At 44.9% G+C, this 69,560-nt stretch overlaps 4 protein-coding genes and 1 long non-coding RNA gene across 7 annotated transcripts in view; 4 read left to right on the top strand and 1 right to left on the bottom strand.

Moving 5' to 3' along the window:
- Positions 1-7,254, top strand: part of C1QTNF12 (C1q and TNF related 12) — a 16,657-nt gene extending 9,403 nt beyond the window's left edge. For all 3 annotated transcript variants that reach the window (XM_042883436.1, XM_042883434.1, XM_042883435.1), the window contains 4 exons: positions 2,740-2,848; positions 3,084-3,174; positions 5,467-5,545; positions 5,850-7,254. In XM_042883436.1, the coding sequence (XP_042739370.1) occupies positions 2,740-2,848; positions 3,084-3,174; positions 5,467-5,545; positions 5,850-5,948 (378 nt within the window). In that variant the 3' untranslated portion in view covers positions 5,949-7,254. The remainder of the gene's footprint in view (positions 1-2,739; positions 2,849-3,083; positions 3,175-5,466; positions 5,546-5,849) is intronic.
- Positions 7,255-9,554: 2,300 nt separating this feature from the next.
- Positions 9,555-20,985, top strand: LOC122186390. Its single transcript, XR_006181122.1, has 3 exons — positions 9,555-9,572; positions 20,471-20,536; positions 20,970-20,985. It is a non-coding gene; the product is annotated as an uncharacterized LOC122186390 (long non-coding RNA).
- Positions 20,986-40,570: 19,585 nt separating this feature from the next.
- On the bottom strand, positions 40,571-46,016 carry B3GALT6 (beta-1,3-galactosyltransferase 6). The gene has a single exon (XM_042883385.1). It carries the CDS (start codon positions 45,771-45,773, stop codon positions 44,739-44,741), a length of 1,035 nt encoding a protein of 344 aa, XP_042739319.1. The 5' UTR covers positions 45,774-46,016; the 3' UTR covers positions 40,571-44,738.
- A 450-nt stretch (positions 46,017-46,466) lies between these two features.
- Positions 46,467-59,886, top strand: SDF4 (stromal cell derived factor 4). Its single transcript, XM_042883215.1, has 7 exons — positions 46,467-46,591; positions 47,920-48,268; positions 53,126-53,262; positions 53,471-53,584; positions 55,906-56,064; positions 57,019-57,194; positions 58,035-59,886. Exons 2-7 carry the CDS (start codon positions 47,961-47,963, stop codon positions 58,209-58,211), a joined length of 1,071 nt encoding a protein of 356 aa, XP_042739149.1. The 5' UTR covers positions 46,467-46,591; positions 47,920-47,960; the 3' UTR covers positions 58,212-59,886.
- Positions 59,887-59,965: 79 nt separating this feature from the next.
- TNFRSF4 (TNF receptor superfamily member 4) lies at positions 59,966-68,566 on the top strand. Its single transcript, XM_042883216.1, has 7 exons — positions 59,966-61,668; positions 63,416-63,538; positions 63,891-63,992; positions 64,385-64,451; positions 64,964-65,196; positions 65,533-65,658; positions 66,492-68,566. Exons 1-7 carry the CDS (start codon positions 61,527-61,529, stop codon positions 66,557-66,559), a joined length of 861 nt encoding a protein of 286 aa, XP_042739150.1. The 5' UTR covers positions 59,966-61,526; the 3' UTR covers positions 66,560-68,566.
- The last annotated feature ends 994 nt before the right edge of the window (positions 68,567-69,560 follow it).

The raw sequence follows: 69,560 nt of genomic DNA, 5'->3' as shown, positions 1-69,560 counted from the left end.
TCTCTGGTGATAGATATGTGAGCCCAAAGTAAGGGGCATCCTGTTGTCATATGATTCAGTCTCAGTGCTAAAATTCTTTACATACTGTTTTACAGAAGACTAACAAATGTCAAAGTAATAGCTAAAACCTGTCTTTGTACTAAGTAAGCTTACTTCCCCACTGCACTGCCTCATCTCTGAAGAATCCTGTCCAGCAGATCCTTTCTTATGGAATGGTTTTGCTGCTGGGACTTCTCACAGCAGCAGGACTGAAGGCAGAGGTTTTTGCTCAGGGTGCTTTCCTGGATCTTTCCCAAATACTCTTGTGGAAGCCTGGTTTGACAGCACTGTGGGTGCTGGCACAGAGGCAAGATTGTACTTGAAGTGTGGGCAGGGCTAGAGAGATCTGCTGCCTCATTAATTAGGAGGGAAAATGTGAATAAAGACATCTCAGCAATCAGTGCGTAGGCTGACACTTCCCATGCTTTGTTATCGTATGCCTAGCTCCTTTCTAATTGCTTCTGGCCCTGAAGCTGATGTGGGAGGGCTGGCAGGGCTCTGGATGCCAGCCTTTCATTTCAGCTCTGGGACAAGAAGTATCTGGTTTTAGCTTGTGTTCTGATATAGGGGAATTCAACGGGGAGGGAGACGGTGGTTGCTCCTGCAAAGATGAAAACATTGTCTTTCGACAGTCCAAGAGGAGAGAATTCCCCTCCCTCCACCCTGTTGGTTTAACAGTGCGAAGAAGCCAACGGTGTGATACTTCCCAGTGAGATGACAGAGACTCAATCTAACTCTTTGGAACTTACCCAAGGCATTCTAAGTGGGAAAGAACACTGAGAGAGGGACCAGCAGTCCTGCTCTTTGCACTCCTATTCTTTGTCATTAGGGTGTTGTGTTGCTCTGACCTTGGGTTATTCAGATAGCACGGCATTTTTCTCACCCTGAGAGTTTTCCATCCCTCTCTTCCCCTCAGTCTCATTATTTCCTTCACATTTGGAATTAAAAGTGATATAGCCTTCCTGCACATCTCTACCTACCTGTGGTTGCTGTACCAGCTGGGTTAACCGTAATAACAAAAGTCAATGCATTACTTTTCACAGCCTTTATCACTGATAAGCTAAGCTCACATCTCAGTTCCTTGTGCGTGGTTCCTGTCTTCAACTAGGAAATAAGATATGGAGTATATGAGAGAGACATGGGGAGAAGAGATGGACTGAGGAAGAGAAGCTGGTCTTGGTCTGTAGAGCATGACTGGATGCTAACTTGTTTGTTTGCTTTGGGTTTGCTTATTGAAATAACTGGTGCACAAGTAGTTTCTCAGCATATACAACAGGGAACTCTAATTGGCATGGAGTTTAATGGAATATTTTTGCCCAGAGAAACCTCTCCCTTCTCAGAACCAGCCCTTTGCACTGTCTATTTCTATGAGCAGAAGAATAACAAAGCCACAGAAGGCGTGAAGAAACAGGAATGTTTTATCAGTGATAATTTACTGGTGCCTACAATTGCCTTCCATGCCCATCCAGTGGTTTTGGAATTTGGTTGCTGATTCCTCTAATAGCTGTAACAGGAAAGGAATGAATTAACAATGCAGTTTTGCACACAGGGGGCTTGGATCTTGCTGTAAATCAAACATAGCATTACCAAAAATGACAGCACAGTGATAGCATAAGAATGGCAGCAATCTCATCACGTAGTCTTTGCTGTGAGGTTAGCTGTTAGATTGTCTACGTATATGCAGAGAGAAAATGAGTTCCTTTTTTGTGTTCTTCTGTTCCTCGGGGCCAATGCAGGGCAAATCCCTCCAGGCAGCATTCATGGGATTGCATTTACACTGCACAGAATGCCCTTGTGGTGGAAGCAGAGTCTGGCTAATGTGCTTTCTTGGCCCATAGAAGCCCCTCCTGCTTCTCCCCAGCTCTAACCGAACTCACACTGGACAGGCCAAAACTAACAATAAACATTTCTTGTGGAGTTTATTTTAGTCTAAGTCGGATAATCTGCTGTGAGTTTGACTTAAGACTGCTCCCTTGCGAGAGGAGAATCTGCATGCTGTTTCCCTAGGCTTTTGCCTATCCTGTGGAATCTGAGGCTGGAAATTAAATGTGGAATCTGTAAGAATCCAAACAGTTGTCCTTAATAGCATCAGAGCTGTCTGACTTCTACAAGAAATGGTGTTGAAGACCTCTGGAGACTCATATGATTGTTTCCTCTGCCCTTGCATTGCAAAAGCTGTGTATGAGAGTCCAGATTTTTAGGCTTGGGGGGGCTGCTTGGCCCCATCTAGGAGTTTTTGGGTAGTACTAGAAGGGATCTCATGACTCATATAATGGAGAGTGGTGTGGTTCATTGGAGACAGCAGGACCAGCAGAGCATACAGATGCAGTGAGCATGGTCTGAGATATGCAAATAGAACTGCTGTTAAAGGCCTAAGTTTTGGGCAAAGTCCCTGGAGTCATAGAATGGCTGGGTTGGATGGAGCCTCAAAGGTTTAATTCCAACCACTGTGCTGCGTTAAGTTAGAAGAGTTGGGCAGTGAGAAAAAGGTACCTTCAGATCTCATACTGATTGCCTTTGGTGGGCATCCGGTGCTGAGGGGCAGCTCATCTGGAAGGGAAAATCAGGGGAAAAATGGCAGCAGCCTGGCAAATTTTTGAGCCCTGTTCCAACGCGTGTCAAGTGCTCCTTTTTCATGGGTAGACGAAATCGCTGCGGCCCACGGGGCCTTGTTCAAGATCTGCTTTGCTTATTTTGCAGCCTTTGGCCAAAGGAGCTTTTCTCCGGGGGACGGGGCTGAACCTGGCAACGGGACGTTTCACAGCACCCGTGTCTGGCATCTACCAGTTCTCAGCCAACGTCCACATCGGTGAGTGCTAAAAACTGAGAGGTGCTGGAGGGAGACCTGGTGGCCTCTGGGTCTCTGGTGCGTCCTGTCTGATGTGAAGAACGTCTGATGGCAGCCCTCTGCAGCAAGCTCTCCTTTTGGTACCATCTCCTAAATGGTTTGGGATTTCCTAAGGAGCCACAATATTGCTGTGCCTTTTGAACCAAACGCCAGCAAGTGTTATGGATGGTTGTGTTTATTTCACTGCTTTCCACAGATCACAGTGAGTTGAAGAGCAAAGTCCAGCTCCGGGCCAGAGATAACGTGCGAGTGTTGATCTGCATTGAATCTCTGTGCCACCGATACACGTGAGTGACTGCAATTTTAAACCATAAATACGCATAGAACTTTTCTGAATAGATGGATTCCAGCTGGCCCTTGGGCTTTGTGCTTTTTTTTCCCCTCCTGATTTGTAATGTTTCAGTGGATGGTGTCAAGTACTCTAAATAGATGAATAAATACTGTGTGTGTTGACAGAACATATCATCCTTTCAGCTGTAGCACGTAAATGCCCTGTATTGGAAGGTCAGCTTGCTCAGGATGAGTTTGGCATGTGTTGCTTCGAGAGAGGAGGCTGAGAACCCATGGGCTGGGCTGAAATGCACCCAGCAGAGGGCAGTGCTGCTTGGGTTGAGTGGCCGCTGTCTCTGGTTGTGGCTGGATTTGGGGAAAATGGCCCTTATAGGGCTGTGCGGATCTGCTCTGCCCTGCCTGCAGCTCTTCAAGTGCAGCCCTTGTACCAGCACCACCAAAATATATCCGTAAAATGACTTATGGTACAGCTTGAAGCCAACTAAACTATAAATTTGCTGCTGGGCTGGCTGCTTCAGCCTCACCTTTCCTCTGTGACTTGGAGTGCAGTAAATAGGGCTGACCCTCCACAGCCCTATCAGTTTTAGAGCCTTTATGGGAGGATTAATTTGACATGAAGCCTCAGAAAATAAATACCAGCTCTCATAGGTTTCATTCGCCTGTGGAAAAGACTTGATTGGTGTTGGAGTACTCATTAGTAACTGGGGTAGCTAGCTGTGTGCCCACTGACCTGGTGGGAAGTAAAGGAGCTTGTTGACTGAAGCAACTGGCACCTCTTCAGCCCTGTAGACTGTTCTGTAACAGTCTTTTATGGTTGCAGCACTTAGTTGAAGCGGTGTCAGACTGGTTGCAGTCTTGCACTCGTGAGAAGCCCTTCAGATCGTGTTAAGAACGGACCTTGGTCTGAGCTTGCAATCCGGGCTGCCTGTTGGCACTCAGTGATTTTGGGAAAGCTTCCTTGTTGTGGTAAATGCAGGCACAAGAATTAATGAATAGGAAGCTCCTGTATGGATCAGAAAGAGCAGTGATGCTTTGGCACAGCTGCCCAGGGAGGTGGGGGGGGGTCCCCATCCCCAGAGGTGTTCAGCGTGGAGATGTGGCAATGAGGGACGTGGGTAGGGGGCACGGTGGGGGTGGGTTGGGCTTGGGGATCTTAGAGATCTTTTCTAACCTTTGTCATTCCGTGAGTCTATAAAGTGAGGTGAGCGCTGGCTCTGTGAAAGGCATTTCTCTTCTGCAGTGGGTGAGAGTGTGACTGGTCGGTGGGATGGAAGGAAGATGGGTGGAGGGATGGGAACCTGTCTGGATAGACATTCTGCTGGCATGAGCCGAGCTGCTACCCATGTTTGTGGAATTTCCTGGGGATGTCTACGTATGCAGTCATTCATTTTAGGGAGCTGAAAGAGCCTTGAGGGCTTTCGGGTGAGAGAAATGGAAACTGAAAAGCACAGAGACAGTTGGAGTAGAAGAGATTAATGGTGGGAAGTTCCCACCCAAGTGAGGCTTTGGCAGGATATGACACACAGACTGAGCTCTTCAATCAAGGTGGTGCCAAGTGGCTTGCTCTCTCTGGGCCAAATTGCCCTTACCTTTTGTGCACATTATTTCCTTGCAAGGGGGATGGAAGCAGCACGTTTGCACTTGCTAGGTTTCGTCTCCACCCCTTCATGGAAAAAAAGGGAGGGAAGGGGTTGGTTGGCTTGGAAAAACAACTGGATCTGCTCGCAGTGGCTAGGTAGATTTCAGAAAAGCCAGCCAGTCATGGAGCTCTGTGCTTTCCCATTGCTTTGGAACTCAGCTCGCATGGATGAGTTACTGTCTCAGGCACGTCCTTCCATCCTGAGTCCCGCACAAGGAGTGGTTCTTCATTCACAGAGGATGACATGAGGAGCAGCTGTCCTACATCTTGCTGCTGTGAGGAACGTGATGGCTATTTGGGCATCATGGCACTAGAAGGGGACTGGTACTACAGAAGGGACCGAGGGGGGGATCTGGAGCTCTACCTCAAGGCTTAATCTGAAGACCTTTGTTTTTTATTTTTAATTTTATATGATGCCTGATCCAGATGTCCTCCCAAAACAGCTTTCGGCTGCAGAGTATGTTCGTTCTTGTGTAGGCTGTCTGCGTGTATTTTTATGGCAGAATTGGCCTTTCATACCTTGAAAATACACTGTTATTGGCAGAGTGCATACAGCGAGCTCTTTGCAGAATATCAACAGTATAAATTACTCGTGATGGCCAGTTGTTGTGATTGCCTCAAGGTTTATTGTTCTTTTGCTACTGTTTAGGTCTTTGGAAGTCATTGCTGGTTTGGAAAGTAACAGCAAGATCTTCACTGTCTACGTGCATGGCTTGCTGCAGCTGCAGGTAGGGCTCTGCAGGCTGGGAATCATTTATGGTCAGTCTGGAGTTATTTACTGCTAAGTCTGAATTCTCACCAGGAGGTGGGAAAGTTATTAACCTTCTCAATTAGGTTAATTGAAGCTAAATGACATCCCCAGGGTGGCTGTAGAGAATTGGTGGCAGGGAAGGTGGTGGCTATTGGTGGCATTGAGGAACACGGTCAGTGGGCACGGTGGGGGTGGGCTGGGGTTGGACTGGATGATCTCAGCAGTCTTTTCTGACCTTTACGATTCTATGACTTTTCCTTTCCTTCTTGCTCACTCTGCAGGCTGGCCAGTACACCTCCATCTTTGTGGACAACAGTGCTGGAGCTCCCATCACCATTCAGAATGGATCCGATTTCATGGGCATGTTAATGGGCGCGTAGCATCATCTGCAGCACTGCAGCAGGGAAGAACACGAATCACAGCCTTACAGCATATATTTGACTGAAGAAACCTTTACTTTGTCTCTTGACGACTGCTTCATGTAACTGCTGGCGTCTTTTTAAACAAGCAAAGAGCCTTTCCTTTTGCAGATTCTTCAGCTTGCTTTCAGAGGCTACTGCTTCTCAAGGTCCACACCAGTTCATTCACCTTATAAAAAAAAGAAATACACTTTTATAACTCAGAAACAGACTCTGTAATATTTAATATGTGCTTCACCAGATGTGCACCGAACAGCACACTGAGATCTGGCATTTGCTGTAACTTTATTTCACATGATTACACCTGTAATCAGCATGTCTTTGGGACTGACTGCGGGGTGTTTTAAGTTTGTAAATGAAGGATTGAGATGGGAAGTAAAGTAGTGACTGCGTTCCATGTGTTGTGGAGGAAGGAGACAAGAATTTGCCAGCAAAACTGTTTTTCACACAGTTGTCAATGGTGCAGGGCCCTCGTGTTCAAACTTAGATACGTTTGACAAGCAGCATGTCGAATTCTCAAGCAGTGCCTGCTTTCAAAGATGGGAATCCAAGGGTTGAACCGTTTAACGGTGGTTCCCTCAATCTAAGTATGTTTCTCTGCTCTTACTGAGGAAGCCAAATACCTCGCTGCCTGCACAGTTTTATTTTCATGAAAACGTGAGGCCAACGGCACCAGTTCTGGCACGAACTCCCTCAGTTATGTTCTTATGTTTTAGTAAGATATATATTTGGCTCTGGACTGCATCACTTACACAGCATCCTCTCAGGTGTCATTTATCCATTTGTAGATCTGTCTGATGTGTTTTGCTGGCTGTGGGTGTTGTCATTTCATTGGGCTTTTCCCTTCAACAGACACTTGGCCTTTTAATGATGCAACTTAATTAAGGAAATGGCTGATCGGCAGTTTCATAAATAGATGGCAGCGGGGCCCCACGTGGAGTCCAGATACTTTTCTTGAATGGAAGATATCCCTCATTTGATGTTTCGATTTTTCCATGATCCATTACAACACCTTCATAAAATGAGAACCAAGACTGCTGGGGACAGCAGAAGGCGTGAAAAAATGAGCCAGCAGTGAATGTTGGGGCTTCACAGTGTGCAACTCACATGAAGATCATTAAACCCTACCAGCGAGGATTGGCTGTTGATGTTGGGTTTCGGTGGGGTAGGTGTAGTCAGGGCACATGGCCTGTATCCCAGTATGTATTACTATACTGTACTTCTACTGCGTGAATATTTGTAATAAATTGGGCTATTTTGTGCACGACTTGCAGCAGCAGAATCTCCAGGTGTTGTTGCATTCAGTTTTATGTCGTTACCTATGGGTTTTTTGAACCAAGTCTCACTGTTGGTAAATCAGAGGTAAAATATTTATTTTGTTGTAGAACTAAAAAAAAAAAAAAAAGAAATTGTAAGATTTTGCTTTGGGATTTGCGACTTTTTTTTTTTTTTTTTTTTTTTTTTCCTGTTTGTTGTGTTTTATTCCTGTGATCTCAATAGCAGATGAATTGTTGTGTCTTTATTTCTACCTGTTCTGCCTCTGGTTGATGAGTTGATGGTTGGACTTTGTGATATTAGAAGTCTTTTTCAACCTTATTAGTTGGAAAACATCGCCTTGTTAAGAATATTTTAGCTCTGGATGCTACCAGGCATGGAGGGAGGTGCCCAGTGGGCATGGTGGGGATGGGTTGATGTTGGACGTGGGGATCCTAGTGGTCTTTTCCAACCTTTGTGATTCCATACAGGCTGCAGTTCTCTTGACTCATGGAGATGCAGCCATCGGTGCAAGCGTGAGGCTGTTCCTCCAGCAGCACGATGGGCAGGATGGGTTGAAACAGCCAGGAATCAGCTGGGCCTGACCTCCACTGTTCAGGTGCAAGTGTACCAAACTCAGAACTCAGCTGGGCACAAGGTTCCTGGCTGAGCTGTGGGTGACACCAATGCTCTGCAAGGCTTTTGTGCTGTTTGGAGGCTGAGGAGATTGATTAATGATGTGAGAAGTGAGGTTTCAGTGCTCCTCTGTTTGTAGCCATAAAATTTATAGTCCAAGAAAATACGACGACTCAGAAGGGACTGAGTTCAGTATGAGCAAGTTGTTTGTAACAAAATAAAACCCGTGCGCTTGAGACTGTGGTTTAATGGCCAAGTGAGCTAATCTCACCCAATGGGAATGGCAGTTTGTGGCAGGCACAGGGAGAAATCTGAGAGAGACAAATTAAATTCTAAAAAGTCACGTAGTGAATATGGCCACTGAGATGTTGACATCTTCAGCCTGGCCTTTGTGTGGGACCCATGAAGAGTCTCTCAGAGAAGAAGCTTGCTTACTTGTATTTCGGAGCAATAAACCAAGCCATCTTAGGAGAAGCATCGACTGCTAATTTTGACGTCTATAAAAGTGATTATTTCCACTCATAATTCCTTATTCTAAACAGAGTCTAGCTAAAAGTTTCCAGCTTCGGGCTAAAGTTACTTAGCAAGGCGGTTTAGTGGGTAGGTGGATGGTTGGACTGGATGATCTTTTCCAATCTTAGTGATTTTATGGTAAATATCACAGCCTCGTGCTTCTGGGACATGCCTCTGGCTTAAGGGTGAAGGTTAGGCAGGGTTGCTAGCAGGCTTCTTTAGCTCCTTTTTGTGTTGGGTGCCCTCCCCAACCCTGCTGTTTTCATGGCTCCTGCATTCACTCCGATGCACTGTGCTGCATCAGCCCTTCACACCTGGAACCTGCAGGGATTCAACCTCTCTGATTAACTCACACAAAGCAGCCCTTGGGCAGGCTGGGGTGGGGGAGCTGAGCAAAGCCCCTCTCTGCTCGCTGCAGACAAATAAAAGCAAGGAGACCCGGGCTGTGATGATTTTCCCTGGCTGGGAGCTGACAGGTTATGAGGTTTTAAGCTCTATTCAAATTTCCACTTTTGTAAATGATTTTGATGCTCCGCTCCAGACTGACTCCAGGGGTATTTATGTCGGATTAGCAATGGATTGCCTGCTTTTCCTCACGCAGTAGAAGAGGGCCCAGCAGATGTAAACTCCCCCTGAATGGAAGCCTATTAATGCTGGAGCAAAACGATTCGTTTGCCATATAAAACTCCCGTTATAAATAAGTGCAGGTTATAAATCATCAACAGAAAGAGAGAGCCTGCACCTAGGGGCGAATGGAGGAATGCTCAAAGGCAATTTGAAAGCCATTCTGAATGGGTGACGGTAGCAAAAATAAAATAAAATAACTCCATACAGCTATTCATACCATTTGAAGTGTTAAAATTAACACCAGGTACTTCAGCTTTGTTACTAGGGTGACAGAGAAAGCTGTAACAGCCTCTGTTGTGGTTCCATAGAAAGCCAGGGGGGTGGTGATTGTCAAATTAGAGTTCACTAATTACACAGCTGATTCTGGTTCAGTAATTGTTCTTAATGGTTAAGCCAGGCTGGTATCAATGCAGACTGAAGGCCATGACTCGAGGACTTCAGGTGCACCAAATTTTGTGCAGAAGAGCCAATTTCCTGCTGTTTTCTAGGACCCAGTAGTTGGTAACTAGGCATTCAGAGCTGAAGCCCTATAGGATGGAGGGTTTGCATCTGCAGGTTAGTGGACAGCAAAGCTCTTGGTTACTGCTCAGATGGCCTCTATCTCTTGGAAGTGGTATTGTGTTCTTATTTTCTCTGTGCCAAGCCCGTCTGATTTAAAATAACATTATGGGTTTCTTGGTAGCCCTGAGAGAAGATGAGTGAGGGTCTTTAGTAGGCTCCAGCACCTCATTTGCTGGGCTAACACAAGGTTAATGGGTGCTGGAGCTCACCCTGGTTCCCTCTGGGTATCACTTGGTATCCTTGTACACTAATAGGAACGTTATTCTTTGTGAAGAACTCAATTATAAGCTTGATTATTTCCTGCTAAAAGAGTGTGAGAGCGTTGGTTTCCTCCTGCTGCTGAGAAGGACGTGGCTTTGAAGGAATTAGAGGACCTCAGGCCTTGGGTATTGGCACTGAAGGATCTCGGCTCCCTCTTCTCAGAGAAGGGGTCATCAGCCTTCCTGAAACTTGATTGATGAAAATCAGCTGAAAATCTCCCCCGGTGGTGGTGGGATGTCTGTTCTAAGCCTTTCTGGGTGCTATCTGGATAACTTCCATTGTCTGGGTGTTTTTTTCCCCCTGTATTTTCTTGCTGCCTTTGTGCTGCCAGAGGTGCTCCTCCATCGAAGGTGACCTCAGAGGATGGTATTTCCAGTTTCAACCACAGGCAGGAGCTACTGGAAATGTCATCTCTCTGAAGATTCCAGTCCTGCTTTGCTGTTTTCTGTGGTTTGGATAAATCAATGTGGATGGATCCTCACCTGGGCTACACCAGTAGTGTTCCACTAAGAGCAGGGGCCATACAGAAGTGCTGGATTGGGATAGCTTATTGCTGGCTCCTAGCCTTGTCGTTACCTTAATTCAGAGAATCTGTAACTGGAATTTCAGGCTCCTACCTCTTTGATCTCTTTCTCACTCCCTTGTGTTGTTGTGATTAATGACAGACTGTTTGAAAAATGCTGTGGTGTCTGACTAACGCAGTCAGAGGGGTGTGCAGGGTTCCTTATTTCCTCCCACTGCAGACCTGCAGAGTGACTGGGGAAGAGTTTATTTTCCACTTTGCTTTGCCAGAGCTTCTGAGTGCCTGGGGAGAGGAAGGGGTTAAATTCTCTGCTGCGTTAACAGGAACGTTTAAATCAATTAACGAAAAAAGATCCAAAGAAAAGAAGCAAAAGTATGTGTGGCATCCAAATCCAGCACATGAAAACCCCATTTTGTAATAGAATATATAATGTTGCTTAGTTGGGGGAAAGAAAGATGGACAGGATGCGTGTTGTTTGATAGCAAACCTCATACTTCTGGGGGTGCTCTTCTCTGTTGAATGAGATGTTGGTGGGATTCAGGAGCCCAAAGCAGTGCTGATTATTTGCATGGAAAGCATCCCTGCAGCCTGATATTTATGGATTGGGCTGTGCTGATGTATTTATTCTTTCCTGTGAAGCAAAGTGATACAAAAAGACGGTGAGGATGTTGGACAGTGGCACTAGACACCTCAGCGCTGCATCTCCAGGCTCAGTGGGTTACATTCTTCTTTTCTTTCTCCTCAATTTAAGCAAATAGGAGCTGGAGCCTTAAGGTTTATTAGAGAGCAATAGGGATCTTGGCTGATAACAGTGCTCTGGGCTGTGTGTGAGGAAGCTGGTAGCTTAACCCCCGCAACGGACAGGATCTGATAACAGGGCTGGGTGGGTGGGGGGGGGGGGGGCAAGAATTGTGTCCTGATGTCCACCTTTTATCAGTTGGAGGCTGAACCTCAGCCTGCAAGGGTTGTGCTAGGGAAGGAATCTGTAAAAGCTGATGTCTGAGGCCTTCACCTTGCTGCCCAGCATAGTAGGTGCGTGTTGCGTGAGAATGGCAAAGGTCTCCATCAGGAAGTTGCTCTTTGGAAAGCTCTCAGTCCTCTCTTATCACTGTGTCTGAAAACGAATATTATTCAACCAGCTCAAAGCCCAGGGGATTATTGCACCTGCTGTGATCTTTGAACTTGCTAGCACAATGTCAGTGAGCCTGCAGAGATTGACAGCTCCTCTCCTGCACTGGTAAGGACGAAGGCATGAGCTGAGATGTTGCATCTTCTCTGGATGGTGGGTGCTGGTGTGTGAGGCGGCAATAAGGAGCCCACATCTCTCCTGCTGGGCACTTCTCATGTCTGTCTGATATGGCAGGAGGGGAAAGCTGATAATGAAAGGCTGGGAGAGCTCCTTTGCTTGTCTGTACTTGTAACTGAAGCAAGCCAAGTGCCAGAGTAGCTTTCTAGCATTGCTTGCCCATGGGGCTGTGGTCAGCTCTGCCTGAGCAGCAGGAGTTCTTGCTTCCTCCATGGGCTGCATGGAGCCATGCTAGAGAGCACAAGCAAAAAAGTAATTCCCTTCCAGCCCTGTGGTCATTCCTGCCGTTTTTGTGCTTGTGAAGTTGAAGCCTTTACGCTCTCATGCCTTCATTTCAGCTCAGCCTTTACCCTTTGCTTTAGGTTAGAAGCTGCGGAGGCCGATGGGGGCCGTGCCAGGTCCCAGTGAGAAGTCTAAACACTGAGAAATATTTACATTGTTAAGTAACTTCAGTGTTAATATAGCATTACAGAAAGGTGGTGCCTTCCTGAAACTGCTGCAAGAGACAAAACAAGTGGATGAATGGATATATCATGTATTATAGTACACATTGGTGGTGTCGTGTGTTACTTGATAATGTTACATCAAGGTAATGTTCAGTATCAGAATAACCTGATGCTGGGTTGTGGAGCTCTGCTTTATACTGGGTGCAATGGGCTGCCAGGCTGCTATGGGTAGGGGGAAGGAATGGGTTTGGGGTGCTCTGCCATTGAGAATGATGCTAAAGGAGGGGTGCAGTGCAGGAGGGATTCCATGGGGTGCGTCAGGAAAGTGGAGGGGGGAAAAAAAGTAATTAAAAAAAAGAAGTATATAGCAAATCAGTGTCTACAAAGAAGCCCTGGAGGACAAGGATGGGAACGGAGTTGGGCAACGCAACAAATGGATCATTTTTCATCACGATCTCATAACTGCTGTCTTGTTCCCAGTCTGCTCTTGTGACAGACTGTGCAATGCCCAGTGGGGACACTTCTGGGACACGATGCTGAGAGCCAGAATGTCGTTCTGGGGAGCGATGCTAGGCAAACTGGAGCCACGGAGTCAAGTCTGGATCCAAAGTACGTTTTGTTTTTTTTAAAAAAAAAAAAAAAAAAAAAAAATAAAAAAAAAAAAAATCCTTTTATTTTGGCTCCAGAAGCCCAGAGCCAGGAATGTAAATTGGCTTAGCAGAAGTATGTTAATTTTGGTGCCTGAGTTTTATTCAATATCATGTCTGTCTGGCACCCACACAGCAGGTGGCTGTAGGGTGCAGGTTAGGATGCTCCTCTGTAGAAGCATGCCATCCTCCTTTAGGCAGCAGGCTGGTACCTCAGTCCTCAGCCATCACAGTGAGCAGGAGTTGAGTGAAGCAGACAAACCTTCTTACGTACTTGGGGGTTTGTTGTAGGAAAAAAGGACAGATGTCGGAGCAGAGCAGTTTGGAACATCAACCACAGCCAAGGGAAGGGCAGGAGAATCTCAGTGCTGATATGGATGATAAGAATCTTAGCATCTTTCCGTCCACCTAGGTCAGATTTGACATGTTGAATGGGAAGGTCTGGGTGGGATGGGATCAAGGTTGAATCACTCAGTGCTCCAAGCTGCCCCCAGGCTTGGAAAGGTGAAGAAGGACTTTCTCTCAGATTCCCATGGAAAGGAGTGTGCTCCTGCCCTGCCCTCAACTGTTAGCAGCTGAGCATCAATTGTTTTCATGATGGCATGAGGATCTGCACTCTCCCCTGCCCTTCCAGGGTCAGATTTGACAGCAGCCTCCTGTGGGAAGATTGCACAAAATTCCTTGCTGGAAGATATGATTAAGCAGCAACAGTTAAACAGCCTCCTGGTGGTTCAGAAAAACCTAGCTGCTAATCAGGCTCTGACCTTGCTGCACTAACACAGGCTGATTGTTTTAATTAACTCAAGGTGACAGTAATTGACAGTATTTCAAGGGAAAGGCTGGTCTGTCCATGCTGAAGATGCCCCTTCAAGTATCTTTGCAAATAAAGCTGTGAAAAGGAGGCTTAAACAAGAGGGAGGTATCTTGCATCTGACATCCTCCATCCTGGGCACTGCAGAACTTGCAAGGGTTGCTCTGCTCTTGCATCCCCAAATCTCCTGCAATTCCTCAGCCCTGGAGCTGCTCTGCATTCCCACTTGAGCTCATTCTCCACCTCTTGGTGGACGTTCTGCCCCACTGCTGCTATGGGGAGTCAGGCAGACCCACCTGCTGCTCACAGGTGAAACACGCTCTCCTTTTGGGATGGTAACGTGAGATGTGGTGGAAAGGAATGGTGACATTACATTGGAAGAATGTTTCTTTTAGCTGGGAGCAATGTTTCTGTGCTTTGTTTTGCTTTAAGCAGACACAGCCCCGAGTGATGGCTTTTAATGCGATGCGGAGCAGCGTGGAGAATTAGGGAGATTAAAAAAAGCAGGATGTAGCTTGGCAGAGAGAAGCAGGAATGGGGCAATGGGGTTTGCAAGGAGATGGGTGAAGTGCTCTGTGTTTGGCTGGCAGGGTTTGGGAGGGTCGTGGTTGCCCATAAAATGCATCTGGAGTTGTATGGAGTTTCATGATGCTGGTGGGAAGCAGGATGGAACCACCTCACTCCAAATGCAATCATTTTAAAGTGGGGAAAGATCTCTGAGCTTATCTAGTACAACTGTCCACCTATAGCCAGCGTTGCCCTCTGACCAAGTCCTAAATACCACATCTACACCTTTCTTGAATGAGTAATAAATTGTTTACCACATGCTAGATAAAGCTGCATTGAGCCACACCGGGCAGGAGACTGCGTGCAGAGTAGGTACAAAGCCAGGAGCTGCAAAAAAAGGTGAGGAAGAGGCTGAGAGGGGACTGTGTATGGAGACAGAGAGGCTGGTGATTAACCCACGGAATGCACAGAGGGGACAGAGCAAGAGGAAACCATTTGCTGCCCTGTCCCTTGCACTTTCCCCTCTGGTCTGCAGCGCTCCCCTCCAGCACTGAGTTCTTTGGGATCAGATCCTCCCCTGCACCAGACACAGTCCTCCCCCGGGGGCCGGGCGCCAGGCTGATGGCAGGGGGGCTCAGACAGGCTGCTGCTGAGTGACAGCTTGGCCCCCAGCCAGCAGGACCCACAGAAACGAGGTGCCCTCTTAATTGATCTGCCCTGTTCCTTGCTCTTTGCCTTGCTGTTATTCCTCTGCCTTAAAACACGGGCGCGTGACGTGGATGTGTCGCGGAGGGACGTTGTTGGAGGACAACATTTCAGCTCTGGGAACTTAATAGCAGGCTGCTCCCAGTAAGGCTGGCTATAATAATTGGCCTGTCGGCCCTATGGGTGTGCTGTGCCTGACCGCTCGCCTTCCTGCGATGAGTGACCAGCTGATTCCGATCAGTGCTGACAGCCCATGGGGATGCTGCTTTTAGCCCTGGCTTTAGGGCAAGGCAGCATCAATTCCCCTGACGTTTCGTGTCCCTCCATCCCCTCCACCCCCCTTCTATTTTAATTACTAGGCAATTCTCAATGGAAAAAGAAAAAAAACCAAAAACTGAGCTGTTTTCTTGGCAGACCCAAACTATCCATTCCATCACTGCAAAAACCTCTGTGAGGGTGAATGGATAGGGGCCTAGGCAGCCTGGTTGGGTGGTTGGCAATGCTGGATTGGAGCTTAATGATCTTTAAGGTCCCTTCCAATCGAAGCCATTCTGTGAGAAGGGCTTGGAGAAGTTCTCCCAGTGCCATGGCACTCCTGAGCAGCACAGCTCAGTGCTTTGGGTCTTGGTTTTCCCCCTGCAGCTGATTCACAACCCCTCAGCACTGCTCTTTGGTTCTGCAGCACTGGGGGGAGGTGGCAGAGCTGAAGCCTTGCGCAGAAATAGGTCACGTTTCTGAAGAGGAAAAACATAAATTTCTGGATGATAGCCCGTAGCTGGGGGATCCAAAAACTCCATGAAGTGTGTGTTGGTCAGAGGGACGATCAAAGGTCAGAAGGAGGACCAGAGCTGCACGTGGGGCTGCCAGAAGCAGAGGGATGGATGTCGCTGCCCCTTTTTGTAGGAAGGTGTTTTCTTTCCCTCCAAGTGCACGTTGATTTTCTTGCTGTCGCCAGCTTGTGCCCTTTTCTCACTTTGATCTTTGGATCAAAGAGCAGAGGGGCATGGGAGGTGGTGGGGATGGGCAGAGGTGGGGGGCAAGTTGGTCACGGAATATTGGATTTCCCAACAAACAGCACAGAAAGGGGGGGGGTTGGAGAGGTAGGAGAAGGCAGCTTCTGAAGGCTCCAAAGGAGGATATGTCCAGTTCCTTCAGGAGTAATTCCCCCTCTGTTTTTTCTGCTGGATGACAGCGTCATGGAGAACATGGGTGGTGAGGAGGTGGTGATGCACTGAGCTGGGCTTCAGCAGGCATGCGTTGTTTCCAGGAGTTGAGCCCCAGGCAGGATCACTGCTCCCATTTCCAAACTTCTTGGAACTTTTCAGGTGGACCAGCTTTGTGATGATGGCTCGTAGAGTGAAACCAAGCTGGGTGGATGCAAAAAAAAAAAAAGAAAAGCAGGTTTTCTTCTTTATAAACATTGTTTGTTTTTTCATTGTCTCCGCTAAAGACAGCGCCTTTCCAAGCCTGACTGCGGGCGCAGAGCCAGGACATATCATGAATTACAATAATAATTTTCACTAGGAGGGTTGGCTCCCTCCAGATTGCACGGATCCCTCCCTGGTAAATAGCTTTAATACCCCACAGGCGCCAAATCACTTGACCTAGGTTAGCCCGTGAACTGGGATGCTTTCTGCTCGGCTGAGTGGTCCGGAGCCGAGATTTTTCCTCCCATTCTCTGCCTGTCAATCCAGGTAATAGTCAAAGCCTTATCTGAAATGCATTAGACTTTCAACGAATTGTCTGGGCTCCGGGCCCTGGGTGCTGAAGGCACTCGTGCGTGTGATGTGTACGAAGAGGCGAGACAGTAGCTTTTAACACCCCTTGCCTCATCTCTTTTCTTGGCTGGGGTTCAGCAAATTTCCGCAGTCTGCCAGCAAGAAGCTCGTGCCTCTGGGTTCAAGTATGTAGGCAGTGGTAACTGATCGGCGACGCGACGCTTCTCCGAAGCACTCAGCACCGAGTTTTGAGGCTGTTTTGCCTAATATAGGAATAGGTTATTTCAGAGCTGTGGATGGCTTGAAAAGCAGGGGGGAAGGAGATGTTATGGTAGGCTGAGAGTGAGGGGTTTTGGAGAGATGTTTGGGGTCTGAGGAAGTTGAGTTCGGAAATGTTCTCAGCTGGGGAGTGGATATGAGGCTTCATTCAAAAGTCAGACCACACTTCCCTTTCTTATACCAATGAGTGGCCACAGCTTGAACTTGGGCCCAGTGGTCAGTGCTGTACTTTTAAGAGTGTAACATTCAAGTTGAAAGCACAGATTTCCTTCCAGTGGTACCCAGTGAATGAGCATATTAACAGCTTTCCCTCATGACTCTCTGCAGTACCATATTAGTCCTACCCAAGAGGAAGGTATGACCAAAATATCTTGGCTTGCTCAGCCTGATGATGCTAAAACTTCAAGCGTTGCAGTTCACTTTGATGGGGTGCCTGTGGCCTGCATGGTCTTGGTCTGTGTCAGATGGATGGCAGGAGCTGGGAGGGACACACAGGCAGAACATTCATCATCTGTGTGCTTATGAGCACTGCAAAACTGCATTTCTTGACAGCTCTGAAAAATGCCAGTGGCTCTACAAAGGCAGCTGTCATGAAGACAAAGCGGGCAGGATGTGAACGTGCAGGAGGGTGGCATCCATGGGGGTCTGCAGATCAGTGTGGCACCTCTATGGAGGCCCACTTCTGTTGGAACTTTCCTTACTCTGCTTCCCCAAGGCTGCTTCTCAGCCCTCTTGTTTTCTCCAAAGGATGAGGATGCTCAGCAGCTCCCAGGGCTCCCACAGCTCTGTTCCCACCAGATCAATCCCAAAAGCACAAGCAGCAGCAGAGCGTGTTCCTCATCTCTTGCGGCAAGAGGATGACTCAACACTCGTGGCCTGTTGCTTCCTTGGCCTCTTTGCTGATGGGAGAGGAAACCAGTGATGAGGGTGGTATTTTGGCACCCTTGTGGAAGCTAGTTAATGGAAGGAGGCAGCCCTTGAACAAACAGGAGTGAATTCAAGAACCTCCCACTGCTCTGTGCTGGAGGGAGCAGACATCTGATTCTACTGAAGGCTCTGAGAAGCAAGGTCTGTCATTTTCTACATTTTTGCTCGATGTCTAGCAAAGTGGGCTGAGTATCATGCAAATAATGTTATTAGTGGGTCGACCCTGATGATTAGGAAGCCGTGATTCACAGATATGGAACAATTGTAGCTGGCGAAAGGGAATGAAATGGGGTGAAAGGAAAACACATCAGAATGTCAAAGCAGCAGGATCAGAGCCAGTTCAATATATGTGGTCGGGGCAGCAAATTCCTAATTTGCAATGGCATATAGAGGAACTTCATAGGAATTTCGAGGCTTGTCACTTGAATCTCATTTCAGTCTTCTGGAAAGTGCTGTAAAGAAGCTGTTGACATTGTTGTATTACCAAAGCAAAGAACTGAAGGACCACAGAGGAAGAGATGATTGCTTGCCTGCACCTTCTTCTACCTTGGCTTCCATCACGCAGCCAGAACCCATGGAGCCCTCGCAGACAAACTGCTGTGTGGGCAGCATGAAGACTTTCCTGGTGGTATTCCACAGGTATAAGCACCATCCTGGGTGGAGAGCCATTGAAATGGACCTGGTGTTTTAGTAACTAGGTACTTAGCTTGAACCTGAGATAAACGTAGCCCTGAGCCAGGCTGGAAAGGCACAGCTCAGGAGGGTTTGTGTGGTTGGAACTGCTCTGCAGCAGATGCCATGGGGTTGGGGACAAGATCCAGCTTGCTTTTCCCTTTTCCCCTTCCTCTGTTTTGTTTTGTGTTTGTTTGTTTTTTTTTCTCTTGGATTCTAATGATCCGCATTGGAGGTTATTAACCCCTCTGCTGTAATCCTGTTGGAATGTCTCTGCCTCCAGAGGTACTCACAGATGAGACCTGGGACAAATCACTGCTTTATTCAAGAGCTTGAGGTATCCAGTGATAAGAACTGCAGTGAGAAGGCTGCAGGGAGCTGTAGTGCTTCTGAGGCATGGCCAGGCTGGTTTGTAAGCAGGAGGTGATGACAGGCATGGTCAGTACTGCCCACAGGGTGGGCTTCTGCATATGTATCTTTAAGTTTAAGCCTTTTGCAGAAGGGTTATCAGGAAGGGAAACAGAGAGACCCAAAGTTATGATGGGAGAACCCACATCCTTGATGTGAGCCGAAGATCTGCTGCCAGAAAACCTTTCTTGCACTAAAGGATCTGGAGTGCCATGTGTGAGCTCTGCAGCAGGTTTACTTAATGCTTTCACAGCTGCCTTGGCAGTGGTGGGGTGATCAGAGGAAAGTGAGGGCAGAATAGTGCTTTAGCACATGACTAACCTGTCTTTCCTCCAGTTTTTTACCCTTGTTCCCCACATCAAACACTCCCTCATCCTCCTGAAAAGAGCAGATGAGCAGTCTGCAGACACTGAATAAGCAGAGGTGTTGGTTCTGACTTTTGAAAGGAGAAACCTTTGTGGTAATGTTGCTTGGAGAGCTGCTGTGCGAGGCTGGCCAGCCTTTAAGGTTGGGGAAAGAGGGAGAAAACAGGAAGGTTGGAGTTTCACAATGTCTGTGCTGAAAGAAACGAGAGTCCAGGTCAGCAAGTCCAAGCCCTTGACTGGAAATGCAGAAGCAGGGCTAATTTATGGTTTGCTAGATAATCCTTATGGAATTCCAGGAGTGAGAAGCCATTCACTGACCCCTTCAGAGACAACTTCTGATCCTCAAGCTTGGCCAGGAAGGAAGTCGGAGCCCTTCAGCTGACAGTGATCTTGCATGGGGGCTGAGGCTGAGCTCCAGACCACAACCACATCCTGCATGTCCAGCCTGGGCAGGAACCATCATGTGCTCGCCCCACAGGCTGTGCTGGCAGCTGGTGCAGCCTCACCTGGGCTGGGAGCAGACACACGGTGGCATGGGGATGGTGAAACCTTGCACATGGTAGAGATGCTCATTAGATGCTTGCCCTCTTAGTGCTGGTTCTGCCTGGAAAATCTTAACATCTAGTGCTGTAGACGCTCAGCTCAGTGCTTAAGATTTGCTTCGTTTTCTGCTGGGATGCTTTTCTGGCCCATTGTTTGAGTGGGTAGGGTGAGGGGAAGCATGGAGCTGTGTCCTCCATTGATTTGGTTGCCTTGGTTCCCAGGAGGTGTTGGAAAATGCTGAGAGCTGTTCTTGTCAGCCTTGAACTGGAGGGAAGGGCAGGGTATGGAGCGCTTCCAGCAGCTCCAGAACTGCAGCTGAAGGGCTCAGAAATCTCACCCATCAGTCTGATATATTTATAGAAGGATACAATCTTGTTTAAGATGAGAGGAATTCTTTATGACTATGTCCTGGACCCTCTTAAATCCTTTAGGGTGGACTCTCTGCTTCCTTTTCCTCTGTCCTCTTTACATTTGAGCAAAGTGGTGCTGTTGCAACATCCAGTTTTGGATTATTATTCAATGGAGGTAGATGTGTTACAAAAAAAACCAAACAGATGTTCACAGGGAATGTCGATTCTGACTCCATTCTTCTGCTCTACAGCAAAAATGCATTTGGGGCCCTGACTACTGGGGTGCAAGGCTGGGTTCTGCCCTCGCTCGACTGGAGCCATCTTCCTTCTGACTTCCATGCACGCTGCATATTTGGGTGCATTTAGGACAATTCTAGTATCTAGAGGTTGGGGAGCAAAACACTCTCTTTTTTTTTTTCCACAGCCCCTTCTTCCTTTGGAATCCTGCTGCTGCCCCTTGCTGCAAGACAGGGAGACCTCAAAGGCATGGGTGAGAGCGCAGCTCTTGCTCAGACTGCAAATCTTCCAAAGGATTAGGGTTTTACTTCAAATAGAGGAATGTAAATGTGTCTGGCTCCATAGTGGCTGGAAATTTCTCGCCGGAGCCAATGTTGGGCCATACTTGGCGGTGACAAGACGTTTGTTTGCCCACCCTGGTTGGACTACAGCTCTCGGGCTGGAAAATGTTAAAATGGGCTGTGCGTGCTTTTAGTGTCATAAAGTGGAGCTGGGAGGGGGAGGGCTTAGCGGGAGGAGCTGGATGTAGGTGGTTATTCTGCAGTGCAGTTGTGTGCATTAGGATGGCAAGCTGGGGAAGGAGCTGGGTTGGTTTAGTCTGACTGCAGGGCTGCGAGCTTGAGCTCATCTGTTTTCCCCCTCTTTTTGTCTTTATCACTGTTTCCTGGTGTTTTGTTGACTTGCAGATTCATGAAGGTATTTGGGAGTCTAAATCCCACCGAGGCCAGTGGGGATTTGGCATTTAAATGCCCTTGTGGTTTCGCTGTGTTAGCACAGTGCTCTTGGGAAGGAAGGGAAGTGGTATGGAGGACCCTGAGTGTCCTAGATCATAATGGAGGAGGCCAAACCTGCCAAGGAGGATTTGGATTCTCTGAATGTCCTCCAGTGTCTCTACTGGGTGTGATTGCTGCTACTCTCCCACAAGCGGACGCTAAGATCACAGCTCTGTGCGAAAGCAGTTGGTTCATTTATGTGCTTACCTGCAGCACAAGTCTGCAATAGAAATACTGACCTTGTCTGCAGGGACCTGAGGGCAGAGATGCACAGCATGCTTGGATTTCTTGATGCCAGCAATAACCAGAAACCTTTTTTATCCAAAGCTGCTTTCTGAAATCTAATGTTATATCAAAGTTGTGGCAGTTGTGAAACAAGCAGGGCTTTGGCTCAAAGCAGTAGAATTGAAAAAAGGGCATGAGATAAACAGGCCTGGAATTAATGCTTAGAGAAAGTAATAGTAGGGCTTCCAAGCGTGGAATGTCTCTGATGTTTTGAAGGCTAATAAAATATTGACAGAACGAGTCTGCTCAGTGATGGGATCCAGCCTTCCCTCTGCTGTGAGAGCAGGGCACCATGGCATATACAGAGGACTGGGAGCAAATGGTGCAGGTCCTACATCCAGCTCTGAGCACCTGGCTGACTTCAGGCGTGCTGCTTTGCTTTTCTTCCTGTTGAGGACTCCCGAGTACAATGGGAAGAATAACAGTGCCTTCTTCAAACTGTGACTCAGTCTGTAGTGTAGATGAAATGCTTTGATCTCCAAGGACTCGTTGCTCGTGGTAGGTGATGGGAAGCCTGAGAGGGCCAAGGGATATTTGCCTTTGATCAGCAGAGTTTGTGTTATCCCATTTTGGCAAGTTTTTCCTTGGACCTAGACATATCTTTTAGCTCAGTTGGAAGTAAGATGTTACGTGTCCCCATGGCTTCCAGATTCAAGTTATCAATGGTAATTTACAGCCCTGAGAGCTTTTGTGTTCCATCATCCACTGCAATGGGAGATGCAAGTAACCATGCCAATTCCTTAAAGCATCCTCTGTGATGGATGGACTTATCAGAAATACCTGTATGCAGGGAGATATGAAAATTAAAATACCAGACTACGGGAGACAAATGCACTGAGCTGAGTGGATGAGATGGATTTGAGGTGCTGAAGGAAACTGGGAAGTGATCCGTTAAGGTCTTAAGGAGGGATGGATCTATGGTCAAGTTAGCTAAATAAGTCCTTTATCTTTAATGAGACTTGGAGCAGACCTTCCAAAGAGCTGGTGCTCAACAAGACTGTAGATGCTGACAGACAGCTGGCTGTTTTTTTTCCCCTCTGCCTCCTTAAAGCTGTTTGAAGAGGTGGAATAATATTCCATAGAACAAGATCTATCTTGTTTTATGGTGCTGACAGGTGCTCATCTCTGTGAAGCTCAGTTTCAGTGAGTATGCAGTTGGTGTCAGGTCTTCTTGAACATGCCTACTGTCCCATTCTCTTCCCAGAACCATTCCCCTAACTCTCAGCAAACACCAAAGCACCTTTCACTCCTGACCCTCGCTGTCCTTCCCCAAGAAATACCCTCAGCCAGGGGTTTTGACAGGATCAGTGCTTTAGCCCTCAATGGCAGTTTGTATTTACATAAGTGGAACACTAATATTTACTTAAGATTATACTTTATTTTTCATGACTGAAGGGAAGATTATGCTGCGTGCTTTTTACATTTCAGAGGTGGGGAGGCAGGAATGGTCCCACGGCTTGCATAGAGAGGACCAGAGGCTGTTCTGCTCTGCATTAAATATGAAAATTAGAGCAGATGGCTGATTGGGACCAGAAACAAAGCAGTCCAGAAGCAGTGGAAACGCATGCTGATGTCTCAGGCAAAACAGCACAAATGAGCTAAACAGGGCAGCATGCAGCTATGGAGAACCTGTGCAAGCCTGCTGCTTGTGGTGGTATCTGAGCATTTATATTTGATAACAGCATTTATTATCTATTGACATAGTGATGATGCATTGTAGTAACGCAGCAAAACAAGCTGGAGCTCAGGACCTTGTGCCTCATAGCGCCTGGGTCTTGTTTCTTTGCCTCTGCTTGCCTTGAGCTTGGGCATCGTGCACAGAGGGCAGCAGGAGACCGGTCCCTGCTTGCAAATCAAAGCAATATGCTTCTCCCAGGCCTGTGGTAAAGGAAGAGCTGGCTTTTAGGCAGGGCTGGCCCTTGTACACGCACCAACCCCATAGGCCTGACCCGTTGGTGTGCCCCAGCCTTGGATGCGGGTGTTGAACTGCAGGCTCAAACTGCCAGCACAAGGAAATGCATTGGCAGCAAGAGAAAAGAGAGGCTGGGCTCTCTGAAGAGCGAGGCTGCCATGCTGTGCCATGTGCAGGATTCTCCATCCCAACCAGGTTGATAAGCAGCAAGAAAACGGCTGGGAAGAGGCAAGGAGTGGGGAAGCCCAGGCTGCTGTGTTCCTCTGGAGACCACACACACGCTGTATTTACGAAGCAAAGAAAGAAAAACGAAGTTGTCTCTCTTTCTTTTTAAAAAAAAAAAAAAAAGAAAATACCTGAATAACAGAACTGTGTGGTCTGGCAGCTCCTCTCTACCCTTCGCTTAACTGACTGGAGAAACAAACACAACCTCCTCCAATTTTTATCGCTTTGCTCGTGTTTCTCTCCTGTTTAAGCTCTTGAGAGAAATCCTTGGAGGAAGGGCTCAAAAGAAGCAGTGCTTTGTGACTGGAGGACCGAGTCGTTGGCAGTGTGTGGCCTAAATGGGTTCCTCCAAGGGTGGATTGGGTTTCTCCAGTGTCTTTCCCCTGCCTGGGGCTTCAGTTTGCAGCTATAGGTGCTTGTGGCTGCAGAAAGCAAGCTTCATTCTGGAAGGATGTTTCATAGAATCATGGAATGGCCTGAGTTGAAAAGGACCTCAAAAATCATCTAGTTTCAACCCCCCTGCTGTAGGCAGGGTTGCCAACCAGCAGACCAGGCTTCCTGGAAATACAGTGTGGTTTTTAGAAGGTGTAGAGTCTTAGGGCACCCCCCAGCCTCTGTCACTGTTTGTGGTACGAATCAGCCTCAGGCACAGCAGTGAAAGCTGCCTCTTCTTCCTTAGTTTGGTGAGAAACAAAAGGTTCCAGGCTTTATGGTGGTTTTGGTCTTGCATCCTTTGCCTCCAGGGAGTTGGTTTCCCCAGCTCCCAGAATGGCATTGGGTACTTGGACCATTCATAGAGTCTTAGGGGTGCCCTAAGACTCTATCAGAGCTCTGGAGGAATGGTCATCAATGCTTTATTGGCCTTGTTCAGATTTTGCAAGAGTGGTTTTAATTAACTCTGCTCGGCTATTGAGCACCTGTCCAAAGCTCGTCTGGATGTGGAAAAGTGAGTTGGATAATTTGGGAAGGTCTGTAGTGTGCCAGCCAAGTCTCTGTTCACAAAACGAGCTCCTTGGGCCAGCACTGGCACTCCTATAAAGGAAAGCTGGTCCCTTTGAGGTTCAGGTCTATCTGCTTTTATCGTTCTGCAGACTCTTGGGTCCAGCTCCCTGGCATTCGCTTACAGCTGCTTGATACTTCCCCAGCCACGTATCTGAACTCAAGAGAAGGGCAGTTCCTTTCTCAGAACATCTGCAGAGGAATGAGTGTGGCTGCAGTGTGTTTTGAGCTTTGATTTTATTTATTTTTTTTATTTTTTGAGAAGCTCCCCAAAATCTAGAGGCTTCTTTTGACTTGAGCTGTATGTGTCTGTAAGCTTGCTGATATTATTTGAGAAAATCATCAATTTATGTTTGGTTGGAAAAACTGAGGAATTTAATAACCAGTTAGTGAACATTTACTTCTCTTTTGCTTCTTTACTCGCCTTCCTGATCAGCTTGTGAGAGGCAGAGTTGGGAACTTGGATGCTTCAGACCCACTCTCTTGTGCTTCAGAGAATATATTCTTATCTTGTATTACAATTCCTTGTGTCCGTTGAGCCAGATAGCAACACTGAGATGAAAAACTTGCTTGGGATGTCAGACCCCATTGGGGTGACATGAGAAGAAGACAGAAAGCGAGTTGATTCTTTGGAAACTGCCTGAGGCCAGCAGCAATTCCCAGCAAAACAAGATTAAGAGAGCAGAGAGATAGTGTCGTATTTGGCCCATGGCTCTCAATTCCTAGAGTGCTGAAGTCAAACTGCCAGAAATCTGATAGTCTGGAATGTGCAGAAAAATAAATATAGGTATTTCTTTTGTCTGGGGGTTACTAGGCAGGTTGACAGGCCTACAACCAGCTCAGTGCTTTGGGTGCATTCAGGCTGCGATTGCCACTCCTCTGAAATTGACTTTGTGGCTCATCCAGGATGGATGAGTGATGCAGCTTGTGCCAGGCAGGGCGCAGTGCAGAGAATCCTCTACGATCCTCTCTGTGACAAAATCACAGCAGAGTCAAGGAGTGATTGAGCTCCTGTTTGGTGGAAAGAATTGTCAGGGTTTTGGTTTCTTTTTTTATGCTGTTTTGCAGTTCCTTGTAATCAGTGCTCTGAACCCAGTGATCTTCACAAGTCTTAGCAAGTGCTTATTTCTGAAGAGTGCAAATTCCAGAAATAAGTTGGTTTATGAAACAGAGCGACTCGGCTCTGCTTTGGAAGCCTTTGATTTGGTTTACATTCAAAGATCCAAAGTATAGAAAAATGTCACACACTCCTAAAGCTCTATTCACAGCACAGAAAAGCTCAGTGCAAGGGGAAAGTGTTTCTTTGTGATGCAATTACTGGAAACGTTGGCCACGGCTGATAGTTGGCCCCTTGTGTTGGGCACAGCAAGCTTGCTCATATGCATGGGTTCAGGTACATGCCCAGGTATGTTGTAGGCTCAGATCTCATGGTCTTGCAGGGCAGAGCCCTCAAGAAGGGTACAGAAGGGTTAATTGTCTGAGGAATTTCAGTGGTGTATGCATAATTAATGCAAATGAAGGGGGGAAAAAGAGCTCTTAGTGACAGTGCTAGCCTGCAGGTGCTCTCAGCTTTGCAAACAGAAGTGATGGAATATGACCAGCCTTTGGACAAACTTGTGGTTTTACGCAGGTTGTCGTTAGCAGACCGTGTGCAGAAAGTAAGCAGCTGATATTCGTGGTTAGCTTGTTGCTGCTCTTTGAACCAAGCAGATTAGGAAGCAACTCTTGTTAAACTTCAAGGTGTGTTTGCGACCAACTTCAGTCCCTGCATCATCTGACTTGTGTCAAGTATGGGGATCTTTAATGGAATGGCAGAGAATTCATCCCACCCCATGTTCCAGATTATTATAGACAGGAAATTTGGAATCTTTCTGAAGATCATTAGATGCATCCAAATTAATTTGTAAGAAAAAGAAAACCTATTTGAATGCAACTTTTGTGTTCTTCATGTGAGCATCAGCTTCTATTTGGAGACCAGAAAAACAACCTGAAGCAGAAAACAAATAATTCTCTTGCATATGGATTTCTGACATATGAGTAAGTCTCGCTTCATGATGTGCTTTGAGATCCTGGGGGAAAAAAGTACTGTAGAAATAGGTACAGTCCTTACCAAGTAAGGATGGGGTATAGCTAATCTACTGCTACAAGAGATTTCTCTTCCCACCATTCTTCTGGTCGTAATTTATAACTTTCAAGAGCTCAATCCAAGTTGGATTTAGGGCTAACAGAGCTGGAGTCAAACCAGGTCAGAGCCAAAGCTACAGGCCAGCAAACGCTCTTTGGAAGCTCGTGTGCTGAAGTGTGCTTGTGTCTGTGCCCATGAGTTTATACACTGCCTGTGTGGTTCTGTGGTGGTCTGAGTTATGGCTTCTGAGAGGACAGAGAATAAGTAGCTGAGAATGAATAGTGTTATTTTTCCACAGCTGATTAAATCCCTAATAAGTGACTTGCTGTGTTGCTTTTGGGAGGATGTTCTGTGGTTGCTGAGGAAAAGATGGCTAATGTGTTTATTTGTATGTTGCAGCTTGGAAAATTGCTTAAGTGGTGTTTCTTTCTCCTTCAGTCAGGGCTTCAGTGGGAGCTGACTACAGAGCTTGCCAAAGCTGGGGAAAGGGGAGGCAGGCAGCAGGGGGAAAGGGCTTTCCCTTCAGTTATCAGGAGTACAGACTTCACCTTGCACTGCGTTCTTCATGCTTGGCACACAGGATGCCTCATCCTTGTCAGCTGCAGATGGGAGAGAAACAACTGGGTTGCATTGAAGCCAGAGCCCCACGTGTTTTCTGGCATCCTTCCTGATAGGAGCGCTGCCCTTATGCTAGTGAGAGGGATCCTGTGAGAGGTCATGATAAATCTAGAATAACACAGAGTGCACAGGAGATGTCAGCATTGATTTGTGCAAACATAGGAGTGTATCTTCCCAACTGGTTGCACAGAACCATTGAATTATAGAACGGTTGAGTTGGAAGAGATCTTAAAGATCATCCACTCCAACCCCTTTCCATGGACAGGGTTGCCTCCCACCAGATCAGGCTGTCCAGAGCCCCATCCCATCTTCTGGGCCTTTCTGCATCCTGTTTTTCAGCACGCACACAAGCTAACTTCTTGGCAACATAAAGCACTGCATAGAATCAGCCTTCTACTATTAAATTCTTCAGTATTTCATGGCATAATGAAGTTAATTGACTCAGTAGACCAGCAATTTCACACGTAACAACTCACACATTACTAAGCAAACAACAGCAGTTCAAGAACTGCAGTTCTCTCAAGATGAGATCATGTCCATTCTGTTTCTAACACAGCATTTCTGTTCTGCATTGGCCTGACATGCAGGTGAAAGCAGTCTACTTGTTTTACATCATTTTAGCAAAGAGCTGGGAATAACCAGGGCTGAGTTTGTAAGGGAAGGCTTCCAAGTACAAGGGGTTTAGTCCCAAAACTTAAACTTGGACCAAAACCGTGTAGCATATTTAGAACTGATCACAATTAACTAAGATTGGGCGCGATGCCTAGGAAGCAATTCCATCTTCAAAGCAGAATTGATGTGGAACTGTAAGGCTAGCAACTCCTGTGGCTTCTATTGTAAGAAATGATGTTTTCCTCAAAGCTGTTGGTTGGAAATATGAACCCTGCAGCTTCCAGTCTCAAAAGCTGTAAAAAAAGAAACCTGAATGTTTGAGTCCCCAAAGTCCTGTGCTTTAAGATAACCTTGTGGGCAGAATAGAATATATAGCTGCAGGTGTGCTCAGAATCTGAATTCAAAAAAGCATTTGACCCTTCTAATTTCCTAACCCTTGGGCAAGTCAGGAACCTTCATCTCTTCCTGGAGCAGATCAGCCTCAGACCTGGAGTGCACCCACCACCAATCACTGCAGCATGGCAGAGGAATGACTGCACAGAATGTAACTATCAACTAGCTGCCCATTGCCTGGATGTCCTGGTAAAACAGTGATGTGCTGTCACAGCTATCTGAGCTCACACACCCAAGCTGACAGAATGCTCCAGCAGACATCACATGGTGCTCTGTACGACCTCTGAGGCTGCCTCCTAGAAAAGCTTGTGATGTGACGTCTTTTTTCTGTCTTATTTATCAATGCTTGGGCCAGATCAGCTTTCTGGTGAGCCAGTGGAAATTGAGTGATGGAACAGAGAGCTGTGAGTTTGAAGAAGGAGAATTTCCAGCGTATGAGGGAACTTGGTGGTGTTTACCATCAAGAGACGATTGGAGGCCAGTTGGGCTGGAGGAGCTCGGTGTCACAGGATGATGGAGAACTGAGCACCATTTCTGGAGGCTCAGAAAGGGGTAAACAGGAAAGCAAACGTCAGAGAGGGAAGGAATTTGCCTTCAGAATGGATGGCCTCCAAGGGCATCTGCTCACAGTTTAACCACGATAATGATTTATTGTCTGCTTTGGGCTGACTGTAACCTCATTTGACTGCCAAACGCGGAGTGTAGGCCTGCCTTGCCCCGGGGAACATGCAGTATGAAATACAGACTCACAGGGGAAGTGACAACCAGGGAATGAGCGTAGGAAAGGAGCTGACATTGCCAGGTGTTGATTTCACCAGCACTGGGAAGAATCGTGTCCTTTTTCAAAACCAAAGTGGCTTGCAAAATGATGCTTGGGGGTCTTCAGCAAGTCCTAGGCAAGTTGCTCTCAAATTCAAAGGAATGGGATCATGGAATATACTGCGTTCCTCCATCACTGTGAGCTTATACCACGTGTAAAGTTAAAGGGTGCCATTTTCTTGAGCTGTTATTGTGGGGAATTGGAACACTAAAAGTCAGCTCTGCACCCGTTCACCACATGAGAACATCCAACAGGCATTTTGGTACTTTCCTTGGAAGGAAAAGGTGGCAGAATAGCAAGGTGTTGGGACTTTGCCTTTGCCAGAAAGGTATTTCTGACTTCACTGCTTATTGCCATCGACTGCTTCCTAACAGGGAGACAGAAGCTTGCAGAAATGGCTGATGATAGGACAAGCTGTGCGGTGAGCCAACAGCCTGAGTTCTGTATGTAAGAAAGGGATGCATGTTTCTACCATTCATACCTTAGTGTACTGAAGTAATTTTAGGAGCCAGACAGCATTTCATGCTTACAGGCATAGAGTAGAACTAGAAAAGGTCCAGCAAAGACTAAGATGAGTAGACAGGTGTCTATACAATAGACTGTAATGTATAAAGAGGAGTTGAATAGACTTATGACCATTCTGGGAAGAAAAAAACAAAAAGATTAATGAGGGGGACAAGAACACTCCATAAACTCACATAAAGCAGAGGAGAGGAATAAGGTAGACACATATTTTTATATAATGTATGGCAGTGCAGTGCACTGACCCCAGCACTAGGCTATTCCTCTGCTTTGTCATGTGTTGACAAGAAGATTTCAGAAATGTAGCCAACACCCTCTGAGAACAGAGTGGGAGAAGCATGTAAGCCTGGCTTTGCCCAAAGTGAATCAAGATGATGCTCATTCCAGGAAATTTGTTTTCCTTCACTGGAGAATTTAATTAGCCATGGAAGGAACTCTAATTGCGCTCAATAAAAAAGTCTTTGGATACATGTGACTGAGAGCCAGTCATTTTCTATTGTTTCTAAAGTAAACAGTGGAGGCTTGGGCAGTTTTTAGATCATCCAAACTACAAAGGAAATAACAAAGATGCATAGAATTCAGCCTAACTTAAAAATAAAAAAAGTGACAACATATTTCCCAAGGGCACAGTGCCTGCATCCCCTAGTAGTAGGTACACGCTTATTAGCTGAACTTCATCTTGTTTGGAATCAACTGTGATGGGATTGGTTGCATGCCCACAATCTGCATGGGAAGGCCCCTACAGAACGTGGGTCAAGCCTTTACTTTGAATCTCTTTCCATTTGAGAGTAGGCAAGCTTTGACCAGCAAATGGTTTAGGATCGTGAAATAAGAGGGCAGTGCAGATCGGAGGCTACTGGAGAGAGTGTGACCTGCAGCAAGCTAAGGTGCCTATTTTGTGTCTTTGTGGTGAGATTGGAAGTGATTGCTTTAAAATGAAAAATGAAAGTTTGCGTTCTTCATTCGTTTTTCTGGCTTCACAACAGACTTGCCACATCGCCTACTACAAGCCTTCAAAAATTAAGGTTTGAGACCCCAGAATTACGATGTTGCATCAATAATATGTTACAGCATTCATGCTGATGTCTTGAGATCCAACAGCCGTGCCCAGGGCAAGTCACCTTGGTTTGCAATGCCTGTTTTTTCTTCTGTGTTTGAGGCAGGAGGAATCCTTCCTTGCCTTGCAGATGTGCATATGAGGCTTAATGAGCCTTGATTCATGTTATCAAAGCACTTGGAGATCTTTGATAGGATAAGAAGCTTCCCAAACGCCAAACCATGCTCCTTCCAGATGAGTTGGGTCTAACTCAATCCCTGTGGGAGCACACAGATGGTATTTCCCTCGGTAAGATTGTTGAACTGTGGTGATGAGGAGCTCATTGGATGTTGGCTGCAGAGTGGTGTAAGACAAACATCCTGAGGCTGGTGACCATCTGGAAGCCTCTGATTAGTGGTAACATCTCCTTTTGGTCTCTGGACACCAGATGGCAAAAAAACCCAACTTGTTATATTGTCTGGGAAGCATTCTGGGGTTTCAGCTAACCTGAACCAGACAACCTCTTTTTCTGCTAGTGGTTAAAGCAGCATTTCTAAGTTTACTGCTGTGTAGGATATGCTACAGGTCCTTCAAATGTCTGTGCTTTCACCCAGCGTATCAGGAAACAAGAGATAGAACCAACCTAATGAAGCAGGACGTGATCATGGGGCAGTTTAGCACCAGAAGGTGTTCTCTAAGGTCTGGCTCACCCTTCACTCAGAGCACTGTGGTACAGTGGGGCAACAGGTTCAGTTGTACTGTTGAAAACCATCTATGAAATGCACGAAACATTGTAGGAGACAAACATCATTGCAGCATCTTTTTCTCCTCACCTTCCTGAGATCCCAGTTTGAGCTTTTTAAAATGACTGCTGCTTGAACATCTGGAGCAAGAGAGTATTTGAAAAGCTCTGACGGATGAAGAGCAATGAGTGCAGTTTAACAAATCCAGCGTTTGTTGGTTGGTCTGGTTTTCTTTCTGTTTAGCAGATACAAATAAAGGGGTGTTGTTGGAGGAAGTTAAGGTTCGGGTAGGAAACAAAGGGGCTGAGGGCTTATGCAAGTAGAATGCTGCGAAGCCAGGTGCTGCTCTTGGTGTTCTGCCTGTTTCATGGTTCATTTTGCATCTTGTATTTCTGGGGTCCTCTTTCCCTCCAAGACCTGGTTGCTCTGGCTCCTTGTTCAGTGCTGAGATTCCTGGTGTTTGCATTATTTTTTTCTTATGTTTTGAAGCAAGAAGAGTTAATTTCTGTGCATGCTGCAGGGATGACTCTGTAGCAGATCATGGCTCAGCTAGACCAGCACTTGAAGTACAGGGCAGTTTTCTGGTTTGGGTGGGATGTAGAGCAAAACTGCATGAGAATTTGCGCTTTCTGTTTCCTGACTCACTGGGAATTTTGGAAAAAAAAAATTACTTTGAATTGAGACAAAACAACAGGAGAAAATTAAACACTGTCTTGGGTTAGGGTTCTTCCCATCGCTGCTTTTTTTTAATTAAGATCCAGCAGATAGACTTCTGAATGGAATGTTGTTTCAGAGAAGCACCAGAACACACCATTTTGCAAATAGATGAGCCTTTTGCACGTGAAAGAAAGGCATTCTCAAGCTGATTTCTGGGAGGATTGGATGAATTAACAATGGTCAATTTCAGCATATCCAAATCAACATCACTGGGTGCAGATGTTTCTCCAGTCGGTGCAAAAGCAGGGTGAGGTGAGGTGTAAATCATGGGGTAAGCAGAAAAACAACTCTGCAGAGATGAGCAAGTTGAAGTATGTTGGTGTATTGTGATTTTAGGAGGCGGCTGCAGCCCTCCAAGCTGGTCCAACAGGCAGCAAGGCAGTTCCTAAGCTGGGAAATATGCTGATAGAAGCTCTGAGAATAGGAATGGCAACTGAATAAAATGGAAACTTGTTGCTTTCCCTTTCTGGAGGCTTTCAGCAGTGGTAAGCAAGCCATCTGCAGAGCTTGCCTTATGTTTGCTGAGCCCTTGCAGCTTCGCTGCACTCTTCCTCTGTGCTCATCATAACGTGGCCCTCCGCTCTGCTTCCCTCTCTTCCACAGCCAGAGGCTTCCATTGCTCTTAATTTGTCCTCTCCTTGACTGCACCTCTTGCAGCTGCAATAGGGCAAAAAAGAAATCGGTTCTTTTTGGGTCGTGTGTGCAGTTTTGTTTTCTCCTGGTTGGTGGTTTTTTATTTTATTTTTTAATTTGTGGTTTCCTTAAAAAAAAAAAAAGGCTTTGCGCACATCGCTGTTATTCCATCCTTCCTCTGCAAGCCTGTATCCTTGTGCAGAACATGCTGCTACAGAGCTGGGGACCTAAAACCACAGATGAGAGTAGGAAATGAAGGTATAAATCACAGCATTACCACGGCGCCCGCTCACAGTGCCACACCAGACACAGAGGACACTGCCTGGTGTTGGCTTGCCCATAAACCCCCTTGGGATGGAGTTTGGGTTACCACTGAAAGTCCTCTGGCTTGGCCCATTTGCAGAAAGCTTGCCTGAGCAGCAGTGTAGAATCAGAGGGGGGAAAGCCTCATAGGTTTGACAGTCGTGCTTTCTTTCTGTTGTTCTGCAGCTCTTGCAAGCACACAGGAGGAAAAAGGAAAATCAGTTGGTTTCATTTAACGAGGTGGAAACTCCAAACGATCAGTCAGGTGCAAAGTGGATTGATCGCTTCAGTTTCTTGACAGAGGAAATAATTCATCAAATTCTGATCTTCTGCCCCAGCACCCAAACTCCCTTTGCTAACAAATTGTAGCTTGCAAAAATCAACTTTTGTCCAGCACGTGGAGTGGCGATGTTTCTCTTTTTCATTCCTGGTCGTGAAATTTCATGCGTCTCCAGTGGGTTTTGGCTCAGCTAGGAGAGCCCTGTGTGTGAGCTGCAGTGATTGGAGTCAGCATGGCATGAGTTGGACTTAAATGGCACTCAGTGCAATGGGCCGCGAGGCCTCTGTCACCAGTAGGCAGTCCAAAAACGAGCCCAGTCCAAACAAAAAGGCATCAGGACTGGGAAGCTTTCTTCCTTGCTGGTGGCCTTGGCATAGCTGCTGTATTTTGGATGGGCTCTCAGGAGTGGCTGATGTCATCTTTCTTGCAAGCGGCCTTGAGTGGAGAGGAGGGCACGTAGCAGGAGCTTTGTCAAAGGGTGCTGAGCCCCAGCACGCTGCTGGGAACAGGGACAGAGGAGAGGAAGCAGAAAACTTCTGTGCCACTGCAGGATGAGGCCAGCGTTGAGGCGGACCTGGGATGAGGTCCCTTGCTCTGTGATGGATGTCTCAGCCCTCTGTGGGTTGGGCTGAGGCTGAGCATTGCTGTAACGTTGTCTTTGTTGGTTTAATTTTCTAATAACATATTTCACCGAGCGATGCAGCCAGACTGGAGCCATAACCCAGAACAGCAGTTGGCATGAAAAACTCTACTGTATTTCTGACACTAGGGTCTTTTATAGCCGGGGTACAAAGGTTTCAGCACCAGTGCAATTGCAACCAAGTATTAAATATCCCAATTAGTGCAATTCACAGTTATCGACAACACTGTTTTCTTTCCAACATTCCCCAAGGACAAAAAAATGCTCTGTGCAAATCGGAGAGCTTCAGAAAGAGGAGGGTTCAGCAGTGGGATGCTGCAGTGCTGTCCATGCAGAGCTCAAGGGCTGATTTGGGGTTAGGCACCAGCAGTGCTTCAGCTCTGTTAGGCAGCCAAGGTAAAACAGACCCAGTGGCCCCAATCCCCCACCTGAGAGGGGCATTTCATTTCCACCTGCTTTGTGACAATGAGGAGAACACCTTCATGGCCACAAAACGTTCAGTGGAAAATCATTATGTTAAAACATCTCCAGTTTCGACTGTACATCCAGTTGGGTTTCTGGCTGTGCCCTTCAGGTCCTTCCTCATCCCTGCCCAACCCACAGTGTGTGACTGTTAGCAGTGCAGCTACTTTAAAGCATATTTTGTCCAAGCTCATTTCACTGGTTTCTTCTAGCTGTGCCCAGCAATTGTGTTCTTCTCATTTCCTTCCCTAGAACCTGCTATCTAACTTCTTAATTTGCAATAATGGCACCAGCCTCCAAATACAGGTGTGCACTGTGCTGGTGAAGTGCAGGATCAGTGAGCACCAAACGATCATATCATCCTAAATTCTGTAGCTGATACATTTTTATGCTTATTTGCTTCCTTCAGTTTCTCTTTCTGCAAAGCCAAAGAGAGAAGCTACGCAGATATGCCAAGTTTCAAGGGTTAAAAAAAAAATGACAGTGAAAACCCCCCCACAAAACTGCCTTTTAAATAAACATAAGTGTTACTGATCTAGTTGTTTATGGCTCTTTGTTCCAGCCCATTTCTCTGACAAAAGCCAAGTGAAATTAGTGCTTGATGCCTGAAGAGAAATGGAAAGCCACAGGCCTCACATGAAAGGGGAAGCCGGGAAGTAAACAACCTCTGATTGCACGGAAGGGGTTGCGTGCTTGCTTAGAAAGAAATCAGTGAATCACAGGTTGTTTGCAGGCAGGAGAGGAATGAACAGTTCAAGGAGTGGGCACGTGGGACAGTCGTGTCAAGCTTATGGAGGAGGCAGAGCGTGCTGGGGTGTGAGGGATGCTGTGGTGCTGTCATCGTGGTCTTCCTATGATATTCCTTCCTGAAATCACTCCATTGAACCAAGGTTCCTGATTGAGGCCAGGGCAGGTAGAGCCTGAGAAGTTCTCTGTCAATGAGGGTCCCTAATTAGTGCCTGAGCTCAATGGAAGCGGCCTTTCCTTTGCTGGGGGGTTCTTCAGAGCTGTGCTTCTCAGGCCATGAAGAGCTCCTTGGTCAGTGTAAACCCTTGCCTGAATGTAGAAGGGGAATGCAGTGGGAGGAAAGGAAATTAGGGCCTTTGATCTCTTATTTCATCTGCAAGGCATTGAGAGCCAAATGCTTTTGAATAAACAAGCTGTCAGAGGTAGGAAGTGAGCAGATCCACATGGGTTGGGTGGGGTGCTCTCTGCATAAACCAATGTGGAACTGATGTAAAGGGAATGATGGGATGTATCCCAAGCGTTCCACTGCCCGGTGATGTAATCTCCCATTTGTCATGTGCCCTGGCCAAGGCTGATCTCTGTGCATGCCAACGATGAGTGGAGGCAGATGCTGTCAGTCCTAAGGCAAGTCAGGCTGGAAAAGACCTCAGGAGATCTCCAGCCTAATGTATTGCTCACCAATGAGTCCGCTTTGGGGGCACACCAGGTTACTCAGGGCTTTGGTTGGTTGGCTTTTGAGAACCTCCCTAGATGGAGACTGCTCTACAAACTGTTTCAGCACTTTTGGCATGCTGAAAATTTTCTTGAAATCCACTCAAAACTCAGGCCCGTTGCCTCTTGTCCTCCTGCCTTACAGGAGGCCTGGGTCTGTCTTCTTGATGACCTCTCAGGTACTGGTAGCTCGCTATTAGGTCCTCCCAATCTTTTCTTCTTGAGCCTAAACAAGCCCATTGCCTTGGGTCCTCAGCTTTTGTTTGGAAAGAGGCAGCTGAAGGCATGTCCTGTTGCCTTGGAGTGCAGGGAGTGTGTTTTGGGGTCTTCAGATGGGTGCTTCCAGGCCTATGGATCATGGCATGGTGACCGGGTTCCCCCTGGGAGAAGCTTTCTTCCTACAGCCATTGCCCACTTCTGTGGGTCCCTACAGATCAGCCTGGTGCAACTCCCTGCTCTCAGCTTGGCTCTTTTGTTGTTGTGCCCTGCTCATTTCCAAAAGCAAATGGAGCGGAGAGCTGCTGCTGGTGCCCTGTAATGAGGATAAAGTTCCCCCTGCCACAGCTGGAATGAAAATCAAGGTCATTTTACCCCATCAGGCTCCTCCTTTTCATCTCGGTCCTTCCCCAAACAAACACCTTTTGCTTCCTTAGTGACCCCAGCACTTGGAACAGCTGGGGCAGCACAGTCTGCCTGGTGGCTAGTTCCACACATTGCAGTATTTATGTATTTCTTGCTCTCTCTCTCTCTCTTTGAGATCCTGCAGATTCTTGATGACTGCATTTCATTTGTCTCAGGTTTTAGAATTTATTTCGGTGCCTCCAGTCCTGATGTCTCAGACTGGCTGAAAATAGTAACTCAGCCTGATCTTATCTGCAGCTATTACAGACTTCAATTATATCCTCCCGGGACTATCCGTTACTCCTAAGAAATTAGATCTTGGTCATTGTTTTCTTACCCCTTTCCCTGTCCTCATAAACCTTCAAGCTCTGGGTTTTGCTTTGATGGAGCTTTTCAGGAGCCAGATTGGCCTTTTGTAAGGCGTAAGATAACCACACGCTTCCCCAGATCCAGCCGAGCCTGGATGCTGAAGGTCTTTGATAGCTTTGCTTCACAATGCCCTTGGAGGAGATAACGCTGTTATTACTTTGCTGAGAGAGAAACTGAGGCACGGAGTAGTTGGTGCTTCCATTTCAACACACGTTTCCACTGGGTTTGCCCATTTCAGTGCTGGGTTTGCCTGAATAGCAGACAGATCTCAGGGCATTGCAGGCCAAGGAGTGACAAAAGATACAGAAGTTTCTCTAAGTCTGGGTTAGCTCCTGGCTCCTCAATCGTAGCAGAGCACAGTGTGACACTGTTGTATGGGTGTTTTCTGGTGTGCAGAGCATTTGTTTTACTGAGGTCAAGGCATGAAAAGAAAGACAAATTTATTAGACAAGATAAGATCAGAAAGATTAGACCCCAAACTCCAATTCTTAGCACCTCAATTGCTGCTATGTTTGCAATCAAGATCTACTATCTCTGGCTTGAGTCTTTCCCTAAAGTAAATATATAAAGTAAATATTTGTAACTCTTGTGGCTAGGATCTGCTCTGGATAAATGTTTTTGCAGCGTCTTGTGCTACAATGCTTCAAAGCCAAGCGGAGCCATTTGGCACCATCCCAGATCAATTGATCACCAGCAGCAACAACAACCTTTCTCTTTATTTAAAAAAGGCAATGTTATTAATTTTCCAGTCCCCGCTGTTGTTTAAATACAGCGCACTTTGCACTGGAGGCACTTGGTGTGGGACTCCTCCACTTACCCAACACTTCAGATTTCAGTACTGCACATCAGCCTGGAAAATAAACAGATGCTGTAATAGGGCTCACGTTCCCTGGTCTTGGCTGTCAAGCAAAGCAGGGAATTAGAGGGACCAGCAGAAGGTGGGGAAGTGTCCGTTAGTCCCTACGTCAACCTGCATGCTGCCTTGCAGAGGTGATCTTGGCATCTCCAGAAATCAGGAGCCAGCAGCAGGCAGGCAGCAGGGGGTGGATGTGGCTTGTTGAGCTGTCATCAAAAGATGAATCAGCATATAGATTTTTCCACATTTTTGTTGAACCCAATAATAATAATAATAATAAAAAGAAGGTGGAGAGGATGTGGAAAGTATGGCTGAAGTTTGGGTTTTAAGCAATGTTTGAGTCTAAAGGCATAAAGCTACGAGACATCAACAACAGATAAACCACTCCATCCCACTAAGATGTGGGATATTTGTGGGTCAGGTCTGGCACCGCTGGGATGCAGCCCCACCTGAGCTCTGCTCATCCTGGGCTCCTCCTGTCAAAGCTCTGGAGCTGACAGATAAATGTAACGAGCAATTATTTCCTCATTCCAGAAAGGTCTCACCTGAGAAGCTCCTACATTCAATTTGCGTGTTGGGAAGTCTCAATATGTTGTCTTTCTACATCTCTTTTAATCAAACAAGAAGTTCAGGAAGGAGGTTTTAGGAACCAAATTCGTCCTCATAATTTTAGAGGAGAATTTCCCTTAAAACAATGAAATCTGAACACTTAAATCTATTGCATTCTGAGCTGGTGAAACCCACATTTATTACATAGAACGGTTTGAGTTGAAAGGGACCCTTCAAGGCCTCTGGTCTCCAATTCCCCTGCACTGAGCAGAGACACGTGCAGCTCTATCAGGTTGCTGATCATCATTTCTTGATGCAGGCCCCCAGAAACTGGATTTATTTAATTAAGAAAGGAACTCGTCCCCTTTTGTGCTCTAAAAGATGCATGGTGACATCTAGCGACTGAATCTCATAGGGCAAGCAACTCACAGAACAGGAATTCCCAACAGGTTTTTCTCTCTCAGTTCTGACTTGAGCAACTAAAAATATTTTTCTAATTTGTTATTATCAGAAATTGAAGTTGTTGTTTTTTTCTTTTAAAGATGCAAAAAAGAAGTGAACTCACTATAAGATTGTGAGAGATTTTAGTTGGGAAGAAAACGAGTTTAAAAATATTCAGAACACGCAGGAGAACAGATGGGCAACATCCACGTTACTTAATGTCCCTTTGAAATGGTTGGGGCTGGTCCACATCTGCAGCTCCTTGGCTCCTTCCCAGCTCTCTCCTTGAGGGCATTGATGGGGTTTAGAAGCAGTAGGGGAAAGCTCTGTGGGTTTCTTGTTTGTTTTGGTCTAGTTTGTTTGTTTATGTGGAGTGTTTGGGTGGTGATAAGGACATCAGTTTGGGAGCAGCCTGGGGCAGATGGCTGTGATGCACGAGGCCTGGTTGAAAAAGGCAAGGGAGAGAGGGGAGGGCGTGCTTGGGCTCAGATGGTGGGCCTGGAGTGGTGTTCCTCTAGCTGAGCTCTTGTGAAAGAGGTGGGTTTGCATTTAGAGGAGACATGATGTGTAGTTTCTGTTCCGGAGGCCTGAATTATGAGAAAATCTCTCTGAAATTTTGCTTGGAGTTCCAGGTGCTGTGCGTTGGCTGCAGGCAGTCAGCAGGTGGGGTCACCTCAGCCCTGTTTGTTTGCTTCCCTCCTGCTGTGAGTGCCTGTTTGGGGCAAATAACCCCAGCGTTTGATGGAGAGCCAACCCAAAGGGCTTGCTTTGTGGCTGTGGGGCTGACAGCTGCCACTGTAACTCTGATAGTCTGCAGAGAGTGCCTAGATGTCCAGGGGGAAGCTACTAATGGAGGCAAAGCTGCTGTAAGAAAGTGATGTTGGATGGCTCAATTCTGCTGCCACAAGCAGGATGAAAATCAGATGGATCTGTAGGGTTCTGGAGTGCCTCACTGCAAAGGGAAGAACTCACGGTAACTGGCTCAGCTTTCTCCTCAGCCAGGGGAAGGCAGCAGCTTTCTGGATGAGCCAGGGGAGCCGTTTCCAGCTTCAGCCTGTGCAGGCTCCCTGTGTGGTCCAGCAGCAGTCCCTTCACCCTGAGCTGGCATGTTTGCCTTGTGAAACAAAACCCTGCCTGCCCTTGGACACTGACTGCTCCTCTGTTTTTCTGCGATCCATAAATCCTATTTTTAGGCAACTTGCTCGGTAACTGGCGGAAATCCCAACGTCTATCTGGTTTGGTAGATGACCTGGGCGGTGTGCTTTGGATTAGTTCCCTTGACTTGCATTATTTGTCAGTCTCCTCTTCCTTACGTTCGCTTCAACAGCAACTGGATCGTTTGCGTTGGAACTCCAACGCCTAATTTCATGTAGCAAAATAAGTCCTCATCTTAGGTTCAAGGCTTCGCAGTTGTGCCTTTCTTGACTCGTTTGGCCTTGGAACTGTTTCTGAAGTAGCTTTCTTTGGAATTGGATGACTGTGCTTGTAATGAGGCTTTGAGCAATGAGATCCTGCTGTGTCCCAGAGACAGGGATTTAAAGACAGGGTGGCTAGGTCCTAATAATGCATAATTTGTTGTGCTTCCCAGCAGCTTCGGTGGTGCAGCCCATTTCTCCACGCCTTCATCAGAAATTGATGGAGACCAATAAGCGAAGATTGTTCTTTTGCTGTGACTTCAGGCTCAATGGGCTCAATGCTACAACATGGGCTCAATACGTACCTCAGAGCAAATGGGGATTCAAACGTGGCTTTACCTACTGCACGAGGTTTGCAATGGACAAGATCTCCTTGTCGTGATTTGCCATTGAAATTACTATTTCTATAAAAGGGACTGCATATTACTAAGCAATCCTAGCATTGTGTTATACTTGTTAAGCAGAACAAGCAGTCGCCTCTACAGCAAAAGTATTTTTTTATTAAAAATCACAGCACACAGACCCTTTGGCCAGTAACAGCACGTATGGAAGGACATAAATACCTATACAGTATACTTATACAGTTACCAATGTTGTCACAATCAATCGCAGGTTTCTAGCAGTTTATTCCCTATGTAAATGCTGAGCAAATACTGTGCCACTCCCTACTCCCAAACAGCAAGTTTATAGCTGCAAAAAAAAAAAGTGCAATTTCATTCAGCTGTTAAAAATATACTCAGCACAGTACCCCCATTCCCTTTCATAAAGGCACACTTATCACATAGCATCCTTCAGCTTCACGCAGGCTACAGGGAACAGCTCTAGCTCCATGTTTTACTGGACACTACCTAAGTGGACTGTATTAGAAAGGAACAGCAGGCATGTTATGTTGGCATAAAGTAGATCCAGTTCCAGGGCAAAAGCGTATCTTGCACAGGTACGTGTAGCAACAGATTGGAGTCTTGCAGGCAGCGTGTTCTAAATTAAACACGGAGCAGTAAAGGTGTTGACAGTTTGTCGAGCAGGCAGCGATGGCAAGAACATGTTTCAACTCTGATGCTGGAGCTGAACAGTAAGGAACAGAAATGCAAACCTGAATCACCTTGCCCTGCTGTGCTCTTTAATCTGCCAAGCTAGAGCTGAATGGAGATCCCCACCCCCAAGCATAGCGTTAACAGGTGAGGAATACAGACTGAAATGTTCAAAATGAGGTATTTCAACTACAGAAAATGTAACGTTTGTCAGAAGCATGACATGCAGGAGCTGTATTTGAGCAAATATCACATGGACGAGACTGAACTTTGGGAAAGGAAGTGTTCAGCTTGAGGAATGGTATTTATAAGTTTGGCTTCTTAATTGAAACTGTAGGAATTCTTGGAAACACAAGGGTTTTTAGTGGAACAATTTAACATTGAAATGAATGATTTAGCCAGTCCTTCTTACACGCTAAAGGAGAATGAGGTGTTGTACCACTTCCAAATAAAATCTAGTTTCTAGTTGAGTTTATGCCATTGTCAGCTTTAAATATCAGTATCAAGATTTAGATACAGCCGGAGAAAATATCTCACAATCAATTTCTTGTTGTATTTGTTGCCTCTGTAAGAAGGCTAAATACCGGATTTATTTGTTTTTTTGAAGAACCTGATGATAATTAACAGCTGGATGGTCTTGCAGATCGATTCGGTGGTAGTCCTGTATGGATACCAATATGAACTTATAAACTCTGCACGAGAATGCATCAGTGTCATCACTGATATCCAGAAAAGCTCAAGTGCTCACTGTTCTGCACAATACCAATACTATTAAAAGCACAAAGTGCTTATGAATAGAAAATTGAGAAACTAGCAGAAGCACGACAAAAGACAAAAAGCCAACGTACCAATAAGCTGCTGTCAATAGGAATGCCATAAAAAATAAATCTGTTTCTGGGTGATTCTGTTTTCAGGTTTTGCAACAGAACTTCTGATCTAGCTGATGCAGACCAACAAACTGTTTCCCAGAAGCAGAGAAACACCCCCCCAGCTGCTGGACCCACTGAGGTCAGCCTCCTCATCACGACTTAAAAGAAACAACAGTTACTCTGTGGTTGTTCAAGTATCAGATCATCTCCAGCTACCTAAAGATGTAAGAAACTGCCCAAGAGAACTTCACAACTGTCAAGTATTTGCGTGCATCGTGTTTTCCACGGTCAGAGATCAGAAGGGCACTCAGCACTCCTCCTTTTTTAATGCTGCCCCCGTCACAAATGTCAGGGGCAGCAAGTGCCAGCACTGTAAACAACTCCCACCAACGTGGACATGGGTTGAGGTGCTGAGCAGCACGCTCTCAGCTCCAGAGACACGCAGCAGATTTCTGGCCTGCTCTTCAGATCCCAGGACTTGAAACAACAGCCTGTACACCAACATTCTCAAGCACCGCTTGATACACGATTCCCATGGACACTGAAGTACTTCTGTAAACAAATCTAAAATATGACACTTACCTACCTTACTTTTCCTACACATAACATGTTCTCAGTATTTATAAATACTCACATTACAAGCATTTAACCACATACATACACACAATACTGCTTTACCCCAAATAACAAGTAGGTATTTATAAAACGCTGGAACCGATTTAAATTTCCTGTAATCTTGTTTAGCATTAAATCATTGTTTTGGAATGATACAACTTGCTGAAAAGCACATCTGCTTGTCAATACGTGGACATGCATTGGAATGGACACACACTAAAGTAACTTATTTCCAGTATCTTATTTTGTTAAATTTGTTTCAGAGGGAAGTTGGATTCATTCGGATTTTCCTACTAGAGAATCATCCTTTGCAGAAGACTTCTCTTAATCCCCAGTAATTTAATCAAAACAGGAAAAAAAATAACAAAATAACATCCTCTATTCCTTTGGTACAAATTGCTAACTTGCTAATTTAAGCAATGAAGCCAAAGATACTGGCAATGATTTGTTTTCTTCCTTTGCAATTTGTGCCTTCCTGCAGGTGGGAGCAGACACTAGCCCCGAGAGAGGAGGAGATCATGGCAACTGTATGAAAGTGCAGCGTGCAACAACCAGTAGAACTGATGGTTGGGAACGTGCCATTCAGGCACAGAAGTAAAGACTGCTCATACTGAAGGATCTGTTGCTGACAAAGGTTATTGGAAGTCAGTGGCTCTGCACTACTGGAAAAAAATATTGGTGCACTAGAGCAGCTGCCATCAAAAATGTTAGAATTACTAAAAGTTTGAGGGTGAAGTTGTCCAATGATCTGTTCTACAAGTCAAGAAAGTCCAGTCTGTGCTTACTGCTCACTGTACTCGATGCTGACGAATTCCGTCAGGGCTAGAATTCTTTGTAGAGCAGACAGGACAAAGGGAAATAATCCTATTTACTGACATATCACTTGAGCAAGTAACTTAGACCTTCACTAGAATTATTTTTGTTCCACTAGGAGATACTGCTGGGGGGAAAGAGGGAGTGGGACTGTCAGGGAATTTGTTTCCTTAGAGCACTGTGCAGCTCCAGAAATAGAGAAAAGGCTGTCTTCAGACAGGGCTGAAATTAGGGGAAAAACAACAGCCTTTCTCTAAATGATGACCAGAGCAGCCTATAAAGGATAATCTTGACTATATGTAGTTTGCTTTCTTATCTGAGCTAGCCAGTTTAGGGCAATCTCATTTGACTTCTGAATACCCTCCACTGACCTAATTCTGCTAATGTATGTTGTACCCAAGTGCTCTAGAATAATATAAATCCGAAGGCTACAATATCTGACTGGGCAGCAGTAGGATTATTTGCTGTCTGGGTGGAATGCTGCTTCAGATGTACTGGGTTTGGACAATAAGCTAAGAACACCATCTATGCCTAACAACTGAAAGCTAGCTTTGTAGCATAACTATGTGCCCCCAAATAATACACTCTACCTGCCAAATGCTGTATGTAACTCATCCAGCTTTTTACATACAGATTTACTCTGTAGCTGCCAGATAATTTATGTACAAGATATCTTTAAAACAATAACAAAAAGAGACAAGTTACATAGAAAGGTCTAATAATTCTATTCTTGTAAATCAGAGCACTCTCCAAAGAACAGACTCTCTCCCTCCCCTAACGTGAATATCTGGTGCAAAATCATTCTCCTTACTTGAATGCTTGTGACAGACACCTGTTCCCACTGGCAAGAGCAACCAATTTGCAGCCGCGTTCGAATTTTCAAACCTTGCCAAACTGTCAATAGTTTTTTGCCAATAAATAAATACCAGATGTTAGTTTCACAATCTTATACTGTAAAGGCCTGCCATGATCTTTAGCAGATATATCATAGAATCTGTTAAAAATCTTCTAGCAGCTTTTGATCCAAGTTACCTCCCCCAGAATTCTGTACTATCCATCTCGCAACCTACTATTTGCCTTCAATCCTGTAACGTGAGCCTTTCCAGGTTTTTGTCATATCTTTCTCTTCTATAAACAACTTTACATCATGCCACAGCAGTAGCTCTCAGGAATTTCAGGGTTTCATTGATTGTGACATAATGAATCGTGCAAAATCTTTTGAGTAATTTTTTTAAGCCCTAGTTATTGGGATTCTCTCCACATAACAGTAACCCAGCTCAGAGAGTCCAGTAATAATCTGCCTTTTCCTTCCTCAGAATTTCAGGGGATGCCATCCTTCCTTTGGCAACACTGGGAAGGTGGCACTCCCCAGTCATACATGTAAGAAAGCCTGAGCTTAACCTCCTCTTTACAGAGCTTCCCTTCTTTAGCCAAGGTCTGGTGCTTTTCCAGCATGTCCTCGATGCTTTGCTTATGCGTTACTATGTACTTATTGTTGCAACCCCGTGACTTATACTCAGTGTCAAAACGAGGATCGTGCACTCTTTTGACATCGATTGGAGCCAGCCAGACTCCCAGGGAGACATCCTCGCTCTGCCACATGTTCAGGTAGTCTTTGTTGAGCCGCAAATAGCGCACCAGATCTGCAGAAAGCACATAACCTCCACCCAGGGCATACGGCAGGTAGTAGTCACAGAGCACCCAGGCACTCTCTTTCCACTTCCCACCAGATTTCACTCGACCACGGCCGGAAAAGAAGCCCCAGTAGAGGCGACGTGGCTCCTTGGCTCTCAGATCTTCCAATAGCACATCCAAACGTACAAACGTATCATCGTCGGCCTTCAGGGCGAACTGGAAGTCAAGGTGCAGATCCAACCAGACGTACGTGGCCAGCACTTTGGCGGTCAAGTTCTCGTAGGAATCCTTCAGCTCCGGCAGGAGAAGGAGATCCCTATGGCGGTTCTGTTCCAGCTCCAGGCTCCGCAGCTCCTCAGCCCCCAGCCCACCTGTGCCGATGACAAAACGGCTCCAGATGTTGTGCTGAGGAGGGCGGCCGGCCGCTGCCAGCCAGGTGCTGCGGATGATGCTGCGGCGCTCGGTGTACTTGGGGCCACTGGTGATGAGCACCGCCAAAAAGGCCGACTCCTGAGGAGGGGAGGGCGGCGGGATGGCAGGCGGCCACCTGACACCCCATGGCAGAGGGGGCTGCTGGTGGGGCAACCCGCGGGGGGCTGGCAGCGGCCGCAGGCCCTCAGAGGTGCACTTGGCCAGGTAGAGCAGGACCACGGCGAAGAGCGACAGGCCACCCAGACCCAGGGCCGTCTTGTGGCGACACAGCAGACGCAGCAGCTTCATGGAGCCTGCAGGCCTCGAGGCCCGGACTCCCCCCTCACACACACCAAAAAATTTAGGCGGGAACGGCAGCAGCTGAGCGGGGTACGGCCTCCAAGAGGGGACAAGCTTCCTGCGGGAGCCCTCACCGCGCTTTGCCTGCCCTTCACGGCACCTTCCAGCCTCTTTTTTTTAATCAGAGAAGCACCGGCCCAGGCCCACCCTACCTGCTGGGCCTTCGGCGCGGCCCCCCTGCGCGAAGCCCTTGCCGCTCCGCCCGCCGCCGCCGTGTGGCGCGGCCCCGCCTCCAGCCCCGGCCCACACACGGCGGCGCACGGCGGCAGCCATCTTGCAACAGGGCAGGGGAAGCCCTGAAGCCGCCATTTTGGTTGAGGGCGCGCCGCGCCACGTAGGCCGCTGAGGCGGGCTCTGAGGGGGTGGGCGGAGCTCATTGGTGTGTTAGCTGGGTAAACGACGGTCTTGTTTCACAAGAGTTACCAGCAGCACATGAATAAATACATTTAATGCCGCAGCAGTAAGGGTTCTGCCTTCCGTCTTTATGGAGCCCTCAAAATCTGGCAGCGGGGGGCTGAGCCAGGAGAGGAAATGGCGGCCGAAACGCCCTCAGCGCGCCTCCCGCCCGGCTCCAAGATGGCGGCCTCCGCCCCTCACGCACGGCGTGTGACGCACTTCCGGCGCAGCGCTCGTTCGTCCCGGTCGCCTCTCTATGGCTGTAACCTCCTGAGGAGGGGGGGTGGGAACGGGCCGGGGGTTTGCTTGTATGTTTTTGCTGTGCTGGAGGGAGACTGGCCGGGTATGAGGAGCCGTCGCATCCCGTACAGGTACCGGAGCTGTGGGACGGGGTGGTTGGGAGGGTGGTGAGGCTGTAGAGGAGCGCTCTGTCACGGTGCTGAAGGCATGGCAGTGTTAGGGCAGCGCCCTCCTCCTGTGGAGATTTAACGGTCGCCGCTCAGGGCGCGAGTCCTGCCCGTCCTCCGGCTCTGCCCCGCGGTTCTGTGTCCGTGTGAGGGCTGTGGGGTTTATTCCCTGTCTCTGAGGCCTTCGGACTCGTACGTGGCAGCGGTTTTCCCTCAGCGGCAGGCAGGTGGCGGGAGGCGTGTCTGCCCCGTGCTGCTGCTCTGCGGCCGCTTGTCGCTGTGTTCCCACAAAACACCTTTCCGCCGTTCTGCCTTTCTGTAGAGGTGATGCTGAGGCCGCCGTGCTCCGAGCTGCCTCTGTGCTGAGCTCTCAGATCAGCTCCTACAGAGTACCTGAGGGTTGGTGCTCCTAGCAGTGAGGCCATTAGCAATCCAAAGTCCTCTGATAGAGATTACAGCCGTGCGGGCTGAAATCTGACGCAGTTCAGTTTCTTGTTGTATATGTTTCCTTTAACAAGGCTTCATGTTCACAGAATCTTAGAATGGTTTGGATTAGAAACGACCCCTAAAACCCATCCATTTTCAACCCCTGCCCCCTACCAGATCAGATTGCCCAGGGCCCCAGTGTGAGCCCAGAGCTCTCCCCAGAGAATCTATTCTTTCAATATATTTGTTCATCTTCTGCTGTTGTGAGGCCCCGTCTGGAGTCCCCAGTACAGGAAGGACAGAGAGCAGTTTGAGAGGGACCAGAGGAGAGCCACGAAGATGATCAGAGGGCTGGAGCAGCTCCCCTGCAGAGACAGGCTGAGGGATCTGGGCTTGTGCGGCCTGGAGAAAAGAAAGCTGCAGGGTGATCTTATTGCAGCTTTTCAGTACCTAAAGGGAGCCTACAAACAAAGAGTTTCAACTCTTTGAAAGGGTAGATAATAGCGGGACAAGGGTAAACGTTGGAGGTTGAAAGAGGGAAGATTTAGGTTGGATATCAGGAGGAAGTTCTTTACTATGAGAGTGGTGAGGTGCTGGAACAGCTGCCCAGAGAGGCTGTGATGCCCCGTCCATCCCTGGAGGTGTTCAAGGCCAGGTTGATGGGGTCCTGGGCAGCCTGGGCTGGTGTTAAATGTGGAGGTTGGTGGCCCTGCATGGGGCAGGGGGTTGGAGTTTTGTGATCTTGAGGTCCCTTCCAACCTGGGCCATTCTGTGATTCCATGTGTTGTTCTGAGCTTGCGGAGAAGCTTTATTAATGACATGATGCAGTTTTTAACTTGCGTGTGTTTTTTCCTTTTTGTTTTTAGATTATTTAATCAGCCAATATTTTGAATAAAAAGGAAAAACAATGATGTCAAGGCAGGCCTTCCTCTGCAGTTTGGGATCTCTGTATTTGTCCCTTCTGTTTGTATTTCTTTTGATGGATGTTTATGCAAGGCCTGCAAATAATTCAGCCCTCAAAGAGAAGCCAGCTGACAGTAAGGATGAGAATGAGATCTTGCCTCCAGATCACCTGAATGGGGTCAAAATGGAGATGGATGGACATCTCAACAAAGAATTTCATCAAGAAGTTTTTCTGGGAAAAGAGATGGAAGAGTTTGAGGAAGACTCAGAACCCAGGAAAAACAGGAAGAAGCTCATGGTCATCTTTTCCAAGTAAGCTTCAGAGTAAAATTTGTAAATTTCTCTGTATATTTAAGAAATGTAATAATAGGTGAGGGAGGCATTATTCTGTGAGCAGTGTGTTTGTAGGTAGTAACCTGCTTGTATAAAGCACCTGTAGGACTGAGAATGTCAGCATTGGGAGTTGCAAGCAGTATTCATTCAGGATTGGTGCTGTGACCTAGTGAAATTTATGAATAAATGTATTGTTTCTTTGTGGAAATATCTGCATAGGTACTTTAAATAAGAAAAGTAGTATTATTTTTTCCTAGTTTCTTATTGAATAATGTATTACATCTGTACTATAGACTGATGAATTAGTAAGGAAGAGTTTCTAAATGGTAGGATGCCTGTGCAATGACTTGAGAAAGGATTTTGTGCAGCAATAATACACTGCATTGCTCTGCTGTAAGTTTGGAGTGATGGGATTTGTCTTTCCAAGAAACTATTGTGTGCAATGAGCCCAGCTTTCCTGGAAGAGGCTGGGTACCTACCTGCAGATGGGAGGTACTGAATGAGTGCCTTGTGTGCAAAAAAAAAAAGCAAAACCTTTTGCTTTACCTGTTGAACTGTCTTTGTGTCAGCCCATGAGTTCTTGCCTTTCCAATTCTCCTCCCCATCTCACCTGGGGGGAATGAGCAAGCAGGTGTGCAGTGCTGAGCTGCTGCCAGGTTGAAGCACAGCACCACTAGATGGCAGAGCTAGCTTTATTTTCCACGATTGCTGTTGAGGATTATTTTTATAACAGATTACCTTGGTAATGTTGATGAGATGTTTGTATACTTGAGATGAAGTGAGAAGACTCAGCAGAACTTTTTTTTGTTCTGTAGCCTTTTTATTAGCAGAGAAAAAAGGGACCAATCAACTCTGCTTTTTAAGTTTTTATTCTTTTTAACTTGTGCTCTCGTGAATAAAAACAATCCAAGCAAGTAGGACAACCAGGCTGCCGTGTCTGTTTGCAGTTCTTTACCACGTGGTTTGGTGTTCAGACCACTGGCTTTATTGTTAGGACATATACAGATTAAATAGCAAGATTGTGGTGAGAAGCTTTCACTTTCTTTACTGCCCTATGTTTATTGGAAACATTCAGGTAATATGGCATTACAATTACGAGCTAGGTTCATTTCTGTGTGTGTGTATTACAAAAGAGGTTGTTTTTGGCAGCTTAAAGCCAAAGCAATCCATCTGGGTTTCAGATTGACTTAATTCATGTCCTTGATTCTGTCAGATAATTAGAAATGCATAGGTACATTGTGAGGAATTTGGTTTTCTAAGCGTTCTCTTAAGAGCTGAGTGAAGAGAAATGCATTTGGGAAAAGCTGGTGAGTCACAGGTGTACAAATGCTGTGGGAATGTTTTATTTCAAGGCTTAAAGAAAACCTCCACTTGTTTTTAGTTAATGAAAGCTTTGGTAGTGGTGTGCCAGTGTGAGAGAAGGAACTCAATTCAAAGCATTAAGCCTTATCTAATAGGGTTAGTGACAATAAGGGCAAAGCATGGAAGAAAAGCTTCCTAAACGTTTTTCAAGCTCTTACATGTTACTGGAAGAGCAAGAGCATTTCATAATTCTGTATTTCAGTTTCAGAAGTCACTGTTTACCAGGAGGGCAAGCCTTAGTTGTTTACAGAAGTGACTTGTTACAAGTGAGTGCATACTTTGCACGTAGCCCTGTGAAGCTAGGGCATGGTGCAACCTGAGGTGCATCTCGTAGTCTTCATTCCCTGCCAAGGGCAGGTGTTTGGTACCTTCAGACAAAGCAGGTGAGTGAGAGGGTCTGAAGTGACGTGAGGAAGGGGAAGGAAAGCTGAAGTCTGTGCTTAAATGAGCTGGAAATCTATAAATAATTTTCTTGCAGCTTGGCATACATAGGTGGGCCTTTATGGGAGGAAAGGAAGAAGGGGAAGGATGTTGAAAGCAATTGAATCTATTTATGGTGATGTTGATTTCACTAAGTCACTGAGCAGCCTGATCTAGTGTCTGATACAGTGGTTGATGGCCTCACCCATAGCAGCAGGGGTGGATCTGGGTGATTTTGAGGTTGCTTCCAATCTAAGGTGTTCATTGACTCTGTGAAATCAACAGCGTTGGGTTCTGGAATTCAGTTTGGTGAGCCTTGGTTTTAAGGGCAAGTTATGCTGTAAATTGAGCCGCCTCTCCTCTGTACTAATTCAAGTTCATAAATTCAAACTGATAAATTAAGGAGTTTTGTTTAGTAGTGTAATATGCATGGCTTTTCAGTCAGTGTCTTTGGTGACAGGGTTGCTTTTATGAGTTTGGAAGATGAGTGCCCTTCTATGCTTTGCATTTTGCTGATGTTTTCAGTGCCTCACAGCTCCAGTTTTGTGGTTTGTAAGCAGAAATCTTGGTGTTAGCTGAGTGCCTTGTCTTGATGGTAATAGGTGAGGTCAGAGGCTTAAATACAACTTCTTGTTAACTGCTACCACATACAGACACACTTTTCCTTTATTTAATGTTAATTGATGTATTTTTTATGCTGTGAATGCTGGTTCTGCCATTCCACATCCCCCTTTCCCATGCTCCCTTGCCTAGTTCCAAGTTTGTCTCATAACATGATAGAGTTTGCATTTCCTAATGGGAATGTCCTAAGCTGTCTTGTTGTAGATATCTTCTGTTTTGATTAAGTACTGTTCAGTTAGAAAAGAGTGTTTTGTGCTTTTGGAAGGTTTGAAGTAATGTATTTTCCTAACAAAATTACAAGTACAGATCAGGCAATAAACATCTGATTACTTTTGTGTATCTCTTAGATTTAAGTAGCACTTCCCTTTGACTTCCAGGTTTTAAAATTGTTTTCTGGATCGGTTTTTCATTATTTGGATGCAGCAGAAACCAAGCGTCAAGCAGGCTGTACTTGGTGATCAAGGCATGCCTTTTCTTTAGCTCTGTAGGTGAGCTGCTGCCCCGCTCCCCCCATGTTGTGTCGTTGCCCCTGAGGAACCTGAAAGCACGAATCTGCACATCTGAGTGGCCAGCTGTTTATTAATGGAACTTTCAGAGCTTTTGACAGGTGGCCACCAGGAAGTCTCATTTTTAATGGCTTGTGCTTAAGAAATGAGACACAAGTGTTGAACAGCTGTTCTTTGTATCAAAAGAAGGGCTTTGTAGAAACCTTCTTATCTGCCGGGTCAGGAAATAGTGTAAGATAGCCCAAGGTTCCTGCAGTCTTGAGATGGTGCTTTCAATCAGAGATCTACTGATCATTCTTCTACAGGAAGCATGATCAAGTTCTGTTTTCTGGCTCTGATTTGTACTGTGCTAGCAGAGCAGTGGTGTACTTTCATGAGCCAGAAGAGCATGAAATGGGATGTTTCTCTTTTTACCTTTCTTCATACTTACATCGTGCAAGCAGCAACTTTGAGAGCTTTGATCCAAACAAACTACAGCATAAAACACTGAGCTGGAAAATGCTTTGTTTTCCCTTCTCATTTGGTAGCACCTGTTCTGTATCAAAACCCCCATTGTTCACCTGGTGAGTGCAAGATGACACAAGTGGAATGTGGCCACTGTACTGATCTTGCTGTTGTTTGGTGAAAAGCTGCTGAGTCTGTGCATAAATAGGTCGAGACGTGTTTACAAGGTTTAAAAACAGTGATAATGTGTTTCAGAAGATCAGATGCTGGGGTTGTTATTTGTCTTCAGCCTTTAACATTTAGGTGACATTTAAATGCATTCATATTTAATAGCTTGAGTTTCAGTGATAACGCTTCAAATAGTGTTAAGACTAGTTCAATTTAAAGAAACAACAGCCTGGCAGCCTTTATCTGTTTGAATCAGAGTGCTTTTGTTTTGCTTTAAATAGAATCTTGCCTTTTAAATGTTACTGATTTCAGTTTTAAACACTGTTACCTTCTTTGTAATTAAATAATCATGTGCTTAAAAAAAAAAAAACAAAAAACCCCGAGGTGGCAGGATATTGTCTTTGTTCAACTGTTGCTTTTGTTCTCTTTCATGAAGTAAGTATTAATGGCATTCCTCATTTGGCACTCTGTCTGTCTTGGTACTCCAGTACATGGAGCAGAACAGTGGGTTGTCAGGTTGGCCACATCTTTTGTTCATCTCTCAGCATGTGTTTCTCAACAGGTGTAGCAGTGTTGCTCAACAGCACTGTACAGGTGTGTATTTTAACAGAGCAAAGTGAGCCTGCTAGCACTAACATCATGGGAACAAATCTATGTGTGAAGCTTTTGCAATGTGCCCGTTTCAGAATTAAAGTGTATTACCTGTAGTGTGCTACCAGAGATCAAGGAGTCTTCAAGGCAACTTGATTTTTGTTTTCCCCCACTTATAAGGCGTACAGAGTGTGAAATTCTGAAGTCCTTGCACCAAGGATTGCACCTTACTCTTTCATTGTTGTTAATGGTTGCAGAAAATACGACGTGATCGAGGCAGACATGTAAAGGCAGCTTCAGAGACCTTGGAGAAACAAGGGAAAAAGATTTGGAAAGATGAATTGAGAGGGAGTTACTGGTTTGGGTGATTTTTAGGGTAGAAATTTGTCACAGTAGTGAAAGTCTGCAAGAGCTGGCAGTGCCAATTCTGAACCGGTAGGGTATCATCAGTATTTGTAGTTCCCTCTAAAAATGTGCTCAAAAACGTAGTATGAAAATGAGTTAAGTTACAGCAATGTGAAACATGGTAGGATGTTTTGGAACAATTTAGTTAACTAGCTGTATCTGCTTGTAGAAAGATGGATGTGAAAAACAAGGGAGCTTTCTCTTGTGTGCTTTTCTGCTGTAAGCCCAGAGTCCGTACAGTCTTCTGCATTAATCCTATATGTAATCTCTTCAATTAAAAAAAGAATAGAAGTAAATCTTGCTTGCTGTTCTCTCACAGGGTGGATATAGATAATGATAAAAAGATAAGCGCTAAAGAGATGCAGCGCTGGATCATGGAAAAGACAGATGAGCATTTCCAGGAAGCTGTGGAAGAGAATAAAATGCATTTCCGAGCTGTGGACCCTGATGGTGATGGTAAGATAAGTATTTCCTCTGCCTCTGACATAAATAGATTATTTTCACAAGGTTTCTCTGCTGTGAGGAAGCAGGAAAATGAATGAGGTGGTGGTTCTCATGTTACTGTTCATGAAGGTTACTGTGATGGTCTTGTTAAGAAATGAGACCCAAAGTTCCCACTTTTGAACATACGAAGTCATGTCTGAGGTGTGGTTCTCTCTCACAGGTCATGTTTCCTGGGATGAATACAAAATTAAATTTTTGGCAAGTAAAGGACTTAATGAGAAAGAGATTGCAGAGAAGATCAAAAACAACGAAGAGCTGAAAATAGATGAAGAAAGTAAGTGGAGACTGATGGAGTGTGGTTTATTGTTTGAATTCTGTTCTTTTGCTTTCCTAGAGCCTGAGTGTCAGAACTGGACTAATATTTTGGTTGTTCTGCAGCCTGTTGCTAAAGTAGAATGTGTAAGGCAGAAATACTACAATTGTTTCTAAGTCAAATCTGCTCTCCCAGCACTCCTGATACAAATACTCAACACTGAAAACGTTGGTTCCTTATTTGTTGCTTCCTATTTGAGCAGTTCCAGGTATCTGTGTTTGGTCTGCTGAAGTTTGTTAACCTGTGCTGTCTGTGGACCATTGCACTGTTACCTGGAGTACCAGCTTCCCTGTTGCTTCAGCTGACAAGTAGCTGGAAATGCCTGATTTCTGCTGTAAAACTGAGGAGTATGAATGCAGAAATACACACTCAGGTATCTGTGTATGTCAGATGGTGTTCTGTTCAAACAGGCACTGCAAAGTTAGTAGCAGGTTACCTAACAGTTGTTTCATGTTTCATTTAAGTTCTCTACTGATAGATTTTTCAGATTAGTGAGATTTATCATTTCTTCCTTACTGCTTTTGAAACTTTCATTTGAATCTGACTTGTTACAAGCATGGCAATGCTTGAGATTAACCTGCCCACATCTAAAAGTATTCAAATTTATTGTTAAGTAAAACATTGAGCCTTAGCCTTTCCTTGCGGGAATTAGTCATTTAAAAATGGGTTTTATTTTCCACTTATCAAAAAGCAACTAAAATGCAAATGGGCCTTTGAGTTCTGTGGCAGGGGAAACACCTGTGCAGCATGTTCTATGGCAGTGTGGTTAATAGCTACAGTTTACAAGAATGCTCATCAGATAAAAGATTTACTGAATATGGGAACTATGCATATAGTTTTTCTACCTGGGCAACAAGCCTTATTTGGGAAAACTAAATTAACTCTACTGCTTGCTGAAGGTGATAGGCAAAACTTATTTTGTTCTCTAGTGCTGTGTGAAAGTACTTTTAATGTCTGTACAATAGAAAATAACTGAACATGGGAATCAAGGCACGGTCTGGGTGTGAGGAGGAAGCTGACAGTGATCTCTGGCACGTTGCAGTTTAGAAGTCAGATCAAATCTGGGGACACAACTTGATTTAACTTACACAGATAATTGCGGTTTCAACTGATCAGTGGCAGTTGAATTTCATTAAGGACTTGAAAAGCAGGCAGAGGGGGAGGCTGTCTTTATGACTTCTAATGTTTCATAATCTGATTATCCAGTGCTAACTGGTGTTTTTGAAATAACTAAATCTTTCCATTTACAGACTGACTTTGAGATTCATATTAGGAGTCCAAAGAATTTCCTCACTCTTCACATAAAAGAAAAACACCACGTACTGAAGGCTTAACTTGTAATTGCAACTATCATTTCAAAAGAAGTGTAGATGCTACCATGCCTCTTCTCTTTCTGTTGTAACTCATGCAACCAAAAGCATGCTGGAGATATCAAAGAGAGCTTATTGAATTAAATATATGTATGTTATGCAGTGACTGTGGTCCTTCAGAGCCTCTTTACGACTTGTGAGGTGCTAGTGCTTCATTTTTCATGTTTGTTAGTACATCTTACAGATATGGCGTGCCACAGACCGTGTTTTTTTTTTTCCAATGTGTCATTTAGAAAATGCCTACACCAGAGAAAGAATGCTCTGCACAGGTATTGCTTTCCTGTTTGGTTACGTTCAGGACCACGGCTGCATGCAGTGTTTGTGCTGTGTGCTGCAGGGTGGCTTTTCATGAAGTCACTGGTGTGGTTTTAGTGGAAACTCATGTTTAAATTATGAACCTCATTTGAATTTAGGACAATTTCACTTAAAAAAATGCTCGTTAGTATGATGTAAGGTGGAATTGGTAGAGTTGTGAAACGATTACTGATGCTGATGTGTTTATTTGTATGTGAGTGCTTAGACTTATGCTTCTTTTTTGTAGCAGAAATATTTATCTTCATTTTGCTAAGAACCAAAACTCCTGCTTTTTGATACAGAATAGACAGGGCAGCCAAAAGGAGTAATGAGTGCTTATATCCTGAATTAACTGGAAACCAAATGGATTTGCTGGTGCTTTGTATAACATCTGTATTTTTTTTGTGGAGTTACCCTCTCAAATCTCTCATAGTTCCAACAATTCAAATGCTTAGGCTGAAGTACAGGACGCTGTTTCAGTTTTCCTTGGAAGATGAGATATGAAGTAACTGGTTCATAGGTCATCCTTGTTTAAACAATAATGAATAGGTGACGGTATATTAAAAAAAAACCTGTGAATAGGTTAAACGTATGGTTTTAATCTTCTTAAATTTCTAGCACAAGAAGTGTTGGATAACCTGAAGGATCGGTGGTACCAAGCTGACAACCCACCTCCTGATATGTTATTGAACGAAGAAGAGTTCTTATCCTTCCTTCATCCAGAGCACAGCAGGGGAATGCTGAAGTTTATGGTCAAAGAAATCATCCGAGATTTGGGTACACCATGTTAATAGATGTTTTCTTGGGAGCTGTTGTTAGATCACTGCAGTGTCGTGGCTCAGTCTGGAATTTTGGCATGTGTTGTTTACTCTGCTCTCTGCATACACCGTTAGCGTAAATGCTGGCATGTCTGTAGAGTTGTCCTGTATATTATTCAAGACTAGATTTAACCTCTGCTTGTTAAAGAGCAGCACAGCATCATATATTACAAAGGCATTCTTAGTGCTTCTTACAGAGCAGCTCAGCTGACACCACTTCACACTACAGTGCTGCTGCTTTGTAGGGTCTCTGTAGCAATAGGAGAAAGCAGCTGATGAATATTAAAATACTGTAAAATGTTGATGTGAATGCTCTGTGAGGAGGCAATGCTTGCTTTATATTTCTGCAGCATAGCAACCGTGAAAGAATTTTGATATATGCTGCTGAAAGTGGAAATACGTGGCTGAGGTTTTCACTGACATTTCCACTGATATTTTTCCTATGGAGTCAATAGTTAGGCATACTTGGGGAAAAAAAAGAATAATTAAGTGAACTCCTGCTTAGCAAGTAGTTGATTTGATAAAGATGGAGTTTTACTTGAATTCTGATAGGAGGCTGGATGCAGCTGTCCAACACTTTCGGCTGCAGCAGATCAATTAAAAATAAATAAATAGAAATGAACAGCAACTATAAAATCAATCCCCAGCCTGCCAGCTGGTGTATCTTTCAGACACAGTTGAGTACTTTGTTTTTTGCATACTGCCAGGTTCTAAAACACTGTGTGGGTGCCATAATTGAGCTTTCTGCTAACCAAAGGTATAAAAGGTAGCCAGTTCTTCTGTGGCATAATCAGGATTGTGGACTGTGGAAACCCAACCAACTGTACTAGTGACATCACTAATGTGAAGGAATGTCTCATTTCTAATAGACATTAAACAGGTAAGTTTCAGTTACTGTGTATTTCTGTTGTAGATCAAGATGGAGATAAGAAACTTACCCTTTCAGAGTTCATTTCATTACCTGTCGGTACTGTAGAGAACCAGCAAGCCCAAGACATTGATGATGATTGGGTAAAAGACAGAAAGAAGGAATTTGAGGAGGTCATTGATGCTAACCATGACGGTATTGTCACAATGGAGGAGCTGGAGGTAAGTCTCCATCAAATAGTTCTAGTGTTCTTAAAATCAGCAGGTGTTTTTTAAATACAGGATTGAGACTGCTTTAGAGATCACAGAACGGCCAGGGTTGGAAGGGACCCCAAGGATGATGAATCTCCAGCCCCCTGCCACACGCAGGGCCACCAACCTCCACATTTAACACCAGCCCAGGCTGCCCAGGGCCCCATCCAACCTGGCCTTGAACACCTCCAGGGATGGACGGGGCATCCACAGCCTCTCTGGGCAGCTGTTCCAGCACCTCACCGCTCTCATAGCGTAAAGAACCTAGAGGTCATGAAGTCCAGAAATATTTGAACTAGCAGTCTATCAAATCTTGGGTTGGAGTACTGTTCAGTGGTGCTTGGAAGAAGGATGTTGTAATGCTTTTTCTTGGAGGAGGAGGACTTTTCCTAGCATTGCTATTATTCATAGCTATTCATTGCTATTATTCATAGGTATGCTTTTAGGGTTTGTTTTCTTTGTAATGTAGATGCTTGTACGGATCTGTAGTGCATGAAAAGAAGCCAGCGATTTCATTTAATGGGACAATGAGTCATACTTACAAAACAAGTAACTGGCAACGTGTTCATTTAAAAATAAAAAGTATCAAAAGTAAAATGAAGCAGCCCTGGGGCCTCACAGACTAGAGAATAGCAGAGGTCTCCTGTCTTTCAGGGTGTTCTTACCTGAAAATTCTCTTTTTAAGTCTGGATTCTAGTTCCTGGCATTTAGAGTTGTATGTGGATGTAGGGATTTTTTCCAAATACTTCTGAAGAATCTACCAGAAGGCATACACGTTTGTAGTGATTGCTGATAATTTTCTTGTTCTAGGAATATATGGATCCTATGAATGAATACAATGCTCTAAATGAGGCGAAGCAAATGATAGCGGTCGCAGATGAAAATCAAAACCATCACTTAGAGCTGGAGGAGATCCTGAAATACAGCGAATACTTCACAGGCAGCAAGCTTATGGACTATGCACGTAACGTCCATGAGGAGTTCTGACCTTGCTCGCTTTTCCAGAGCTCTGAAGCACTTTCCTGCTTTTGAAAAACAGAAAAGAAAAAAAAAAAAACCCAACACTCACCAAGTTTCCTTGCTGCTATCTGTGTTATATGCGTACTGTGTTGTACTAAAAAACCTTCCGTCCATATAGAAGATCTGCAGCTTTTGTTGCCTTTGGTATGTAACATGAAAAACCAAGTCCAAAAATGAGGAGGCAGGTACTGGACTGCTCGAGTTCACTCTGTTTTATACAGTTAATCCAGCTGAAGTTCCAGCTGCTTTTGGCTAATTGCATTTGATGGAGGCATCTTAAGTATTGTTGCCCTCATAGCTGCTGATCCATGGGAAATCACCAATAAACACTGAAAGATGTTGGCTTTTGTAAAGGGGGACTGTGGTTCAGATAAGTGTTCTAACCTCGTGAGGATATCCATTCATAGACTGATTGGGAATACTTCTGTTTTGCTCAGCAAATCATCTGTTTGTATTTTGTTTATGGTCACGTCCATTTCAAAGTTTTGTGTTTTTTTAATTAAGAAAATCAGTAAATTGTATCAGGATGCAACTGCCTGGGCTGTTCTTGCTGTGTGTGCTTTTCCAGTCACGTTCAGTTCTTTTTTTTACTGTTCCCTGATCTGTGTAGTCAATACACATTTAATGATATCTGTACTCAGTATCAATGGCTTACTTGGTTACTGTCACTGTTTATGTCCTGAGGTTCAGTTCTTACTGGATTTTACTTCACTTAAGAATTGAGCACTGTTGTTGAGCAGTTACAGGAGTTAGTTCCAGCAAATGCTGTTCTCACAGTTTGTTTCCAGTAATTGTTGCAGGTATTCATGAATCAGGAGAAAAGATGATAGCCATATTCCTGAGATTCCTCATTCATCCGTGATGATCCAGTAGGTTTTTCAAGGCATCTCAACCTAGCTATGCATTGTTGAGAATTTAATCCAGGTTCTCCTGCCATAATGGAATTTTAAGAGCTGTTTTAAATGTTAGAGAATCTTTTCTGCATCTACTTAAAAAGAAAACTGGTGCTGGGTTTTTTTTCTGTGTGCATTTCAGAGGTTGCACAGAGCAAGGGGCTTCACCTAGATCTATGATTCCTGCTGAACTAAAGGTGGCTGTTGAGACTGGTGTAGGTGCTTGTTTCTGTGCAAATTAGTGATGCTGATGAGCTCGTGAACCTTAAGGTTGGGAGGAAAACGTTCTTTGCTTCTGAATGGCTTTTGACAGAGCAAAGTGCAGTCAGCACTTGGGGTTTTTTAATCAGTCTGTTTTTGGGGTAATCCCTGGCAGCCTCGTGCAGCACGAAGGTCATTCCCACTGCTGTCTAAATAAAGTATTTTTACGCTGGTTTCATCTTTACTGTAAAACCCTCTTTCTGAAGGGTTGCCTGAAAAATCCAATTAAGATGTTATATTTGAGTAAATTTATTCTCTTAATATAATGTAAATATAAGCATTACCATCTTTCTGTTTCAATATGCCCTACTTTTTATTTGGTTTGTTTCTGTTAAATGGCTTGTTTCAGAGTCTTTATATACATACATCATTTTGTATTTTTGCTTTGTGGTTTGGAAATGTTCTGGTTTTAGGTTTCTCAATGAATGGGAAGAGTTGAAACCCACCAGAGGAGAATTTCATTTGTATTAAAGCATCCTTAACAAGAATGTGAGTGCTTCATTGCTGATGTAACATTTTAGGAGTTCTCAGTTTAAATGTAGGTAGCAGACTCTTAACCATACCTTGCTTCTGAATATCATGAGTTTGCATTTTCAGTTTCTTACTGGAAAAAAGAGCCTCAATATTGCTGGGGGAATAACTGAGTCATGAGGCATAGAGCCACTGAGGTGGCACTGAGTGCAATACTACAGAAGGAGATCTGGATATCTCGTGCATGCAGATTGAGTGTGAAGGTGGTTAAGTTCAGCTGCTTTACTTTCCCTCTCAGCTCTGTTTCCTTTTGGAAGGATTGGCTTTCAGCTGTGACTTCTTTTCCACGCTGATTGTTTTCCAGAATGCTTGGAAAACAGGAGAAGTAGCAAATCACCCTTTTGCCTTAGTGCTCTGTTTTCCCTGCCACGTTTAAACAGACTCACAGAAATTGAAGAAATGAAAAAGCAGCATTCCAGCTAAAATAGGCCAAGGGTGCTGCTGTTCAGACCTTTCTGGTTCTGCGGGCCAGCTGGGAGTCCAAGTATAAGTCTGTTCCAGTTGGATCTTTCATGTTGACGTGTAGGTAGAAATAGATCCCCTTTAGGCAGTCTAGATGTGTTCTTAACTGATGAAAATAAAACACCCGGTTACTGTGGAATGTCTCATTTGGGCTTTATGTGAGAGTTGTTTGAAGTCTCTTGGCATGAGGAAGACCTTTAAATTTGGGTCCTGCATTAGTAGGATTCCAGTAATGAACCTCAAAAACGAGAGCCATGAATTTCCTAGTGCCATCACCTTATTCTCTACTTGTCCTTCTTTAGGTGGGAGGTGGACTGCAGTGCCTGTGCTGTGTAAAAATAGGCATCAAAGGTAGCTGGTACGTAAATATTGCATCCTTTGCTTTCACAGAGCACACCTCTACCAGAAAAAAATTCCCTCCGTTGGAGCAAATGGTAAAAGTGACACCAGTCTCTATTTTTGAGTCAGCAGCATACATACCTCTCTCCGATGGCAGTGCAGGGTGTGTGACGTTGCAAGTCCAGATGAGTACTGTGCAAGTGCATCTCAGCTTGTGCTAGTTTGGAGGATGATACGGAGGTGACTTCCTAAGCAGAGAAAGGTACTAACAATGTTGGGTTTTATGCAGGAGTAGAAGTGATAGATCTGCTGTTACATGACACTGAGGGCAGAGAATCTGTCTGTTACTTGCCTGTTAAGGAGTGAGTCTCTGTGTGCTGTTTCATTTTACCTGTGGCTCTGATATGTAACGGTTTTCTAGTGTTGTTTCTATTGCTTTAAATCTCTTCACAATAACAAGGAGTGTCTCTTCTACTTCTCCAGATGTTGAAACTGTGCTTTAGCAGTTGGCAGAGAGATGTGGCTAGAGGCACGCTCTTTTAAGACTAAGCTATAGCCTTCTTGTAATACTGCTACTTAGCTTGCTGTCTTTCTGCCCTTGAATACAGTTCTGAACTACAAAAGATGGGCTTGCCAGGGGGTGGGAAGAAACGTGAGGGCGTGGAACACATACTGGGAATTTCCCAGCAGCTGACATAAGAATTTGTTCTGATTGCCAGTGGTTTGCAATCAGCTCCTCCAGGAGTTTGCTGCTGAGAAAACAGAGCTTCCTTTCCCAGGACAGTAGGGTTACGTGATGGTGGCTGCAGGTTTTTACTTGCATTTTTCTCCTGTTCTGTTCTTGCTGTTGGTGGTCACTTTTACCCATTGCTTGGGTTCGAAATGCAAAGAACATGAATATCCCTTTGGTACAAAATGCTGCAAGGACTGTGCACCTGGTAAGTAACCTTCACTGTATGGTTATGGTACTTGTTTGATATGATATCAATCAATTAATAACTTGCAAGTGGTAGAAAATATCTTGATGAAAATATTCGAGTTAGGAAGTATAACATGGGGAAAAAACTAATTGAGGAATGTTCATCGCTTTAGGAGGACAGGTTATCTTGTAGCTTACTGAACTTATGAACCTTCTCCAGGGATACAGCATTTCATTTCTGTGGCTCAGTTTCCCTCCTGTGTCAGTGCGGTGCATTTTCACTGTGGGAGTGTTATCTGGGAAAAGGTGGTAGGAGTTACCTACTAAAAAGAATTTCAACCCAGAAATCTTGAATAATGGCAAATAAAACTTTAGGTTATTCTCTTGCTGTAGATGTTTTAGAAACTTTTTTTCTAGCAAGGCTTTTTCTACTTAAGGCTTGGTGGTTTGTTTTTTTTTAAGGAAAAAGCTACACTATTAAACAAAAATTGAAGAACTGTAAATGAGAAACACCCAATTTTCTGTTCTTGTTAGTCTGTGAGCAGATTCTACAAAGGTGCTTTCTATTTTCATGACTGTCTACCACACAAAATCGATGTTATGCAGTCTGTTGCAGTAGAAATTGAACATGGTGTTGTCTTCAGATGCCAGTTGCGATAAGTTGGCCTTCAGTATGAAACTTAAAACTTGAGGCAGTCTCATTACTGCCTTATTCCCAAAACTATGGAAACCTGAGTGTTTTTGGGCTCAGTTTAAGGAAATTTATACTTGCATGCAGATATACAAGATTGCTTATATTTCAATTATTTTGTTTCTCCTTGACCTACAAGGTGGAGGATCAAAATGAAAGAAACAACGTGTGAGGATAAGGATTAGTTAAGGGTAGTATTTAACTTCAGCTGGAAGACTCCTGGTCATTCAAGCTGATCACGGTTCCTGCAGCTTATGCTGTATGAGGAGAAACTAGATAGAGGAATTCGACTCCTCTGAACTTGGCCGTTAATCTGCTGTCTCATTTTGGGCAAGTGGTTTTGCTTGCTAACCTTGGCATCCCAGTGCATAAATCTGACCTTCTGTAATTGTGCTTGATATGATACTGATTAGTATCTATGGGTGCAAGTGTTAGCTGGGTTATAAACGGAGTATGTAATGTACCTATGGTCTTTGGAGTCGCAAGAAATGCCTGCCTTCCATCTTTTCTGTCTCTGTGTATGAAGTGGAGCTGGTAATGTATTTGCTACTGATGCTAATGCAGATGAGAATCAAAATACAGCCCCGTTCATTCATGTCTAGTGTGCTTTAAGAATGCCAGCTTTGAGTTGAATTGCATGAGCTATCTCACAATGGAAGGCAGGATCTGTCACAGAAAGCTACAGCCTTACACAGATAACAGATGATACTAGGATTAAAAAGTGGTTTGTTTTTTTTTTGCTTTCTCCAACTGACACTGGCTGGAAACTCCAGTAGCGAATGAAGAAGTGGTCTGGAGAAATGATGCTTCAGGTGCACTGGGAGACTCATCTGTGCTCTCAAGTCTTTGCAAATTGCCTGGCTTCTACTAGCCTGCTTTCACTGCTTAATTTATAGCTGATGCTATATAGAGCAACAATTCTAGGGGTTCTAGCATGTGTAAATCTGCTGAATATTTCAGTCAGAGTTGTAAGTGAAACTCTGACTTCCTGGACAATTTGTTCTAGTGCGTGACAACGAAGAGGATTTCCTCCTTATAACAATCAGTTCTTCCTTCTATGTTGTCTGTATTTTAGGTGAAAGAATGAGAAGCCGCTGCACAGCAACAGCAGACACAGTTTGTGCCCCCTGTCAAGACAATTACTTTAGCACTGAGCACAATCACAGCTTCTGCAGGAGTTGTACAGTCTGTGACACTAGTAAGTCAGTTATACTGTGCTCAGTTCTGGATATGAACTTGGGAGGGAGTTGGTCTTCATATGCTTTCTCATCTTCTCGAGCTTCCCAAAGGCTGATGTCATACAGCCTGTCTCCTGAGAAGGTGAAGTCCAAAAACTTGATGGGCTATCAGTTTAATAGCTGATGTCTCCTGGTTGATATTGGTGGAGGAAAGCAGGCTTGTACTGCCTGAAAACTGATATCTCAAGTGTTGCTGTTGAACTTTGTCCTCTGCAGCGCCTGCAGATTGTTTCTACACACAACTGATAGGCCCTGAGTGGTGGTTAATTGATGCTTTCAATTTTCCTTTCTCCTTTATTCTGCTGTTCGTAGAGAAGGGAAGCGTGGAAGTGAAGAAGTGTGAGAAGACCTCTGACAGAATTTGCAAGTGTATTCCTGGTTACATGCCAGATGTCAGATATGCGCTGGGAAGTGGTAAGTTAGGGATGTATGAGACTGACTTCTTGCCTCCACTTCAGATGTTGCTTTTTCTAATACAAAAGCTGTCATCGTTTGTTTAATTGGAATCTCAAAGTAAGTATTATAGCAGGGCAGTTGTGCAAACTGCTGCTCTGCAATTTGAGCTATCAGAAATGGTAATGTTCTGTCCATTAATATCCATAATTAGCCTGTAGAGAAATCCTTGCGAGTCGCAGACTAAAATGAACCCCTGAGCATGTTGTGTCACTTCTGTCCCAGGGTAGATTACTGTTTCTGTAGCCTGTGGGTTTTGTTGGATCTGTTCTAGAAGCTGTTAGTGTAACTACCACAGAGCTGCTATCCAGTTACATTGCTAACTGAACTCAAATTCTGCTTTTTTCTTTCAGTGTGCTTAATGTGTCCTGATGGGTTTTATTCCCCAGGAGGAAATGAAAGCTGTCGGCCTTGGACTAAGTATGTATTGCTCATCCCAACACTTTCAGAACAAAGTTTGAGTTTTACTCTGTAGCAATTAATGCTCAAGTCATGATCTGTACGATAAACCAGCAGTGGATGCAGTAAAACTGTGTTGCTGATCACCCAGGAGTCTTGAGTGGTCTGTGCACTGATTTGAGGCATCCATCCACCTTCTGCCCTTTTCTCTTTTCACAGGGAGCAACAATATATGCAGCCCCTTTTTAAAATCTAGAGATGTCTATAACAAAAAGTTCCCTTGCCAAATGCTGCTGTTCAAGGCTGTTGAGTGCACAGACGGCCAGTAAAGCAGCACTTCATTTTTTCCACTAATAGCTTTTGATGAACTTAATTCTTATTTACATATCTGTAGAACCTAGAAAAGCTGAAGGCCAAGTTTGCATTGATAAAACAAGGTTCACAGGCTTTCATTCACTTGTTCCACGGAGGTGGCTTATAAAGTCATTACTGTAACTACTTGAAAAGCTAAGTAATGTATTTTACGTTTCTAGCTGCAGCGCTATTGGGAAAAAGACTCTTCGAGCAGGGACAAAATCAGATAATGCTGTTTGCAGTGACAATGGGACACAGCCAGCTACCTCTCAAAGTGCAACACCTACTTTGCATCTTTCCACCAACTACTACAGGAATAATACATCGACTGCAGTGCCTTCACCCTCCAAACCCAGTGTGAACCCTTTTGTTGTTTGCCCGGATGCAAAGAGCCCCACAGGCACTAACTGGGGTAAGGAGAGGGAATGACCGAGCATAGTCACTCTGAGAGCTGGTTGAGAATTTTCACTTGAAGCTGATTTCATCAGAAATCAGTCTTTCTCAGAACACTTATCTATATTCTACACAGTCTTTAAGGAAGGCCTGTACAGGGTTCCAGACTATCTGCTAGTGTTCTCGATATGTGGGACTCTTGGGCTTTGTGGTTCAGGGTTATTGTTGCTCTAGCTGATTGCTTAGATGAGATCTGAAGTTCCAGGTTCCTTCTTTTGAAGCTAGAAAGCTGTGGAAATTCCATCTAAAATCGTCTTTGTTAATATTTTTTTTTTCTTCTGTTTTGTTTTTGCAGGGTCTCTATCACTTATCCTGATTTGTCTGATACTGCTTATCGTATCTGGAATATCCATTTTCATGTTGATTATCCAAGCAGCCAAAAGAGAGAACAAGAGGAGGCCTTGCAGGAACGACCATCAAAGTAAGTTGCTCTTTAGGGTGAAAAATATATAGGAAAGAGAATAATCAGGGCCCTTTGCTTGGCCTTTGGTCATTTCCATCATGAAGTCTACTTGGCTGAGTATGACAGCATTATCTGTGCTTAATGCCCACGTTTAATGTTAGTCCTGATGTGCTGAAGGACATACAGCCTCAGGTTGGTGGTGTTATAAAGCAGAGATTTGTTTTTCTGTTGCTATGCAGAAGGATTGAGTTTACCATGTGTGGATGGAAATGGTGTGAAATTTTTCCTGTACAGCTTTTGGTGTGAATCCTTGGAGCGTTTACATCATTAACTGTTTGACTTGATTTATGTTCTTCTTCCTCTCTGATTTTTATCTCATGTTCTTTCCCCCATTGTCCCTGCAAAAAAAAAAAACCAAACCAAAACAAAAAAAACCCCACCAACATCAAAAAGAGAAATCAGTCTGTGCATGGAATTCTATTCAGAGCAGTGAGGATCCAAAAGCAAGTTTGTGGTTTTTTTTAGGGAGCAAATTATAGTTATTTTTCCTACGTGACAGTGAATTCTTCATGTGACTCTTGCAAACACAGGAAAGGTTGACTGAGAAGAACTGACTTCTGTTTGTAATTAAATGGCAGTCTGGCTTTTGCCTTGTCTTCCTCATGGAGCAGTGGTAAAGTGTGTTTTCCTTGTTTCCTACACTTGTTCTTTGCTAGGACAGACAGGAAGGACAACCACTGATCCAAATGTCACCTATAGCTGCCTATGCATCCATGAAACCAGGGAAGTCCGTGACTTTCCTTTTCCTTCCCCTTCTACTTTGTACAGTATTTCTGTTTTCTGTCTTTCAGAAAGGAGCTTTCGAATTCCTATCCAGGAAGAACAAGTTGACTCCAATTCCAGTCTCATAAAAAACTGAATCCACATCACTTTACTGCATCCTGCATTTCTGAGCCAGTCGATTGTAACGAATGTGACAGAACTTTCAGTTGCTGTATGTGTGGGTGGGTGTTAACTGTTCAATTGTGCTTCAGTTCCTTTGGGTCTCACTGAGTGGCCCTTAGGCATCATAGCTGTTCTTAGTGAGCCATGATTCCTTCTCCTTAGCTCCTACATGCAGCGTTGCTGCTGCCAAGCTTGTCATTTGTGTCCTACAGTCCTTTGTGCATTTCTAACCAATCATATATGTAATGGGAGCCTGTTGTCTTTGGAAAGCAGGAAATCTTTATGAAGCAGTAAGCAGTAATCACTGAGCAGATGGACAAGCAGAAAATCAAAAGACCTGCTTTAATAACTAGACTTCTATCTTGTCTTGCCACTCCGAGATGCTAAGCAGAGCACATCTCAGTGCAGCCCTTTTGAGTGTTTCAGGCTGACTCCCAATGGAGTTCTTTGCCTTTTAGGTGGAGAATCTCCACAAATGAACCTAACCAGCTTCTTTTGCGCTTCCATTTTTTCAGCTTTTTTGCTTCTCACTCAAAATGAGCAGTATATGACATCCGTGCCTCCAGAGGCAGTTGTCACAGCTGCCAATTCTGGTGGTGGTTTTTAAGTGACTGTTGATAAATGGCTATTTAGTGCCACTTCTTTCTTTTCTGCCTGTCTCCGAGGCAGACCTTGAGAGAATGTCATGTTAGGTATTGAGCAGTATCCCTATAGACCATCAAATAGAATTATTCATGACTTCAAAACAGCTCAAGCTCTCCAATTGTTCAGAACATCTGTAGACATTCTCATGCGTATCAAAAGTAAAATCTGTGTGATTGCTGCCAGAAGGCAAAGGGAATGGTTTCTTCTTTTAGAATGTTATTAATGGAAACTGTAGTTTGGAGTAGGGGGAAAGGCAGGATACAACTTGTCTGTGCTTTAGACTTCAGGAGTTGCTGTGAATAACTCATGTTTTGTCTATAAACTCTGTGCAGTCAGCGTACTTCTTGCTTCCTCTCTGTGGATGTTCTGTTGTGCTGAACACCCTGGTGTGGCTGTCCCCAGCAAGGCTGCTTCAGTCCAGCTTCGACTTCTCTGCAGTAAAACGCTTTAAACTGCTTTTGTGGGGTTTGATTGATTGCTTCAAAGTAATGTGGATGCAGGGAGAAACCCAGGAGCAAGCTTGGTTCCAGACAGTAGATTTGGGTTTCCAGAAAACCTTCTTATATCTTAAATTGAGTGCATGTACATGGACATATAGAACTTCTGCTGGTGAGTGATAACCTAGTGACAGTAACTCCCTGGATGTTCACTTCTTAATAAGAAGAGCTGAACTTTTAACAGCACTGTGCATATGGATCTACAAGGGTTGCATTGTAACAAAGGTGTATGAAGATCACGTAACAGGGGATAGGTGCACAAACCATGCTTTGACTGCTTGTGTGGATGCTCACCTTGAATGTCAATGGAACCTCCATTCAGAACTGAAGAAATGTTCTTCACATGGCTTGTGTGCAGTTGAAGCAGGCCTGGTTGTTTGCCTGCATGCTGTATGAAATGAATTTTACTTCTGTTGTGGTGTTTTCTTCACAAGTGAATCAGAATCTGTCTTGGAGAGAACACTTCAGACAGCATACTGAAAATGTAATGCCTGAGGAAAAAACTGACATGTTACTGTGGATAGCTTTTGCTGTAATTTGAATACCTCAGTGTGTAAAAAGTTTAAGTGAACTTGAGATTTATATCATTCAGATGTATTTTTCACATCAAATACTCCTTAGTAGGTAACTTGTTAGATGTAATAGGTATTTTATACACATGGTATTAAAGCATATGCCAAAGTATGCAGAAGGAAATGTATTCAAGAATACTGCTGGTTGTGATTCATGTTTTTAAACATATGTTTTGTTATATGTTATACATATGGTATACTTATTGGCTTCCTATTTTGAAGTGCGTATACAATGTATGTAAACATTTGTATTATATATGAAGTGTAGTAGTGACTTTCAAATAAACTGTGGCAGTGGTGAGGTGCATGGATGACTTGTATGTCTGTAGAATACATTGACTGGTTCTGGATGGGAGCATAAGATGTGCACTGACTTTTTGGTAGGTTTCTGTATTGGGGCATTTGATTGCTAAACAAAATTCCTATGGACCAGTTCTTTTGTTGAAGTCACATTGGGGACCTTTGAGACTCTGCTGTTCATCCTGACCTGGAGTGACATCCTGTGATTTTACCAGCACCAATGGAAGGTGCTCTATTACCTGCTAATTAAGCTTACCTAGGCCCTGTTGTTACACCAGCATGGCCGTTGATTGCAGTGGCTTGATCCCGTGGACCCTGACCTACAGTAAAAACTACTGTGTAGTTTAGATCTGATCACAGTGACCCTAAGATGCAAGAATGGTTTTGGGATGCAGTTGCTTCAAGTATAATACAAAAAGCAGGATTACCAAATGGTCAGACTTGTGGCATAGCAGGCTTTATTTCAGTGTGCTGTTTCACTTCTGGCTGTCTGGGTGAAACAAGCAATCTGGTTTGCTCTGCAAATCACACATGGTAGCAGTCTGGCCTGAGAGCTGCTGGGAGATTGGAGATAAGGCTCAGCCCCTTCAAAAACTTAGAGCCCAAGCTCTGAATGTGGAGGTCATTGGGAGTGCACTGTGGTTTAGATACCATCATCTCACTGTGAACTGGATGACAGGGTGCAGTGCATGACGCTGAGAGAGGATTCCTGGGAACACTCAAGCAGTTCTCAGAAATGACACTTGGAGAGTTTGTAGGCTGCACTTGGCAGCCAGTAACATTAGTACCATGCCTTTGGCATAACTGAGCGAGGCACAAATACCTAATGAGCTCGCTGTGACTTAATGAGCTTAATGGCAAATGAGCTTTGGCTTAATGGCAAAAATGCAGCCCACAGGAACAGAGGAGGAGTTGGCAGAGGTGCTGCCGTGGGACCAGAGAGGCTCTGTGGCATGGGTTT

The sequence above is a fragment of the Lagopus leucura genome, unplaced genomic scaffold (assembly GCF_019238085.1).
Source record: "Lagopus leucura isolate 7727_CA_CO unplaced genomic scaffold, USGS_WTPT01 Super-Scaffold_100037, whole genome shotgun sequence".
Classification (NCBI taxonomy): domain Eukaryota; kingdom Metazoa; phylum Chordata; class Aves; order Galliformes; family Phasianidae; genus Lagopus; species Lagopus leucura.
Note: the sequence above shows the minus strand (reverse complement) of the source record. Positions and strands in the feature narration are given on the sequence as shown.

Excerpts from the sequence above, each read along its gene's own strand:
- B3GALT6 (XM_042883385.1), bottom strand. The coding sequence starts at position 45,773 with ATGAAGCTGCTGCGTCTGCTGTGTCGCCACAAGACGGCCCTGGGTCTG.
- TNFRSF4 (XM_042883216.1), top strand. The coding sequence starts at position 61,527 with ATGGTGGCTGCAGGTTTTTACTTGCATTTTTCTCCTGTTCTGTTCTTG. Across the intron at positions 63,539-63,890 it reads TTGTACAGTCTGTGACACTA|AGAAGGGAAGCGTGGAAGTG; the intron begins GTAAGTCAGTTA and ends TGCTGTTCGTAG. Across the intron at positions 65,197-65,532 it reads CCCCACAGGCACTAACTGGG|GGTCTCTATCACTTATCCTG; the intron begins GTAAGGAGAGGG and ends TTGTTTTTGCAG.
- SDF4 (XM_042883215.1), top strand. The coding sequence starts at position 47,961 with ATGATGTCAAGGCAGGCCTTCCTCTGCAGTTTGGGATCTCTGTATTTG. Across the intron at positions 56,065-57,018 it reads AGAAATCATCCGAGATTTGG|ATCAAGATGGAGATAAGAAA; the intron begins GTACACCATGTT and ends TTTCTGTTGTAG. Across the intron at positions 57,195-58,034 it reads TCACAATGGAGGAGCTGGAG|GAATATATGGATCCTATGAA; the intron begins GTAAGTCTCCAT and ends TTCTTGTTCTAG.